The sequence below is a fragment of the Mustela lutreola genome, chromosome 1, assembly GCF_030435805.1.
Source record: "Mustela lutreola isolate mMusLut2 chromosome 1, mMusLut2.pri, whole genome shotgun sequence".
Lineage (NCBI taxonomy): Eukaryota > Metazoa > Chordata > Mammalia > Carnivora > Mustelidae > Mustela > Mustela lutreola.
The window spans coordinates 133,384,247-133,456,335 of NC_081290.1; the positions used below are offsets into that span (position 1 = coordinate 133,384,247).

The 72,089-nt window shown below is 35.5% G+C and overlaps 1 protein-coding gene across 1 annotated transcript; it reads right to left on the reverse strand.

Moving 5' to 3' along the window:
- Positions 1 to 5,960: 5,960 nt before the first annotated feature.
- NAF1 (nuclear assembly factor 1 ribonucleoprotein) lies at positions 5,961 to 48,539 on the reverse strand. Its single transcript, XM_059174412.1, has 8 exons — positions 48,029 to 48,539; positions 43,679 to 43,847; positions 27,754 to 27,847; positions 24,271 to 24,353; positions 16,379 to 16,539; positions 13,230 to 13,281; positions 10,505 to 10,607; positions 5,961 to 6,823 (listed from the first exon to the last, which is right to left on the reverse strand). Exons 1-8 carry the CDS (start codon positions 48,355 to 48,357, stop codon positions 6,360 to 6,362), a joined length of 1,455 nt encoding a protein of 484 aa, XP_059030395.1. The 5' UTR covers positions 48,358 to 48,539; the 3' UTR covers positions 5,961 to 6,359.
- Between the last annotated feature and the right edge of the window lie 23,550 nt (positions 48,540 to 72,089).

Sequence of the window (72,089 nt, forward strand, 5' to 3'; positions counted from 1 at the left end):
TGTTAATTTGGTCAAATTTTACCTCTCATCACAATATGCTTAGAATGGGGCCATAGACAACTAAATTTGTTAAACTAAAGATACTGTGCCTTTCTTGTAGTGTAAGAGTGATTTCCTATCTAGAGTCTAAATCATAAAGAAATTTCCCACTGGGTAGAAACATACATGCTAGACATTTTCTAGACAATTGTTAAATGTTTCCTCTACTCCTGACCATAATCATTTGTAAGTTTTTCCTATACGGTCATTTGAAACCCAAAATTGTCTAAGGCAACTGTTTGAGGTCCATAGATAACATTCTTGCAGGTATAAACATTCTATAAGAAATTGAAGGGAGATTTGCATAGAAAGAAATTTAGTTTCATAACTCAATGTTTCCCGAACCGTGGTCTTGGGGATCTACAACATTTTTCTTTTTTTTCTTTTTTTAAGGTTTTATTTATTTATCTGACAAAGAGAGAGAGCACAAGCAGGGGGAGCAGCAGGTAGAGGGAAAGGGAGAAACAGGTTCCCCACTGAGCAGGGAGCCTGATGCCGGACTTGATTCCAGGACCCTGGGATCATGACCAAGCAGAAGGCAGATGCCCAACTGACTGAGTCATCAAGGCACCCCTCCTCAACAGGATTTGTGCATTATCAAATTTGAGAAGCATTTATATTGTTATATATGTTCTAAAAGGAGAAAACCTTTTGAAAGACTCTCTCTTCATCCTCTTTCTTTTTATATATTACTTTAGAAACAAGATGAAAGTCAAGGACCCTCTCTCCTAGAAAAATGTACATCTCACAGGTTTTTAGTGGGTTCTAGAACACTGGGGAAACAAACCTCAGGTTAAGAACCACGAAGTCTACACTAAAGAAAGTATTTTTCTAACCTAATACAAAATATTTTAATAGTTTTCTGGACCCCATGGTCTTTTCACAGATTGTCCTTTTAGCAAAACTAGAGATATCTCTGAGAAACATTGACTAACATGAATTTCTGCCAGCTGTCATCCATGACAAATACTTCCCAATGTGTTCTGGTAAGTAATGGTACAGAGATATGGTCTATGAAGAAAAATAAATATGAGAAGCAATTTTATATTTTGTATATTTATATATTTTATAGTCTATATAGACTATATTTTATAGTCCATATATTACATTGAACCCTGCAAAAGGCCTACTGCATAGGGAATTTCATATGGTTCAAACTAACTGTATTTGAATATGTTAATAAAGTTAATGCCATGTTACTATCTTTGTCCCGTAAGTCTTTTTCTGTTCATAATCTTGCCAAACAGAATTCATTTGAGCCTATGTTGTTGCCAATAAATATATTAGCATACAGTATACTCGGTCAAAAAGCAAACTGACACTAAGGAAAAATAATTATTTGCTTTGCATAAATCAGCTACAAACATAGCTTACATAAATAAGCCTCATAGTCCTAAATCCTGTTTAAGATGAAACACTGCATGACGCCTAGTCAAACAGATGAGATGGGAGAGAGAGCAAATGTTTTCCCAGCACTCCTGTGTGTCATGGGAGCACACGATAAATAGTTTTAAAAGCTGCAATAACAGGTTCTGCACAGTGTAGTGGCTTTTGATGCTAAGAGAACATTTGAGAAGTTCATCTCTATCAACCAAACATCACAGACCACCATCATCTATTTATCACATTTTAATAGGGATTCTATTCCAATAGATTCTCTTCTTTTGTATTTGTTATATTTTTTTACTATTTGGGTCATATGTCTTGCTAGAAACAATATTTAGCTCATATATCCTCGGTATAAATAAGAGGCTTTTACCATATAAGGTTAGTTTGCTCTGTTCGGGGTGGTGGGGGAGGGTAGGTGTCATGCAGCTAGCTACAAAATAAACCATTTATTCCCTTGTTATCAACGTTTTATGTAGAAACAAAAGGTACTAAAACACACATAATAATCAGGCTTTTTTGTACTAGCCTTCAAAAAAAATACATGAACATATACACATGTAAGTACAATATGCATTTTTTATTGAATGTGCAGAAGAAAAGTTTTATATTTTTCTTCATTGGCTACTTTTCATTATTTTAGTGTTTGATAAACAAATTTGCCCTTTGTCTCCAGGGCACTAAGTGACTATACATGTCTAATACACCAATGATAACAATTTAGGTCCAGAGCACACACAGAGTCAAAAATGAGATGCAATTTCACTCTTGCAAGCAGCTCAAAACAAGTACTTTGGTCTGATAGAATATATTAAGAAGATATTTCTCAACTTTAATTTCAGGCACACTGTAGTAATTGTTTCCTTGGTTTTCTGGAACATGATTGCTACATAAGTCTGGGATCAGTCTAGGTCTCAGAGAAGTAAAGAAAGGCTTTTGGAATTCTGGTAATTTATCTGCAGAAAAAAAATATATATATATATATTTAACTACATTAAATTATAATGTAAAATGTATTAAATCATAAATAGTGTGGCTGCAACATTACCTGGCAATTAATTTTCATAAATAACTCTATTTTATCCAGTCTACATTCTATTAAAATTGTCTTTTTATAGTTATACTGCCAAGCTTCTGCAGTATCAGAAAAGATTTTGTGAATGTATAATGTGAACACACAAATTCATTCTACAAAAATAATTGTTTTAAATTTGTAAATTTTTTTTTAAGGATCTACTATTTAATAATATACTAACTTATTTTTCTAGTACTTAATTGAAGGAGACCATAACTATTTTCAAAAATTCTAAATACCCTAACCACATGAAGATAGCATCCTAAGCAAAAAATTTTCTCAAGCCGTGGTGAAAGAGACTGGGAATGGATAAGAAATAGACAGATAAGGAATTATTGCTCTTCCTGTGGTTGAATTCCTTGACTTGTGTCACCCAGAGGAGAGGCAGGATTGCCTTTTTCTACAACAAAAAAGATCTCGGTAATGGTACACGTTATAAACAAACTAGCAGAAAGCACTGAAAACGGTTATGATTTTTTACATAAATTTTATAGAATTAAATGCAAACATTAACATTATTGTCCAAAAGGACATATAAGTATGATGCATTATGGGGGCACCTGGGTGGCTCCATCCATTAAGTGACAGATTCTTGAGTTTAGGCTTGGGTCTTGATCTCAGGGTTGCCAGATGGAGGCTGGGCTCTGCACTCAGCAGGGAGTCTGCTTGAGATTCTTTGTCTCCCTCTGCACCACCCCTCCACAGTGCTCACTAGTGCTCTCTCTCAAACAAATCCTTTAGAAAAAAATTCTCTATTTGCCCCTCCCCGCTCTGATGTTCTCTTTCTCAAAAAAAAAAAAAAAAAAAAAAGCATTATGTCTGAGATTGTCTCTCCCTAAGTCATTATAATTGTTATCTTAAGAAACCTTGTCCTTCAAAGATACACGAAGAATTTTAGCAGCTGGGGATTTAAAATACCACTTCTATTTATTAGTTTAAAATTATAGTAGACTAGAACTTGGATTCTACTCATGTCTTACTCATCAAATGTTCTGAATTTTTTAATGTACTTAGTGTATACCAACTCGAAGCAAGCAACAACAACAAAAAAAATGTAGCACATAAATCAGTGGAGGTGGAGGGCAGGGAAGAATAAATTAGAATGTGGGTGGGAAGAGGGAGCAAGAAGGGAAAGCATTCTATACTCCTCACTGACCCAAAACAATGGAGACCTTGGCACACAGGCACCCTGCTTATTCCTTTTATCTCCCCTATGTCCAATTAGTATTGACAATTAGGTCTACTAATATTTAGCTGCACAAGATACATTTTAGTATTTAAGCTTAACAATTAAGTACATGACTGAGACGTTCTTTGGTAGGTTCTGAACTACACATTCTATTGTGTAGAACCCAGTTCTTTCAATAGCTATTTCCATTAAATAGACAAGTCATCCAGTTATCATGAACTTCACTATCCTTTCTGGGAAAAAAAAGCGGGGGAGGAGAGATTCATCTTGGTAAAACAAATATATTAGTTTAGGCAATAATTTTTATTTTACCACTTGCAACAACATGGATGGATCTAGAAAGTATAATGCTAAGTGAAATAATTCAGAGCAAGACAAATACCATAGGATTTCATTCATATGTGGAATTTAAGAAACAAAACAAAGGTTAAATACCAAGAAACACTCTTAACTACAGAGAACAAACTGATGGTTACCAGAAGAGGTGGGTGGGGGAATAGAGTTAATAGGGGAGGGGAATTAGAGTACACTTATCATGATGAGCACTAAGTAATGTATTGTTGAATCACCGTATTATATATCTGAAACTAATATAAGATTGCTATCTTAACTATCCTAGAAATGAAATTAAAAATAAAATTTAAAGAAAAAAAAATTGGGAAAGTAGAAGACAAAAAAAAAAAAAAAATCCTAGGTCTTATCTTACATCTACTGAACTGGAATCTGGGAATAAATTTCAAAAATGTGCATTTTTAGTAAGCTTTCCAAACCTTAGGTGATTACTGTGAGTGATTTCTGGGCACCCTGAAGTTTCAAAATCCCTCAAGTATAAGGAGGAAGCACATTGACTATAAGTATTTAAGATAGCAACTTAACTGAAGGTGGATACCAAATGGTATCATTCAGTTCTGTTTCTTCAGATAATACGTATCTACAGTCAGACACCAGTACTTGAGGCACAGAGGTTCCAAGATTTTTTTAAATGCTATGGCAATTACAATGGCTTGCTGATATACTATAATTGAATGTTACCATCTCACTCTTTTCGCTCTTGTAGAAAAATTATTTTTTCTAGTACTTCTAGATATAATCTCAAAATTCTAAAAATATTCTATCAACCAGGAAAAAAAAAAGAAGACTGCCATAGACTATGAAAGTTAACTCCTCAAGAGAAACTACTACAAAAACATTTCAAGAAACAATAATAAAGTACAACATATGACGAAATCAACGTATACCAAAGCAAGAACTTCTCAGTTGAGTCCCAGGTACCTTACAGAGTCTCCCCCAGCCTCAGGGATGTGAAGGGCCTGGGTGCAACCAGAGTCCATGGGGTTGTGATGAATGATCTCCAGATTACCCCAATGATGTGCATACAAGTATTATTTTCTAAGAGCGTCAAGGAATTAAAGATTAGGAAGCAACAATTTAGTAGGAGGTACTGATGTGAGAATCAAGAAAACCAGGTTCAACTCCTTGTCATCCCACTGAATAATCTTAAATTACTTAACTTGGAACCCTTAATTAGGTTCCTCATTACTTGTTAAATGAGGAATAGTTTAAACTACTTCTAAGGCCTTTTCTAAGACTCCATAATCTCCCTTGTATTTACACTTCGTGATGTAAAATAACACTCCATGGTAATTTAATTAAATTCAGCTCTAAATTCAGTCAGTAATTCAAAAATACTTATTAAGCACCTAATCTGTGCCAGGCAATGTGAGAATCTGGAAAACAGATATAGGATACAGTGTGCTAATATGGAGTTACATATACTTTATTGGGAATAAATAACATATTTTATTATGAATAATCACTGTGTCCCTTTAAATAAATAGTAAAAGTCTACTGAAGAATGCTAAGTTCTAGAAACCTACATAGATAATAAAGCTTGCCTATGCATAATCAATGTGAACTTTAATTAGAGTCAGAACATCTACCAATATTGAAGGCTTTTCTTCTCTGTACCCTTCACTTATTTAAAAAAAAAAAAAAAAAAAAAAAAAAGGGTCTGAGCACCTGGGTGGCACAGTGGGTTGATGTCCAACTCTTGGTTTCAACTTGGGTTGTGACCTGAAGTCGCGGAATCAAGCCCCGTTTCAGGCTGTGTACTCAGTACAGAGTCTGCTTGGGAATACCTCTCCCTCTACCCCTCCACCTCACACTCACCCTCTCTCACTTTCCCTCTTTAAAATAAATAAATCTTTTTAAAAAAATAAGACACGTAAGTTTATGTTTTTGCATTAACAATCAAAATCACTTTTCAAAGTATACACTTGTAAAAATAGTTTATTTTAAAGACTCTCAGTAGGACTTCAACATCTTATTTTCAGATATACTAAGACAATCAGTGTGTTCAATAATTTTAACCCATGATGACAGTTGCTCCAGATCTATTAGACCTATATACATTGTTTAATTGAGCAGGGATAAGGAAAACAGGGATTCAGTTTTAATTAAATATTACACAATTGGATTTTCTCCTCCACAAAAGTATAACTTTCATATGGATACAATTTCACAAAGGTTACAAATATATATCAACTTACAACTGAAGGAAATATTTAGTATTTTACAAAAAATCTAGCTCCATAATTGCTTCCTTTTAAAAAAATCCTTCTTATACAATATAAAAAGTCCAGATTTCTCCAGAAACATCCAGTTAGTCATCTAGTAGTAGGATCCAAAATGGGAAGAATTACTATCCCCAGAAGAGGGGGGTGGAGGCAATGGTGGAGGGGGTGGGGGTATAGAGTATGGTAAGGGAATTAATGGATGAGGTGCCATGTTAGGTGCAGCCCACCCCAGGTTTACAGATGCAGGTGGTGGTGGTGGAGGGAGTGGCGGTAGAGGAGGAGGGAGTGAAAAGCCGTGCATGTCAAACACTGGAGGAGGAAAGGGATACTGTGGCATGATAGGATTATCGTGTCTCTGAGGTGGAAATCCTGAAGTGTCCTGAAACACCATATGCTCTGAGTTATGAAACTGTGGCGACTGAGGCCTGCCGTGGCAAGGTCGAGGATATCTACCCCGGGAAAATCCTCGTGTGAATTCTCTGTTACGATATCCTTTTGAATGCTCTGAAGCGGAGCTATGAACATTCCAGTTCTGATGTACTTCTGAAAAATTTTCACCTTTGAGTGAGAAAAAAAGCATAAAAACAAAATTAAAATTAATTTTAGTATATCAAAAAACACTGTGGAAAATTTCAATAATGTCTTTTCTTTAACCTCCAGTTTTGTCTTATGGTAACTAAAAAAGCAAAAGCCTTAAAATTATCAATTAAAAATTAATCCCTCTCATCAGAAACCAGAGAGAACAGAAGAAAGTGGTACAACATTTTCAAGTGCTGAAAGAAAACTCAATCTAGAATTCTAAATGTAATGAAAATATCCTCAGGAAAAAAAGGGAAACTAAAGACATCTACAATGAAGAAAAACTATAATTTATCTCCAGCAGACCTACACTGATATAATGACTAAAGCAAGTTCTCTAAATAGAAACAATAAAGAAACCCGAAACACCAGGAAGAGAGAACACAGCAAAAATTTGAGTAAATACAATAAAATGTCCTTCTCTGAGTTTTCTAAATTGTGTTTGGTGGTTAAAACAAATATTATAGTAAGTAATATGATTCTAATTCTATATATGAACTATTTAAGCCAATTTATGTTATAAACAAAAGAAAACAAGGGACATAAAGAGGTAAAGCTTCTAAGAGGTAAAGTTTCTACACTGCACACAAACTGGCAAAACAATGACACCAGTAGATTGCAATAAGTAATATATATACAATTTAATACCTAGGACAACCACTAAAAAAATTATGCAGAGATACATTCAAATGCACTACAAATAAATCAAAATGGAATTCTAAAGAATGTTATAGTACTGACAGGCAGGCGGATATAAGAAAACAGAGAAACGAAATACAGAGAGAATGAACAGAAAAGGGCAGACTTAAGCCTTAACATCAATAATTACATTAAATACAAATAGTCTAAATACATCAATTAAGAAACAGAGAATGACTGGTAGAGTAGATTAAAAAACAAAATACTCATTTCAAAGGATATAGTCAGGTTGAAAGTAAAAGGAGAGCAAAAGACACGACATGCAAACATTAATCAAAAGAAAGGAGTAGCAGGGTGCCTGGGTGGTTTCTACCTTCAGCTCAGGTCATGATCCCAGAGTCCTGGGATTAAGCCCCCTGTTGGGCTCCCAGCTCAGCTGCTCAGCAGGGAGTCTGCTTCTCCCTCTCTCTCTACCCCTCCCCCTGCTCTTCTCCCTCTCCTAGCAAATAAATTTTGGGGAAAAAAGAAAAAAAAAGATCAGCTACATTAATATCAGATTAAATAGATTTCAGAAGAAAGAAAATCATCAGGGAAAGACAGAGACAAGAGAATTCAACAACATACATATGAAGAATTCTACACTATGCCCACATCTGGTCTATTCCAGGGATGCAAAGACTGGTTCAATATTCCAAAACCAGTGTAATCTCCTCATTAACAGGCTAATGACAAAAAATGTCATCTTATCAAAGTACTGTCAAAATTTAATACTTATAAATTTTTTTAAAAAGCTCCAAAAAAATAGGAATACATGGAAACTTTCTTTACTTGACTACATCTACAAAACCCTGATACCTAAATTATACTTAACTATGAAAGACAATGTTTCCTCCTCTAATCAAGAACAAAGCACATTTATTCAACATAGTGCAAGAGACTAGACCTAGTAAAAGAGAGACTAAAAAAAAATATATATATATATGTATATATGTATATATATATATGATTTGAACAACAAAGAATACCGTTTCTATTTGCAACTGACACAGTTGGCTAAGCAGAAAATGTCAAAGAAAAAAACTCCTAGAACTAGTGAGTTCAGGAAGGTCACAAGACAGAAGCTAACCAAACATTAATTTATTTCTGTACTCTAGCAACAAACACATGGACATTGAAATTAAAATATAAAACCAGTTACAATGATTTGAAAAATGAAATACTTAGGTGTATAATAACAAAAAAAATACAGATTAGTATTCTAAAAATGCAAAATGCTACTGAAAAGAACCAAAGATCTAAATTAATAGAGATGTACAGCATTATTGTGTAATAGAAGACTCAATACAGTTAATTATCAATTCTCTCCAAACCAATACACAGGTTTAATATAATTCCTACCAAAAGCCCAGCAAGTTAAAAAAAAAAAAAAATCCCAGAAAGACTTTTGCCAATATAGAGAAGATTATTACACAATGCATATGGAAAAGCAAGGGAACTAGAACAGCTAAAATAACTTTGAAAACTTTTAGGGAAAAAAAAAAAAACTAGGAAAAAAAATTACAGAATGTAGGTCTAGACAAGAAATTCTCAGACTCCACAAAAGGAAAACAATAAACTGGGCTTAACAAATTTAAAATCTTTTGTCCTACAAATGGCCTTCTTTGAGAGGATAAAAATACAAGTTACAGGCTGGAACAAATTATCTCATAACTCAAGAACAAAAAAGCAGAAATATAGTTAGAAAACGGGCAAGAGACATGAACAAATATATCACTGAAGAAGATACAGAGATAGCAAATCAGGACATGGAAATATGTTCAAAATCCTTAGCCATTAAGAAAATGCAAGTTAAAATCACAATTATCACTACACACCTATCAAAATGACTAAAATCAGAATAACTAAAATAAAAAATAGTGACAAAACCAAATGTTGGTGAGAATGCAAAGAAACTGAGTACATTGGTGATGGGAATCCAACTACTGTATAATCCAGCAATTATTCTTAGATACTGATTCCAGAGAAATGAAAAGTTGTGTTCACACAAAAACCTGTACAACAATACATATGACTTAACAATCCAGATGTTAATGCCTGACTGGTAAACAACCTGTAGTATATTCATACCATGGAATACTATACCCATAAATGAAAAGAAATAAACATGACAAATAAAACAATCTGGATGAATTATCTAGGAAATTATGCTCAGTGACAAAAGCTAATCCCTAAAGGTAACATACTGGATGGCTCTATTTATGTAATCATTTTTGACATGACAAAATGTATTATAGAAATGGAGAACAGATAAGTAATTGCCAAGAGTTAAGGAGGTGGGAGGGAGGGAAGTGGGAGTGACTACAAAAAGGCAATATGAGTGATCCTTTCCTGTGGTGGAAATATTCTGTATCTTGACTGCCTCAGAGTCAATATCCTGGTTGTGATACTGTACTGTATAGTTTTACAAGATGTTACCATTTCAGGAAAGTGGGTAATGGACATGCAAGAAAATCTCAATTATTTCTTACAACTGCACAGGAATCTATAAAAAGTTTAATTTTTAAAAAAATAGGAAAGGTATAATAAACTGAAATGCATGTTAAGAAATAAAATACTCTAAAAATACTTTAATAAATTTATTGATTGATTTTAGTCTATTTATAAATTTATAAAAATACTTTAATAAATAAAATACTTTGAGTTGGGTATTAAGTATTATAGCATTTAATTCTAAACACGGAAGCAAAGAGGTTTCTTAAAAAAAAGTGCCCATATGCACAAATGACTAACGAGACTTAGTTTTACCTCTAGATGCCATTTTTACATCTTAAACTTAAAAAACTAACGTTGAATATTCCTCGTGACTTTCTTCTTACCACATCTTGTACTTTGTAATGCCTCCTATGTTAGATGGATGCCAGGAGGTAAGAGATCCCACATGTCTCCTTCAATTTTATTAGTTATCAGCTTATATAAATGTTAAGTGAAGATAAAAAATTACTATATATTGCATTTACTCACTTGATTCATTAGATTCAGACTTGAATTTTTTCCGGCCTTGAATCTGAGATTTTTTTCTCTGTTTGGCTTCTTTTTCCTTTTCATCATCACTGAAATCTAAGGCCTCAAGAGGAAAAACATACAGATTATGTCAAATGGATTTACCAATTCATTGTTACATACTTGGATGTGAGAAGAACAGATCTATTATTTAACAATGACCCTGAAAGAATATTACTTTTTGATGTGTAATATTTTCTAGTAAATATCTGAATTAACTATATATGACTCTTAATTAACACAGGCCAGAGTACTCAACGCTTTTTAAATTTTTCCTTAGGAAGTTTCAGATAGGGAATTGTCTATACACAGATGGTAACTTTAAAATACCAATCTTTAACAACCTTCAGATATGGGTATTCCATAGCCAGAAGACTGCCTTACACTTAAGAATCAAGATTCATCATAGCAGCAGCTACCAAACAATGATAAAGGGAAGGGACAGTGAGGAATATGCAAATAACATAAATGATCAGATCTAATATAAAAATGGAAGAAACTATTACATTCACTCAAAAATTTATACATGCCCATTATATGCCAGGCAGTGTTCTAAACACTTTACAGTTACTAATTCTTTTAATAATATAATGTCAAGTAGAGTAAGGGCTATAAATAAATAATGAAGCAAAGTAAGGGAAGATAAAATCACTGTGGATATGATTTAGACTGGACTGCAGGGAAAGGCTTAGATATCTTCATCATTGTATCTTTAGAAGACAAAAATTCAGATAAATCCCTAAAGATGAATTAGCAAGGCACCAAGGGAAGAAAAATTTCAAGGAGTGGGAATATGTGCAAAGGAATGGTATATTTGAGACATAAAACTGGTTCTATAAAGCAAAGCAAAAGCTTCCTATATAGTGAAATCAGAGATGATGAAATTGGAAAATAAAGAACTCTATGGCCCAGTCACTGGGCATGTCCTAAGAGTAGGAGGAAGGCATTAAAGGATTTTAGATGGCTTTTTTTATTTTAGAGAGATTGCTTTGGCAATATTTTGCTATCACTCCCTTAAGTCAGAAAAAACTTTACATGCTTCTTGTATACATAATAAATCTGCACTCAAATATACTTATTCAATTGCAAATTACATATTCATATATTTGAAATGAATACCAAAATGAAGAAGACTCATGCCTTATACATAATCTATGATTAACATCAGGCAATAATTCTGTACTACAAAATTTCATAATAAAATAAACTTTAAAATTTTCAAAAGTTTTCCCCTATTACAGAATTAAGAGACATTCAGTCAACTACTCAAAAAAAAAAAAAAAATAAAAACAAAACAAAACCATGAAGTATGCTGGGATTTAATTTTAAAATTAACCTAATCACACCAATTTTATAAACAATTAACATTATTATAATCAGCAACTTCAAAGCTTAGGTCTAAAACAACAGGGATGTATTAGAATATTTTCATTTCCCAAGAAATAAGTTTTAAGACCTTTGTGAATTTTCCCAAATACTTTAAAAACACGTAACTTCAATAATAAGATGACCTAAACATAACTAAATATTAAGTGAATCTTCACAGCCTTAACAGAAATCATGTGTATACATAATATAAATTAGAAAACATAATCCCCTGACAATGTAGATACTAAACTAGGATCAGTCACTGGTTAAGTGACCCTCTCAATTAGTGTTACCTGATTCACAACTCAGCAAAACTAGAAAATAACATGAATCTTTAGCACTGCTTGAGAACATCTAAAATGAACAAAGTTAAATCTACAAACCCAAGAATTTATATATTGTGAAACTTCACCAGAATTCCTGAGTATCTTTAAAAACTCTCACTTATAATAATTATATTTTCCCCTACAGTGTATAAATTCATACTATTTTAAGAAATGTATATACTCATTGCTACAATTTTTATATTTTAATTAAAAAAAGAGAAAATCTCCATGGAACGTTAAATAATTCCCAACTATTATTCCTGATTATTCCTGGCTATCCCACATCTCTAGAAAAATTGAGCATCAAGCTACTTTAAACATAAAATTAATCTTGTTGACATGGATTCAAGAAAGAAAATCCTCTTCTTAGGAATGTAATTATATTATAAAAAATGGAGAGGCACGTAGATTCTAATGATTTTGTACCTCCAAGAGAAAGCAGCTTATTATAAGCACCACTGAATGTATTCATGTCCCATATGGTTAATATACTAAATTTTAAAACAAATTATTTTTAAATAATGACAATTCTGTTTTTATCAGCTGTCAACAAAATTGATTTAAAAAAAATAGGAAGTTACAAGGAAAATGATAAACTGGTAATTATTAAGATACAACAGAAAATATTTTTTTCCTAAAATGATCAATTAAAAACTCTTATTGAGGGGTATAAAAGAGACATCTTGGTGAGGAGGGGAAAGTACATGCTCCCACAGATGGCAGTATGACTTCCAAGCAGCATTAAGGATCTCCCTAAGGTCAAGACGAATTTATAAAATTAAGTTGTGAGGTGCCTGGGTGCCTGTGAGTTTCACGTATGCCTTCAGCTCAGGTCATGTCTCAGGGTCCTGGATCGAGCCCCCCTTCCTCTGTCCCCAACCCCTCTTCCATGTGTGCACACTCTCCTCAAATAAATAAATAAATAATCTTAAAAAAAAAAATTAAATCCTGCTTCTCTTCCTAAAAGATTATGTAAAGAGACTTATACTTACTTCTGGTGGGGGTTCCTGATCATTCTTCCATGACGCATCTGATCCCCTATCCCTAGAAAGAGAAAAAAGTCAAAAGAAAACATGAAGTACTTAAAAAGTACTTAAGATTCTGTGTTTATAACTTAACAGTATAGAAAATAATGAAGTAAAAGACATGAGCTCAATCCTTAATTTTATAATATACATGAGAAGAGCAAAAAATAAAGGACTATGTATATGTTCTTCACCTTGTTTCAGAAGATATAGAAAGCTCGTAAGAAAAACACAAGATATGGATACATACAAATATTAGGACTGGGGTAATCAAAATGAGAAGCCAAGGCTATATGGTATGCAGAGGAAAGTGGTTTTGCGTTCATAACCATCTCCAGATGCTATGACTTTGGTTGATACTTTCATGATACCTGAGCTTGGTTCATAAAACTCAGGTCAACAAATGCATATTCTGCACCAACTATAGGTCAGACACTGTTTCAGGTGCTAGGGATACAAAAATGACCATGAAGCATTCCCTAAAATTTTGCAAGTTTAATGGTAGAGATAACAACATGAAATTCTTCTTCCTCTATTTAGCTGAGGAGTATCAACAATATTCCATGAGGAACCAAAGCTTATTCCAACAGTATTTCTCAAAGCTGAGAGGGAGGAATAAAAGCTATCTCATTTGGTAAGGAGAAAGAATTCTGAAGAGTCTGAAGGACAGTATAATCACAAGCACTAACTTATTTTAGTGGAAAGTTTTTAACCAACAAAAATACACATATTATTAAGTATGACTATGATTTCTGAAAGTTCATCTTTGTCTTGTTACTCAATTACATTAAAATACTTCAAAAAATACTAGGAGTAAATGTGGTCCTCATTGCTTTAAAATAGATCCCCTAAATAAATGAGATTCTCAGGAATTCATTCATTAAAATCATTACTATATTAAACCATAATCTATGAAAATGAATGTACAAATGTCAGGGGACTAACAGAATAAGAAAATCATTAAGTCTGCTCTAAAATTTTGATTCAGAACTTTGACACTGTATATGGGGCATTATCAATGATTTTTTCTATCATTTAAAAAAAAAGCTTTTACTTACTAATGATAAGCTTACACCTATGCATTTAACATAGCTCCAATACTCTTTCTTGCATATATGCCATCTCATGGCCTATGCTGCCCTTGCCATGGGGTTTAAAGACATAAACAGGGAAAGTTCCCCCATTAGTGCATTTACTACAGAAAATCAAAATCTACTAAAGAAAAGATCTAGCAACATTTCAAAACACACTTTCAACAAGAGTAAGCTCATGGGAGGCTAAAATTAAAACAGCCTTACAAGCCTTACAGAGGATAAACTAGAGAGGAGATGACCTTCTCTACCTCAAAGGCAAAGTACTCCACTGAGTGCCCATGTAGACACCATACTGCAGTCTAGAATAAAATAACCTTTCTCAGGTGGGGCTTCTGCCACGTGGGCCTAATTTCCCAATTCATTATTGTCTCTTTCCAGGAAAAAATTCTTATTCTTGCAAATCAAAAACAAAGACTTCGCTTGTTTAAAATCTATTTAATAAATGTCTTTAGAGAAGTTTTAAATTTATCTGTTATTAGTTAAAATATTTTGTTAAAAATAAACAAACAAACAAAAAAAAAGGCATATCCGCAGCAACATCCTAGTAAAGCAGAATGAAATGCTACCTATTTAAGGCATGATTTTAAAACAGGACTTTTCTATTAAATTTACCTTTCTTTCAGTGGTTGTTTAGAAAAATAAACCTTACCGACCTGAGAATAACTTAGGCAAAATGTTCCTCAGATAATTAGATGGATTCTTAAACACGAGTTTAATGAATTATGGTAAATGAAATTCAGAGACTTGATTTAATGTGTAAGCACTTTAGCGATTTTACACCATGCAATGGGGACTAGTATTTTTGAGGTAGCACTAAGGTTACTCACTGACTGAAGTTCCCCTCTATGTTCTAAAAAAACCACATTCCTAACACTTCAACTACACTTCAAGTTTCCCATCAAAAGAGAGCTAGACCTAAAAGAGACCTGTGTGTCAAACTGAGTGCAAAGTCTTTTTTGGAAACCCATCCCTCCCCCAATCTTTTGAAGGGTTTCTTCCACTCTTACTAAATTTTACAATATTTTTAGTGGCTCATATTCATTACATCTTTCCAAAGCATTCAACTTTCTTTTTTTCTGAAAAAAACTATTCTACTGGAACCATATATCACTGATTTACTATAAACAAATTATATAATTATAATAACAAGTTCAACTGATATAAGCAGCTCTACAGATAACACTTAGTAACACAGATAATACATGGAAAATGCACAATAAATAAGTAGCATAAACATGCAGAAATATTACTATCCGTATGCCACAGGCATCATTTAGCATCTACAAAAGGGAAAGCAGTAGTTTGTTGGTTAAATCAACCCTGTTTGGGGCACACGGGTGGCTCAGTCCGTTAAGCGCCTGCCTTTGGCTTAGGTCATGATCCCAGGGTCCTGGGACGGAGCCATGCACTGGGCTCCCTGCTCTGCAGGAACTCAGCTTCTCCCTCGGCCCCTTCCCTCTCCCCCGCTTGTGCGCATGCTCTCCCCCTACTCTCAAATGAAATAAAACTTAAACAATAAATAAATAAACGCTGTTTATCAACTTGATACACAACTTCTTAGGGACACATTTTTGTTGTCCTGTCTATAAATTTGTTATCTATAAGCAATGTAAAATTTACTCATTTTTCCCCCTTGAGAATTACCAAGTTTTACTAAATAGTTAAGCCTACAATGTAACCCAAGGAATAATTCTATTTAAAATGGAAAAGCGTGGTTACTAATGCTGAAGCAGCAGGTTTATAAAAAAAAGTATGCCATGGAAAAAAATATGAATTCAGAAACTTTCTATGGCCCAAATGTAGTCCTACTACTTGATTATGTAATTTTGAGTAAAAGATACAAATCATCTCAACCTGTACAATCTGGTAAGAAATTATAGCTTTCAGAGATGTTATTAGGAAAATAAATCAATGCTCTGGAACACAGATATTTAACAAGAAACTACCTTCACTGAAAATTATTCATAAAATATAAACATTAGATAAGCAAACAATAACTAATGTTGTCAGTGACATACTTACTGTTTAAGTTTTTCTGTAAATATGTACTGGGTGAAGTCTTTCATTGATGGAGCAAAATACATAGTGTCCTTTATTTTAATACCTTTACTCTCAATGTGCTCTGAAGAATTAAACCGTAACACATAAAATGGATGTGCAACAGGTCCAAATATCTCAAATATCTATAAAATAGAAGAAATATAAATACCTTTAATATGTGAACTAACTCAGAAAGTCAGTCATATTTTTTTTAAAAACTGGTAACTGTTAAAATAAGGTAAATCTGTCATGTCAGAACAATAAAATTATACTTATATTGAAGTCATTTTTGCATACTCAAAGTCTTCATATTTTGATTATAAATGCATCAACTCATTCCAGATTTCCTTTATGAATCTGAAACAAGTGTAACAAATTTGTTGCTTGATAAATTCAAATCATCTTGGTGGTGTACTAACTAGATACAAATTATGAAGTTTTTTTTTTAATCATTAATCATTTAACTTGTAAAGGATAAAGAAAAGAATTATAATGTGTAACTTTTGAGAAATAAAATGCAGTCACCTGGAATCTTGTAACACAAAACTTGACAAGCTTCTGCTTTAGTGGGTATTCAATCATTTCTGTTGTTTCTATACAGTAGTTAACATTTTTCATAAAGTTATACCACAACTGTTTCTAATTCAAAACTCAGAAGAGATTTGAACTTGAAGTTATTTATTTCTCAAAAACCAGAGAAGCTTATACAGCCTTGAACTTTTATGTAAAGGAACTGTTTTTAGTACAGTCATATTTTATTTCTGAAAATGTTCTATGAACGATTACAAGGAAGCCTTTTATTTTCAAACTCTTCTCAGAAGAAATACCTAAATTTAAAAAAAATGTTTCTAATAATAAATATATGTATGTTATAGAAATTAGACAATGATCACTATCAGTGTCAACCTTTCTAGGCTTTTAACAATTTTTTTCTTCTGAGATCACACTGTAGCTTTGTATACTGTTCCCTTTTAAAACCTAAAGTTGCATTAAGTTTTTCCATCTTATACATATTCTCTGTAAGTATAATTTCAGTGACTGTATCACAATCTCTTATAGATCTGGCACTATTTGACTTGCCTAATAGGACATTTACGGAGCTTCAATTTGTGCAATATGTAATAAATGATGCCCTGATAAACATCCTTTTATGTATATTTCTACACTTAAGGTTTCCCAAAAATTTATTTGTAAGGGGCAGAATTATTGGAGCCAAGAGTATGATTATCACCAAAACTCTGGATATAAATTACTAAGTAACGTTCCAAATAGCCTGGACCACTTTAAACCCAGTGCACTGAAAGTGCCTGTTTTAGCACACTGTCAGTTCTTCATTTTGATGGTAAATATTCTCATTTTGTTCTCTTAAAGTACACCATTTGGGATTTTATTAATTTTCAGTGAGGCATAAAATAGCTCACCCACCATGCTACCAATATTCTGAAAATTTGAGTGACCCAAAAAGAACTCGTAACACTCAATAAAATTAAAATGCCAAAGTATTCTGAAACAGCACTAATAGCATAAAAAAAATTCTTTTTTAATTCTAAAAGGAAATAGCAAATTTGTTTTGAAAGGATTTAGAAACAAAGAGTAGTCCTCTTCCAGAATTGCAAAGGACAGAGGGATATACTGCAACACAATTCTTACTGGTTCACATTACATAAAGTAATGGATTATCTCACCTGTCACTTTTTAAAAAGTCATGTTAATGGCAAAAGCTAGAAAAATATGTATGTTTAACAAAGAATTGGTAAATATAAACATAATATAATAAATCAATATGAATTTATATAATTTATTATATATAATTTATATAGATATAATTTATGATACATAATATATTATAAATTATATATTATAGAAATTTATATTATATAAATATATAATAAATTATATGATTTATCATTAATTTATATAATATAAATTTATAAATTAATAAATATAAATAAACAAATAGTATATTTGTGCAGTGGAAGACAGTAGAATTTTTAAAATGAATAAACTAGACATATGTATACATTTGGGTAAACCTCAAAATTATACTACTGAGTTAAAGAATTTCATAAAAAGTTATGAATGGAATTATAAAGTGAATTTTAAAAATACGTTAATAGGTAACTTGTTCTATAGTAATTTTTTTGCATATATATACTTATGTACTGGAAATATAAAAATCTAGATAAAGAGAATACACAGTATCTTCAGAATACTGGCTAAATGTGGGGATGAAGCGAAGTGAATGGATTAGGAAGAAAGGAAAACAGAGCTTCCAGTTCATGTACTGTATTTTATTTCTTACAGAGAAGTCAGAAGAATACATAGCATGATAAAAACAATTGTTACATTTTATAAATTGTTAAATATGGTGTTTGAAATATTCTCTGGGCGTGCCTGGGTGGCTCAGATGTTAAGCACCTGCTTTTGGCTCAGGTCATGATATCCCAGGGTCCTGGGGTCGAGACCCACAACAGGCTCCCTCTTTAGTGGGAAGCCTGCTTCTCTCTCTCCCACTCCCCCTGCTTGTGTTCCCTCTCTCATTCTCTTTCTCTCTGTCAAATAGATAAATAAAATATTTTAAATAAATAAATATTATTATTTGTACTTTATAGTCAACATGACAGTTAAAACATGGTGTCATGCTTATATTTATCTAATGATGATGTAGTAAGTTTTGTCACAGACTTACATGACATTTGCCTTTTTGTTAAATTGCCTGTTTGCATCCGATGCCTCTATTTGTGCGTGCCTATTACTGGCTGAAAATTCTGTTTGTGAATAACAGAAACCTGGAAACAGCAACTGAAGCAAATTGGAACTTTTATTTATTCTCAGTCCAAGAGACAGAAATCTAAGTTGGGTACAGTGGCTCCATGATGCCAGGGGCAAGATGGACTCCCTGTGTCTTTCTACCAGCCATCCTCAGCACATTCTTGTTTACCCCTAGCATCACAGGATAGCTGCTTTGCTTCTAGGTAGGAAGTGATGGAAATACCACCTGTGTTCCAGGCAGGAAGAAGAGGAAGAAGGAAGAACAAAATGTATATACCAACATGTCCCCCCACAACCTCCCACTCGCCCCATACATTCATATTATTTTAAGCCTTCTTGAAAGTCTCAACCAAAAACATCCTCTTTTTTCTCAGTGGCCAGAACTAGGTTAGATGATGACCTCTACTGAGGAACTCATCAGTCTTTGTCTAACCCTTCCCCCAGACTGGCGTACCCTAGCAGATACTGAGAAGAAGCTGGTAAGCCAGCTGACAAACAGGGATGTTGACAATTATAACACATGGCATTTACTGATCAAGTGTTTATATGCCAGGTGTGTGAGCTCTGTACACTTCATCTTGCTTAATCTTCACTGCAATCTTAAGAATTAAGTACCTATATTAATACCCATTCAAAGATAAAGAGAGACTCATGGTGGTAGAGTAACATGATGAAGGTCATATAGTGGTGGAAAAGGAAACTTGAGGCTGGGTCTGTCTGACTCCTGGGTTGTCTGCTTTTAGCACTGCAAGTTTAATATCTGAGCACCCATGTTAATCCTGGAATAGTGGGGTCACCCACTGAAGCTCAAACAGTATTAAGGCAGGAGTTTAATTAAAGTTTGTTGAATGGTTTATTTAAAAAATTGTTTTTAATTTAAAAAGTCTTAAAAACAATTCTTTTTTCAATTCCTTTGATAAATATCAATAAATCTTGTTCTTCAAGTTTGGATAGGGATAAAAATTTGTTTAAAAAAAACTCATGTATAATAATCACTGTTTGTAACCTGGTACATAAAGCTGTTTCCCAAAGATTGGTTTCCTGGACAAAACAATTCTGTTTCCTAACTGAGAAATGACTTCACGAAAGAAATGCCTGAAGAGCTCCAGGCTTATGCAGAAACTGGTTTGAACTAAAATATAAGCCGGCATTCAAAACACGTAGTTAAAATCAAAGTATACCTGGTTGACTGTTCTTAAGAGCTCAAGTGTTAATGAGCCATACCTATGATAAAATCATTATAAGGTTTTAAGTAAAATAACTACACATATAACAGGTAACAGGAAGCTACTTTAGAAAATCCATGCATGGCTTATACCAAAACTGAGAAGTATTTATGCTCCTACCTCAAATAGCCATGAAACACTTGACAGAGTTGACATAGCGATTTAGCTAATCCAGAGTTACAGGGAAAAAAAGGGTTTAACAATATTTTAAACTACTATCAGCTAAAAGTATAGATTTTAGATTGGCTAATACCTGAGAGCTAACTCTGAAGAACAACCTCAGACAAAGCAGAGGTCAGGCCAGCCCACCACATCTCATAGTTTCATTAAACCTTGTATCCTGGCTCACTCCTCAGACCTGCTTTGAGGATTTTGCAAGTTCCAAACCACCTGACTACAGATAAAAGGAAAAGGAAGGAATGGCTGAGACAACAGCGTGAAAAAGGAAACTCAGGATAATAATGTCTAAGATACTTACTTTAAGGTAGGCAAGAAGCTTTCCTTATACTTTAAATAATAGTATATATTCCATAGAAACATTCAAAAATTTAATCTAACTAATGTTTTATACTTGCCCTGTCCTTAAAAGGTAGTTTTCAGGGTCTACAAACTTGGCTCTAGTTTACAGAACTTACCATCTCTTATTCAAAAGCAGTATCTGCTAAAGGACCTTAAAGGATTCTCGTCACACACAGAGAGATCACAAACATACACCACTACCACCTTATACAGATACAGTTTAAGGTCTGTTGGGAAAAAAATGACAAGCACACAAGTAAATTCATCCCCCCAAATTCTCATTCCACAGCATAGTCTAGGCTTAGGTATTCTGTATGCTCCATGGCAAAAGTTCTAGTGGTTGGGGGTAAGCCTGAGTCAGCTGGCTAGACATGCAGAGAGAGCACTCCAAGAGAGAGAATAAGCTGCACACTGCCCTCTCCACACATATGTTATATACTTACTGGTTAGCCTCAGAGGGACTAGGTAATCCTAGTTCCTATAGGTAACAATAAACAGATCAAAGAATCTTCAGGCCCAGGAGTAACGCTGGAACACTGTGCAAATGGAACCAAGATCTGCATACTTCTGCTCTGAGAACAGCCTTCAAAGAATGCCACTGACAAAGGCCTCATGGTTGTTGTCCCAGCTTAGCCTCTTTTTGGCTAATGTACCAAAAGGGCAAAATGGAAAATGAACCCCTCACAGCAATTCAGAATTATCTCTTATCAATCACTTTACACTAATCACTATGTGTTACTATTATTTCACAAAGTGCTGAGGGAAGAGAAAATAAACCATTGTATCAAAATAATATAGAGACTTTCAGAAAATCAACACATCCTACCAACCAAAACTGTAATATATTCTTTTGAAAGAAGATCAGTAAAAATCCCAGCCCAACTCTAACAAACACTGAAAATTAAATGCAAAACAATAAGTAATTCATGGAATACAGGGATAATAAACTGTATAGGCTGGTCAATTTTTAAATGCTAAACATTAAAAATAAAATTTCATTCATCACTTGTCATGAGTAACTCTTCATCATCAGGATTGAAAGGCAAAGGGTAGAACACAAATTCAAGGTCACCTCCCTTAATTCAGTGGGTAAGGGGGAGGAAGGTGGAAGGGAAATGCGTCAGACAGACTAACTAGGTTATAAACTCAATTTTGTTCCTTTTTCAAAGCTTTGTGATTTTTGAGTAAATGGGGATAATTCCACTTGCTTGGAGTTCCAATGAATTTAAACATATATACAAAATATGTATCACTGTGGCTCATTACTACTGTTCAGAGTAGAGGGAAAAGAAAGGATGTACAAAGGCTCGAGACTGAAGGTAAACTAATTTAGTACATAGGTAAGATCTAAAACAGATTCAATGTCACTTTCTGGTCATTCATTTGTTTAACTGATAGTTCCAACCCTCCCTATCCCTGCACCATTATTTTGGGAAATCATGTCAAGGAACTTAGATGTCTAATCAAATATATTTTAAAGGCCTGTCACTTCTTGTATTTACAAAGCTCCCATGTAAAATTTAGAAATAGATTTGATTTTTCCCTCTAGACTTATGTCACATAACTAAAGTTAGAGGCATAAATGTAACATTTTCATCTAACTCCTTTCAAAGTCAAGTGACAAAAGAGCTGAATATTAACATTATTAGTCACAATTAAAAAACTAAAAATTCAAATGTACTGAGGGATAGAAGAAATCTGACTTTAGAGGTTTTTAATTAGCAAAGTGTTGGGTATTTTGAAATCAAAATTGTCTCAGCTAGCTACTTAAAAAGACAACTGTCATGAAAATCATAAATAAAGGAATCATGGAAATAATCAGTTTCAAATGAGTTAGAAAACCAAGAAATAAGTTTCCATTCCCTCTTCATCCCCTCCCATCTTCTACTACTTCCTGGAGGAGAGCAAATAATGCTTTGCCTTTCTTTGTACCAGAGCAGAATACTGGTATTTCCTAAAGAATACATACCAGTCAGTGGGCATGGAGAGCTACATTCATGGCACAGCCACTGACTCATTTCCCATCCCTCTTCTCTCTAAACCTTCTCTGAGATTAAGCCCCCCAGTGAATCTCTAACCACTTAGAAAGACACCAGCAGACCTCATCCTTGAAACAGAAAGACTGAACTTAGGTATCTGTAAGGGAAAAATGTATGATGCCATGCTTTAGGCATTAAAGTCTTTCTTCCCCTCACCAACTTTCTCAAGAATTGCCAAAATATATTAGCTCTAGACTCCAATTAATTCTCTTACTGATTGCTTTGCAATCCTAAGTCACTCATTTCTCTTTGGTAAATTAGCCTGTCAATCTAAACAAAAACAGAAACAAAACCAAAAAAGTATGTAGGCAGTACAAGGTAGGTAGGACCCTGATAAAAATCTGACCTCTTTCTAATCTGTATTAGAATAGGACAGTAGGAAATACCATGTAAAAGGGAAAATTGTATGAATGACCCAATAATATAATTAAAAAGATATGCTTTTTTTTCCTGACTAGATGTAAATGAACTATCTCTTTAGAACAAAAAGCAAAGCAACTGTTAGTTATCTGGGAAAAAGTAGAACCCAAAAAGTGACTTCCCCAAAGATAGCAGCTGGTTTATTATTTTTATTGTTTTCAACACAGTACATATTTACTTAGCACTTATAATTTACAAAGCATTATTCTTTACGGAGTGGAGAATGTAAGGTGAATTAGAACTACCCCTAATGCCGAAAAAGAAATACTTAGTTGGTATTTACAGTCTTGATCTTATGAGGTTTTAGATCCTCTGCTGATGGCTCAAAATTGCATATTTACTGGGTAAATTGTGTAGTCTTCCCTATTAAAGATGGACATGCAGAATTATTAATAACAACTGAAGGATGTTATTAGGGACAGGACTTTTTGGTGAGTACTGAAGTATACATATTCCTAATTCCCCAGAATGTGCTTACAGTGACACTTCAGCTATTACAGAAACCTTTTTCCCCCTTTTACTTTTTTCCACTCTACAGATTCTATCTGAGGAAACCAAAGCCTAAAATGTATTGAGAGGCCCCACTAAAAGGAACTCACAAACCTAAAAAAGACTAAGAACTACTACATCGTAGTACGTGTGCTACACTCAACTTTGAGGACCTGGAGGTATCCAATATGTAGACCCACTACTTCACAAGGTACCTGACAAAAAGGAAAAAACTGCATACCAACAGATATGAAGTACTGAAAAAATCAAGAATAAACTAAAACCAGAGCTCTAGACTGCTCATCTACTAAAATTAATATATTTTTTTAGGATAGGGAAAATCAGAAAAACCAATCAACAAAGAAACAGAATAACTGTAAGATTTGCTTTTTTTTTTTTTTTTACAAACCTTTCCTGCTGCCTGTCGATCACTTTTAAACAGCACAGTCTCCTCATTAACCGGAGGGAGGTTAGTCATAGATTCAATTATTACTGAAAAATGAAACAAAGGAGATTACTTCAAGATTTAATCAGAAGATCATATAAAATTTGAGAGGGAATTTTTAACATAATTTAAAATGAAATTTAAGATGAGATAATACACCTCAGTAACTATTCCTCTTAAAACAACAGTCTATTTATTATCAAGTGGCACAAGGAAATAGATTCTACATATCTTTAATAGAAAAAGCTACAACTCTAAGAAACAGAAACTAAAGTAAAAATTTTCATAGGAAGTTGGTATCACTCACTAAAAAGCCAAAATTTAAGTCATGTACATTTTCCCAAGCAATTTTCACCCAATAAAGTAAAATCACATTTAGTCACAAACCCTTGTTTTAGGAAAAATTAGTCTTCTTTCTCACTCTAGAAATTGTTTTCTACAAAGCAGAGTACTTACTGATCTATGAAAAAGCTAAAGACTTCCCAAAAGCATCTTCCTCTGAAGAGATGAAGAATGATAGAACTCATGGTAATTTGCCCCAAAATGCAACAGAAGCATCCCACTAGTCTATTATAACCGCCAATTCCTATAAAGGCCACATATGCGAAAACAACCAAGCTACCATAGCAATAGAGAAGACAAACAAACAATAGGCTTAGAAAATTAGAGCAACAAAAGCAAGAATACTTGCTACATTACACAGATAAAGCCATGTCCACTTGAGAAATAAAATGTTAGTTTAGGTTATTAAAATTCATTTTAAAAATTTCAACTATATCCAATTAATTACAATAGTTAGTGCTTCTAAATTCTGAACATACATGTGGAATAACAGATCACAGGTCAACATCTTTTGAGTAAGATATGTTTCTGGGATAAACATGATGAGTAAGGATTGATAATGATAGTGAGCACTAACAAAGCATTCATTTTCAATCATTTCTTCTCCATAATCCCATTCCCAAGGATCAGATTACATGAAAATAAAAGATCACCTAATCCAATTCCCTCATTTTATAGAAAGATGAGAAAACAGGGCTTAACACAGTAACCTTATCACATGGCCAATTACAAACCAAGTCATCATCAGAACCTAGAATAACCTAGATCCCTAGTTCCAATGCTCTGCCTTTAACAACACAACTACTGACTGTGTGTCCATAGTCTTAAAAAACCATTTTTATTAAATTATTCTAGGCGGCACCTGCATACACATCAACCTAAAGTCTGTACCATACATTGATAAAAATTTCCAAGGCTATCAACAGTCAAAGTATCTAGTAGTACAAGATCCTTAACTTCATGAAATCTCTCTACTTCTACCTAAGTGGATAATACTTAACTAGCCTCTTATATTTTCCAAATTAAATAAGAGAGAGAGAAAAAAAAAAAGCCAACAGAACTTGGAGAACAACTACAGAGTACAAAGCCAAATCCTCTCTTATTCTCCTACGGTTCTTACTTGAACTCACATATTTTTTGCTTTGTATATTAATACTATATTTTCTCTTCTGTAATTTGGTCCAAATCATACTATTTTAGAGTCTCAAAACAGGGTAGCATGTGCTGATTTTCAGTCAATCTTTATTCCCAGAAGCTTGAGAATTTTGTTAGCCTAACAGGGTATGCTAGTCAAAACTATTTTTAAAAAGCATTATCCTATGCATACTGTATGGTTCACATTTTTTTCTTGATAAACATGAGATTTTTGTTACATACATGAAGTCTAATAAATGCTCAACTCACACTATCTAATCAAATGATTACTTATTTATGCAGATTATTAAATGCGATAAGAGAACTCAAATATCAGTAAATACCAATAAATGTAATGACGCAAGAATCACATGAAAAGTTAAATAATAATAAATAATAGAAATACATAATAAATAAATCACATAAAGACTTTATGTTAATGTTTAACATAAGAGTTTATGTTAATAAACATAAAAATAAAACTTAATAAACATAAAAAACATAAAGAGTTTATGTTAATAAAAGAACCACATGAAGAGTTTAAATAATAATAAATAATAATAGAAATAAATAATAAATAACAGAAAGAAATAATAATGATTTCTGTTTTAAAAAAAAAGTTTCAGGGGCACCTGGGTGGCTCAGTGTGTTGAAGCCTCTGCCTTCGGCTCAGGTCATGATCCCAGGGTCCTGGGATCTAGCCCTGCATCGGGCTCTCTGCTTCGCAGGGAGCCTGCTTCCCTTCCTCTCTCTCTGCCTGCCTCTCTGCCTACTTGTGATCTCTTTCAAATAAATTAATTAATTAATTTTTTTAAAAAAGTTTCACTTTAATCAGCATTTTTATTAATAAATGGCAAAAGCACAAAATTATATAAGTATAAACTTTGTAAAATATTGCTATGGACACTGTGAGAAAAAGGTCAAAATCCAATTTCTACCACTGATCAGAATGGCAAGTGAGTCAGGTTTTTCTGTGTCCTTTAAATCCTGTAAACTAAGGGGGCTGATGGATAATCTAGGTTTTTTATCCAATTCAAATATCCTTTGACTTTGTCAACTCTGAGTTCTACTTTCAGATGGATCTTACTACGAGAGCTAATGATAGCTACATGAACTTCAAGGCCTTCAGTATACCTACTTCAAAACCTGGGGCTAAAGAACCTATAGTATCTAGTTCTCTTATAACCAACAGCTTTATATTTCATGACATTAAATCACAGAACTTTCTAATTTACATGTCTCTAAAATAAAATCAAAGGCAGTAGGCAGAACAATGTTCCCCCCACCAAAAGACACCCACCCCCTAACCCTGAAACTATGTTACCTTACATTAAAAAAAAAAAAAAAAAAAAGGAATTCTGCAGATGTTAATAAGGTTAAGGACCTTGAGTTGCGGGAGATTATCCTGGATTATGCATGCAGGCCCAAATTAAGGAGTCCTTAAAAGCAGATAATCTTTCCAGGCTTTGGTCAGGGAGAGATGTGATAAAGGGAGAAGGGTCACAGAGAAGGTATATTACTGGCTTTGAAGATGAAGGAAGGGGGCCACAAGTCAAGGAATACAAGTATCTTCTAGAAGGTTAAAGGGACAAGAAAATGAATTCTCCCCTAGAGGCTTCAGAAAGGAACTCAGCACTGATTTTAGCTCAGTGATACCCACATCAGATTTCTGGCCTACAGAACTATAAAACAATAAATTTATGTTGTTTAAAGCCACTAAGTAGCAACTTAGTAACACTAACGAATATACCAAATCAAAGAGAACTCTGGAGAAATGTCAGTAAAAGTAGACTTTGAATTTTAAAAAAGACACTGCATTTATGAGTTACATATATAAGTAAAAAATAACTCCATCTATTCAAACTGAATGACTATTTACATATGTCACAGAAAATTTTTGTCATAAAATCTTTGATTTAATGAATGCATATCTGGATAGAAGTAATTTTATTCATAAAATTAATTACATACCTAATTGCTCAATAATACTTGAAACCATCCCAAGGGGCTTTAATTCAATATCTTCAGGCAGAATAATAGTGAGTTCTTCAACAGAAGGTAGCTCCTATAATATAAAAAAAGCATTGATCTTCCTCTCAAGCTTCAACAACTAAAAAAAAATAGGACATCATTTCCATTTAAAGACTAAACATTTCTGAAGATGTAACATTAAGCACTTATACCATCTCTTTGATGTTATCCCTTTTAGTGTCTGACAGTATTTCTTCCACCTCCAGTATCTCCCCACGTGAGTGATGCAACAGCATCTATACTTTAATCCAGCTAAACTAAGAACATGGACAAAAGTACCTAGATTTTTCCAATTATACTTGAAAGAGACAAAAAAAAAAAAAAAAAAGTTATTATTGTTAAGGAATCCTAAGTAAACAAACAAAAAAAGACATTTCACTAAGTGATTCTCAGAGAAATAGTTCTATTGGTCACTATAATTTCTCTCTCTTAGAGAGAGTTCTCTCTCTTAGCTATCTTAATTTGGTTAATTCACTAGATAGGGATTAAGTAGTTGAAAAGAGAAAGAGCAATCTTTTCTGGGGCTGTGTGAAAAAGAGTAAATGTCTGGTTTCTTTAGGAAAAAAATCTAGAGTTCCTGGGAAACAAAACACAGGCTCCACCTGGAAAAGCTGTGAAGTGTCACCTAGTATCTTCTTTCTGTTAAAAACTAAATTCCTTTACATTTAAAAATTCCTCTTTTCTGACCCAACTACTAACTATACCTCAGTTCCCATAGAAACTAGATGTTAAGTAGAGATTAAGTTGAAGAGGTATCTAAGAATAAAACTGACCTTAGGCTTTAAGCTAAACAAATGGAACTTTCTATTTTTGACCTTTGCCAAAAGACCACAATTAACTTTTAGAAGAAGTTCTTCCTTAAGAAGGCTTGAAAGTGTGAAGATCCTATTACTGGCATGTTGGGAGTTGGTCTGGGAAGAGAAAGACAACTTTTGAAGGAATGTTGAAAAAGATGGGTAAAGCTGAAACAATACAGTTTATTACAGATGAATGGATCATGGGTAATCATTTTCCTCTTCAGGGACTCAAACAAGGTTTTTAACAACCCATATACCCAGAGTTAAAGTAGAACTTGCTTTTGGGAGATGCTACTTTCTAATCAAGAATTACCTACAAACAACCATACTAATAGTCTCAACCAACTCCACGGAGAAGACTTTAACTTTTGCACGGTTAGTTTGGATGGTGTTAGAGGAAATGATTGTATTTTATATGTCAGAATTTTTCTGAGTTCTTTTAGAGGGAGAGGACAACCATTTGTCATTTTTGCATATTAAACATGGATAATTCTTTCTTGGTAAGACCATGGTTTGAAAGTGGCCCATGTGTGTATTAGCACAGACAAGAGAGTACAGTTGTTAGAACTGGTAAAGAACACGTGACATGGAACAGCCTTGTTAAGAAGTTCTTAGCAAAAGAAACTGAGGCGGACAGAGACCCCTGGGCCTCAGCCCCTTCCTGTCCACTGCTCTCCATTGCTCCTGCTGAGGTGGAAGAAAAAACCAAATGGTCGACCTGCTTGGTTAAGAAAAGAAAACAAGTTCCCAGGGATGACTTAGATCTCTCCTCTGACGTTTCCATATAGATTATACTTCTGCATAAAGGGGGCCAATGGCCCTGAGAAACCCCGAAAAAAGTACTGTTACCATCCTCCATCACCCGTAACCATAAAAACTCACCTCTAACCTGCCGGGTGCTCAGTCTTTGGGGAACGATCCCACTGAGCCCACCAGTGAAAATAAAACTGTGTTCTCCCAGATTTCCCTGTGCCACTTGAGTATCCCCAACAAAACCCCACTTACAGTTAAATACATGAATAGAGAACTCTAATGTTGGGAGACTGCAGACAGGACAGCTTTCATGACACTTTAGAGGACAAATCACACTGCCTTCTGCTTCTGGAAGAGGTAGCTCTCTGAAGTAGTGAATGGCATTTTCTAACGCAAAAGTCTAGTAATAAAATCTGAAATCTCCCCCAATGACCAACCAAATCACGGTTAAATCCAGAGCAAAAACTTCTTGTACTTTTGGACTATGATTAAGCTCACTAGTTAAATAGTCAGAATCATGTACGTAGAACAAAGGAAAAGGAAGTCTACAAAGATAAAATGTCATTAGATCTTTTGGGAAACCTCTAAACTGAAAAGGAGGGTAAAGCAAATACCATTAACATGTAGAACACAAAATCAATGTTACTCTCAAATAAATAAAAGCTACTTGGCCACAGAATGAAAAGCTCCTGTTCTATATTTTCTATCAAGAGGAATGGAGGTCCATGCAATATAATTATGTTTTGGTATAGATCTAAACCCTGATACTGTTTGGGTTTTTTTTTAAGATTTTATTTATTTATTTTGACAGAGAGAGAAATCACAAGTAGGCAGAGAGGCAGGCAAAGAGGTGGGGGGAAGCAGGCTCCCTGCTGAGCAGAGAGCCGGATGCAGGGCTCAATCCCAGGATCCTGAGATCATGACCTGAGCCAAAGGTAGAGGCTTAACCCACTGAGCCACCCAGGCACCCCAACCCTGACACTGTTTTAACATTAAAATATAAAATACATGCTCCTGATTTTTAAAAAGGGAAAAAAATTAGTAATACAGAAGGACCCAAAAAAAAAAAAAAAAAGGATAGCAAAAATGCCCCTATCTTATTACTTTCAACCTCCCAACAATTCCAGGGGAATGTTGAACAAGAAAACCAAAGCTGGGGTTATCACACTGACTTTAAACTATATTAGAAAAAGATGTGGAAATGGAAAAGATGGTGGAGGACTATTTCAACCAGTCCCCTTAATTTAGATAGATATCTACCAAACCATTCTGAATACCCACGAAACAATACCTCTCCACAGAGGTATTTCAAATATATTTACCATGCAGATATAAACTTTACATTTTTTTTTTTTAAGATTTTATTTATTTGAGAGAGAGAGACCTAACAAGAGAGGGAACACAAGCAGGGGGAGCTGCAGAGGGAGAGGGAGAGAGAAGCAGGCTCCCTGTTGAACAGGGAGCCCAACACAGGGCTTAATTCCAGGACCCTAGGATCATGACTGAGCCAAAGGCAGACGCTAAATGACTGAGCCAGCCAGGCACCCCTAAACTTTACATTTCTAATGGTAAAATGTTTTATTTATATTCACATTATAATGCAAGCTACCCTTTTTCACTTATATTTTGTACATCTTTTTACATTAAAACATAAACATCTAATTTTTTAAACTTTCTTACAGTATACCACTGTATAGACTGTTAGTACCAGTCACCTGATAAAACATCTGCCTCTTTTTAATTTTTATCATTACACACAATGATAAAAGAACTATCCTTTACATACATCTTCATGTAACTTCTGTGATAAATCCCTGTAAGTGGAACTACTAGGTCCAAAGATAAAAACATTCTTAACTTTGACAGATACTGACAAGTTTCTTTTCAAAAATGTTGTCAATTAATAATGCCACAAATGAGGGCGCCTGGGTGGCTCAGTGGGTTAAGCCGCTGCCTTCGGCTCAGGTCATGATCTCAGGGTCCTGGGATCAAGTCCCGCATCAAGCTTTCTGCTCAGCAGGGAGCCTGCTTCCCCCTCTCTCTCTCTGCCTGCCTCTCTGCCTACTTGTGATTTCTGTCAAATAAATAAATAAAATCTTAAAAAAAAAAAAAAATAATGCCACAAATGAGAGATTTTCTCACTTCTCGCCATCACTGAGAAACAAACTGTAAACCTTTGCCAGTGTGACAGGTCTATGATACAAAACAGCATCTTGCTTTTATTTTAATTTCTTTATTAATCATGAAGACTATGCAGCCTTGCATGTTTCCTGGCTATCCAAATATGTTTATAAATTGTTTGTATATTATATATATTTTTCTTTAAGAGGGCTTATCCTTCTATTAATATTTTATAAGGAACTTTGGGTTAAAAACATTTGACCTTTATCAAATATGAAGGAAATATCCACTCCCTTTCCTCCCAGAATGGTTTTTAGTATTTAAGTTGCTTAAAGAACTTCAGCATTTTTTTATATAGCATATTTTTATATAGTCAAATATATCAAGCTTTTTTTTTTTGGCTTTTGAGACTTATGACACAGAGAGAAAGACCTTCACTATTCCAAAATCGCTTTTTGAATTCACTCTATTTTCACTGCTTCTCCAATTTCATTTTTAATATTTGCATATTTGGACCATTCATAATTTTATTCTTGTATAAAAGCAAGACACAGATGGGCTTTATCTTTATCCATATTACTGGCCAATTATTCCCACATTGCAGAATAATCCATCTTTTCCCCTACTGATAAGAAAAATAAACTTTAACACATACTAGATGTACTTATATATTTAGGTTTTTTACTGAAATCTCCTTTCATTTCTACTAATCTATTTCAGTGTCAGTACTAAACTCTTTCAACAACTGTGCCTTTCGTTACATGTTTAATATTTGGGAATAAGGGTAGTTCCTCTATGCATTCCGTCCATATTTTTCCCCATGGAATTTTTCTAACTATTCTCATGTTTACTTTACTAGACAAGCTTTAAAATCATTTTGTCATATCATATTAGTCTTGTTAGTATTGATTAAAATTACACTTAATTAGATTGCCTTAGGTCCTAAATAATCCTTAGGTTTATTTAAAGCCATCTCATACCTTATTTGCTATAATTTTGTAATTATTTAATATTTTTTATTGCTATTATAAATGCATCCTTTATACGGTATCATTTGAACACAAGAAAGCATCATGCTGAAACTTGTATCTAATGATCTTCTTGTGTAATTCCAAAAAAAATAAGTTCTCCTCTTTTTTTTCAATATTATATTTTTGACTTTTCAAATTGTATTGACTGGTATGTCCACAATATCAAGTGTCAAGAAACTGTAATGATAGTGGGCATGATGTATGACTACTTATTAGAAAAGTTTCAAATGTTAAGCATAACAATGTTTCTTAATTGAAATTTCTTTTTTTAAAAGGTTTAAAAAGTGACCTTCTATTCCTACTTGTGTTCCTGTTTCTGTTTTTTTTTTTTTTTTTTTAAATCAGACTGTTGAATTTCATCTAATACCTTTTCACCATCTTTTGAGATCAATATTACATAATTTACCACAAGCAAAACAGGTCAGCTGCAGGGTCTGATGAAATCCTGACGTTCTCCTCCCCTAAGGATGTCTATGAGACACATCTAGCAATGAGGAAGATAGGGGAAGATATACAAAGCCAAAATATTTGTAGTGACATAGGGACCCACTTTTGTGGTCAAAAGCAGAGTCTGTCAGGATTCCTTAAATCCTGTTATCCTGTTTCCAACCTATGTATTAACAGGACAAAACTGCCTACAAATGGAGAAGACCTCTGTTTCATACACAGCTAAACTTAGAGAAAAAACAGAGAGATACATCTGTGATCACCACCATACCTCCAATCCTAGTTCAGTGATCCCAGTACCCTATAACACTGGAATGTATATACAGTTTTCTAAGCATTCCTAAAAAAAGAACAATGAAGGCATTAAACGGCCTCTTGATAGAAAAAGACCTACCCTGTAAGAGTGGTGTGCATGAAATCTCCATCCCAAATACTTTGCAGAATATAAAAGGTACACAAAGAACTAAATATTGTACATAAAACTTACAAAAAATAAATGAAATCAGCCTAGTACAATTCCAGATCAAAAGCCTATCATGGAATTTACCTCTGAAAGTGCAGTTATGTCAAGCAGTGTATTTGCTTTGAAAATGGCAGACATTTGGGGGCTGGATCAGAAGAGATATATTTGTCCCATTTAAGCAAGCATGCTTTCCATAAAGATTTTTGTCAGGCTTGAAAAGGCAGAATTTAAGAAGGTTTAAAAGGAAAAGTTCCTGGGACTACCATGTCAGTATATGATCTTGTGCTAGTATTTGGATGTCAAGATTACTTTCTCTTCCCTAACTGTGAAATCTGAAGTACTATACCTCCACCAAGCCTAGTTACTCTTTATTAAATTATCCTGCTAACTTTCTTTTTTGTAAACACATCACTGTCTAACATCCCATGTGTTTTCTTGCCTAAAGTCCACTTCCCTAACTAGACAATAAATTCAACAATAAACAGGACTTGGTCAGACTTGCTCATTAGCACAGCACCCACAACAATGACTAGCGCATCCTAGTTGTTTAACATATATTTATTAAATGAAATGACTTATTAGTCTGAGTTAAACAAAATTCTCAGAAGCAATCACAGTCTTTTTCAATTGGAACAAAATCAGATAATGAATTTATAATTCCCAGAATTGAAGAGAATCCTCAAGGAATTTAAGTTAAAAAGGCAGACTTCTAAGGAAGCTTCATTGCCCAGGACTAATGCACAGATACCTCAGGTTTGCAGCGGCGAACATTATTAGAATTATTAGATTAACACCTGGCTCCCTGATAACATGGCAGCTGTTTGACAGCTGTTCCAGTAAGGTAATGAATAAATCTGCTCAGTCGCATACTCTCTTTCAAGAAATAAAAATCTAACACTTTACTTTTCCATGAGTAAGGAAAGGATCACAGCAAAGAGGAAAAACATACAAACTCCAATAAAAAAAAAAAAAAAGGAATACCCAGAAAACATATTGAAGGACATTACCACTCTTGACAGGACACACAGGATATAAAGAATTAGAAGTAAAAGCCACTCTGACAAACTAAAAAACTGAAGGCAGAGGTGGTAAGGGAAACCTGGGATATAAAGACCTTCTCTATCATATAAGCAAGATCCCAACTGTCCTGAAAATAAAAGATAAGAAGGCTATTTACTGCAGGTAAGGAAGATTAAAGTATGAGCCTGGATTACCCTACAACCCTCATGGAAAGATGGATGGTGGGTAAGAAAGGCCCCTTTTATTGTGCTTATCCAATACCAGACACTAACTACATTTGATTACTTAAATTTCATTAACTAAAATTTAAAAGGCAGTGTTTGGTTAGATTAGCCACTTTTCAAATGCTCAGCTGCTGCAGTATTAACACAGTGTGGATATAAAACATTTCCACCATTGCAGGAAACTCTACTGAACAGCGCTGCTTTACATTCTCATGCATCCAAAAAGCCCTCCACTACAAAACATACACCCAGGTATTAATAGACCACTCTATTTTCAGCCATTAATACAAATATAATTCTAAGGCCACATCATACACCATAGTCCTACAAAATCTTAATGATAACCTGAAAACTTAACCTGGGAAATGAAAATTTGTGATGAATCTCTATTTTTACCACTGTTACTTCCCCCAAATTAAAAAGAAACTAAAACCTATCTTGGGTGTGGAGTATATACAACTAAGATATAAACATCCATGCTATCATTTAAATAAAGTTAATACTACGCTTACTGACTAAAAACAAATGTTGTATGTAGTAACAAAGAACAGGCAAGGAAAGGAAGAAAAATACTTCATTCTCTTCTTTAGCAAAAGAAAAGACCACATGGAAATAAAAATCCCCAGATACATAATACCATTTGGCAATAAATTACTAAAATTCACCATACTAAGGAAATTTAATCACGTATTTTCTACAACCTACAGTTCTAAGTCAAAGGCTCTATTAAAAGACAATATGGTCCAAACATGCAATTTAAGAAATCTTACATTATGATACAATCATCTATCACCATGACAAAATACACTACATTATTCAGAAACCAAATAATCAAAGAAGTTCAAATGATCAAATTCAAATTCTAATGCTGCTAGGTACACATGTCTATGCAAGTACTAAAAATACAGCAGACTGCAATCTGCTCGCCCCTACTCAAATACTACCTCGGGCAAATCACTTTCTTTCTGGAAGTCAGTTTTCTTATCTCTAAACAGGGAGAAAACTGAGCAAAAGTTCTGAATATTTCATGCAAATGTCTAATACAATTTTAAAAATATTTCACTGCATGTAATGAAAAAGATAGCACATTAGGATAGAAAATTATGTACCAGCCTCAAACACAATTACGATAATTCTGGATAACAGATAACTCCTAACTATGGCATTAAAGAAATGCACAGTCCTACCTATACTTCTGAGATATCCATGAAAGACCAATTATTGTATTACAAGAATATTACATTCTGATTCCTGAACATCTGAACATCTGGCCTACAAGGTTGTTCAGTTAGGCAAAACATCCATATGAGTACCACATATTAAAAATCTTCCCTATTAAAAAATTAAACTGTAGACAGACTAGTTAAAAAATGGATGCCTAAGACTTCCAGTGCAAAAATGGAAGGAGCTAATGGGTCAAAACGAACCTCTGAAAAGATAACATTTGTACATTACAATTACCTTGCATTTCCTAGCTCTTTGAAGACTTATTACTGGGCAAGGAAAAAAAATCAGTAATTTATGATTTTCTGAGGCAAAATTATCTAAAGAACTTTGATTTAGGTTTTCACTCACAAATCTACAAAAGGGGGGTGGGGCGCCTGGGTGGCTCAGTGGGTTGGGCCTCTGCCTTAAGCTCAGGCCATGATCCTGGGGTCCTGGGATCAAGCCCCACATCAGGCTCTTGGCTCGGCAGGGAGCCTGCCTCTCTGCCTACTTGTGATCTCTGTCAAATAAATAAATAAAATATCAAAAAAATCTACGAAAAGGACAACAGGGGGTAATGGGAAAGTAATCAAATACTGCAAATGGCAACTAACACTTTCTGGTGCTAGACTGGGAAAATTTTTTAAAAGTGAGGAAAGTGGAATAAAATTACGTGGCCACTTTCCTTGCATTACCCAAGAATAGAGGACATGCATGTGGCAGCCAATTACCTGATCCTATTAGGTGAGCCTTCACTTTTCAGATATGGTTGGAAAGAAGGATCCAATCCCTGGAGTATTAAGAGCCATGATTGGGAACTTTTTTTTTTCCCCTATAGCTGGTAAAACATATTGGAAAAAAGAATGGATTAGATCTGTACACTGTGTGGTAACTAAGACCACATATAACACTTAGTCTACTTCATCAACTGAACAATCCAAAAGTACTTTTATAATGTCCCATGGACCTCAATACACTTTAATTGCCCTTATTAATTATACTAAGGTGTATGACACTAAACTTAAGATTGAGATTAGCCCATTAAATATTTTCACCTAAAAAATAAAAATGAATACTTCTTGGCAGTGTCTTTGTATTTTTTTTTTAATAAATATTACGTTCTTACCCTGTTTTTCTCTAAAGCTACTGTCAGAAACAAAGTTTACAAGATTATCTTTAGAAGGTGACTCACAGAAAAATTATAATCCATCTCAATAAGAAAAAAACAATGATATAATACTAAGCATTATCTTTTACGTTAACTGAGGAGTCCATATTTCATCAAATCCAAGACCGTGACTTTATTACAAAGATAAAAGCACTGCCAAATAACTGTAAAATGTTAACAATTACTAGTTCCGAATTTTAGAAGGGACAGCATCAGGTGTATGGATGATGTATGAACAAAGAAACCCTCCCTGAGCCCCTACTATGTAACCAACACTACAAATACAACCGTCATGCAACAGACTCTAGCTAATCAGTGGGAAAGTTCATATTCTCTTCACTTGTCACCTTTCCATACCTATCCTATCCATCTTGCAATCTAGGATAACTTCCTTGACCCTGCACTGCAAATTATCTCTTCTTCCACTCAATCCCACAATTTTTTATGTCCAGTACCATTCATCTTGCAGTCAATCATTAACTTTCTGGTGTTACTTTGCTATTAGCAAAGGTGTGTATGCTTACTCTCTAGCCAGATTTCCTTTTAACAGACATTTGTCTTTAACCTCTAAAGCAAACAGAACTTATTAAAATCTACTGAGGAATGGAGGACTCTAATAAATGGAATGCTTATGTATAATATATGTATGACATACACACACACACACACACACACACAGAACATACATGCTTACTTGACTAATAAAACAGCCAGGGAGCCTGGCTGCCTCAGAAGCCTCTGCCTTCAGCTCAGGTCATGATCCTAGGATCCTGGGATTGAGTCCTGCACCAGGCTCTCTGCTTAGCAGGGAGCCTGCTTCCCCCTGTCTCTCTCTGCCTGCCTCTCTGCCTACTTGTGATCTCTGTCAAATAAATAAATAAGTAAAATATTTTTTAATAAATAAATAAAACACTATCTGAAGTTTAAGGGATCATTTCTGTTTGCTATAAGCTTTACTAAAATAATTTTGTTTAATGAAGCACAAAATTCTAATTTTTAAAAAAATATGAGCACTATTTTTAAAGATCACCAACTATTAATTTAAAAATATCTCCTCTCAAGTACATAAGCCATAATGTCTTAAATATGACATTTTGAAAAGAATGTTAAAAAGCGTCACCAGTATTCTATGATACAATGCAGTAATTTCAAATACACTTAGAGTCATAAAATGCTGAAGATGAAAGAGGCCTGCACTTAGGGCAAAACTTGTACTAGGCCTTGGAAACAACATATTTAGTCAGCAATTATTAAGTGAAGAGACCATGGTACGTTGTAATTTCATGGACAGTGGGAGATAAAAAAGTATGAAAGAATCCGCTCTAACTTCTGACCACTTCAGGTGGTCCAGGTATTTCCATATACTCAAGTTAGATGTTTTATGATATGGGTCTGCATTGCCAAAATTAGGAACAAAATATAGTGTAGTCAACCTAAGTATAATTACAAAATGCATTTCTTTTATAATATAATATAGGCAGTCTCCAAATTACAAAGGTACCTACCAAGAACTGCCTACAAGCCTTCTATTTTTTCTTAGTGATGCTATATTATGTGTATAAATACACATTAATATGCCTACTGCAGTATTATCCATTTTTTATCCCCATAAGCACTGTAGCCATAACTTTTAAATGTTACGAAAAACCCTTGAGGTTTTCAGAATAGAAAATAATAGGCATTAATTTATAAAATTCATTTCTGATAAAGGTTCTGAAATGTCACAATCCCATTAATGTTTTTATGATTCTAGATTTTTAATTACACCTGATTTATTTCAATAAACAGTTCAGGGCATAAATTGCTGAGAAAATTTCTCAAAAAGGACCTGATTTTCCAATTCACTGAAACACTGAATAAACCCTGTGTGGTTTAATGTAGTTTCAAAGCTGTAATACATATGCTACTTTACATTTACTGTGTAGGTTATATATAAATCTTCTCAGCATTAAAGAGGAGTTTATGATCAAAAGAATAATTCCACTTGGTTAAATTTAACAGCATGTATTATATAACTGTGACATTATAAAAAGAGCCAACTAAGACTAATCTCCTTTTCTATGCCTCTATAGCAAACCATTCCCTTTTTTTTTTTCCTGTTCTCCTCACCCCTTTTTCTAAATCAAGATATAACATATCTTGTCATCCCAAGGGACCACTGCAACTCTCTAAGGTTTAATTCTAAAAGAACAATCTTGAGATTACTTCACTGAGGCTCCCATATACTTACCGTTAAAGACCTGCAATAGTTAGTGGTTAGATCACCAGAATCTAACTTTCCAACAATTGTGAAAGATTAAAAAACTAGATCTAGGGTGTGTGTGTGTGAGGGGGGTATTCTTGCTTGACAAACAGACTAATTGGAGGTAAAAATTAAGCTCAGCATGCCTGAACAGCAATAGGAAACAGTACAGAATATAAGACACTTTTTTAATAAAGACCTGGGACATAAAACTGGGTTAAACTGGACATGCCTATGTTCCAGACATCTCTAAAGAACCAGCACAAACTCTGAAATTGATAGAACTGCTTGGCCCATTTTAATTTATGCATAACTTTTTGCAAAGACAACATGGATACAATGTTTTACTAATTTTCCTCAGCATTTCATTATAAAATTAAAAAAAAATATATAGATCAAACAGCTCCAAGCACAATCCCTGCTAGGAGGATATACCAGTATGACCTACACAAAATGGTACATTTGACACTGGCTAGAGCTGATTTTAACAGGAGGGGACAATTCCCAAGAAAAGTGGATTGTCATTTTCAAATAACAGTGAAACAAAACAAAAACAAAAAACAAACACACAAAAAACCTAATCTACTAAGTAAAAGGATTGTCCCAAAAGTCAGCAAAGAAATATAGCACTAACTGGCTGGCTTAAAGGGAAGATCAAAGTAGAAGACACTCTATTTAGAGCCAGGGTCACAGCACTCTACATGCAAGCTAGAATTTAAAAGATTAATCTAGAGTTAAACAGAAGAATCTAGAGTTAAACAGAAGAAGTCAGCGAGTAAAGAAAGAATAAAATGACACTCAGAAAATCATGACCCTATCTAAGAGGCATGTAAAAGAAACAGCCTGACTGTCCTCACTAGCTACCCTAATTCCCCATGGTTTCTTATCCAAGTAAGTTTACAATGTATCCTCTTTCTCTTGAGGTAAGTGGAGAGTCTTCATTGCTCGCAACCACAGGAGTCCAATATAAGACACATGTGATAACCCCTCCCAAGTATTTCCCTTTTACACTCTACACAGGATTACTATTATTACTGACTAAACAGATCCCTTTCTGAAATGGACAGAAGACTTCCTGTGACAGAGAAGCCATTCCTTGTGGTTTGCATGGGGTTGGTATCACCCACCCAACCCTCGTGCTCCTCAAAATACACACACATTCACACTCCCTTTCTGTCAACTGGCTTTTACATGTTCCCGCCCTCACACTTGCCTATGTGCTTTCTCTAAAGTACTCACTTTCCTACATACTCTCCCACACAAACAAGTGACTATGTGACTCATGCCCAAGCAATCCAAAGACACATTCCACTAGCCTCAATGATGTGTTCAGGACTGGGTACCAGGCCCCAGGTAAACCAGCACAAGTCCTCCCTGTGACTTTCATACAAGAGTATCAATGGCCAAACTGCCAGCCCCATGGAGAAAAACCTACTAAGCAAGAAAGCAGCAGAGTCCTAAAGATACTGAATACATGTAGCCTTATCATCCTGGTCTTCAGGGCCAAATTATTCTCTTTCCTTAAATCCTGAAGAAGTCCTAACACACTCTTTTATAGCCCCAAGTCCCCCAAGTCAAAGATTTATGGCAATCCAGGAAACTCATTCCTCTACCTAACTCTAGCAGCACTGGTCTAAAGGACTAGGAACTTCTAGTAACTGACTTCCTAATTATGTAAATGTAAAACAAAGTGAACAGCTACTCAAGAATTGGGACACCTGGGTGGCTCAGTGGGTTAAGCCTCTGCCTTGGGCTCAGGTCACAGTCTCAGGGTCCTGGGATCAAGCCCCACATCAGGCTCTCTGCTCGGCAGGGAGCCTGCTTCCCCGCCCCCCCGCCCGCCTGCCTCTCTGCCTACTTGTGATCTCTGTCAAATAAATAAATAAAATCTTTAAAAAAAAAAAAAATCCAAAGTTGAAAAACAGAGACTATAATTGCTTCTTCCATCCTTCCCAAAGATCCAAAGATCCCTAGGAAGTGGCACAAAAATGAACAGATTGGCCCACTGTTCAAGTTTCAAAAGCTAACATACCTTTGCAGCAAAAATGTAATTTTCTGATATAAGCCCAAGATACACTCTCAAAATTCAAAAGCACTTCCAAAATTATATCTGTCTTTAGTTTATTTACTGTCTGCCTCTCTGCACTGGGTACTACGAGAGTAAAAACTTGAGGGTCTTGTTTACAGCACCTAGTATATGGCCAGTGTGCTATAACAGTTTAAGAATAAAGGAACGTAAGATGCCTGTTGTTCTCTCACTCCTGTGATCATATATCACTGCTGACTGACAACTTATTATCTGTCAAGCATTCTACTGGACACTAGAGAACTACAAAGATCAGATATAAACTCAGCCCTCCAGAATGTGGTTCCTGGCCTCTGCATGAACAATGACCCTTTTAGTTTTCTGAGGAAAATATGATCACTCTACCAAGAAAAATACTTAAACATATAGACTAAGATTTTGCATTAAGTTTCAAGAGATTCAAAAGGTATGAATTCTAAGTCAAGTAAGATAAATAAGAAAATGATACATATAAAAAGTACTGTGGTCCTCTCTGAAAAACAGAGTGGAGGTTCCTCAAAAAGCTGAAAATAGAGCTACCGTATGACCCAGTGATTGCACTACTGGGTATATTCCCTAAAGATATAAACACGGTGCTCCAAAGGGGCACGTGCACCCAAATGTTTATAGCAGCAATGTCCACAACAGCCAAACTATGGAAAGAACCTAGATGTCCATCAACAGATGAATGGATAAAGAAGATGTGGTATTTATATACAATGGAATACTATGCAGCCATCAAAAGAAATGAAATCTTGCCATTTGCGATGATGTGGATGGAACTAGAGGGTATTATGCTTAGCAAAATAAGTCAATCGGAAAAAGACAACTATCATATGATCTCCCTGATATGAGGAAGTGGCGATGCAACATGGGGATTTGGAGGGTAGGAAAAGAAAAAAAATGAAAGAAGATGGGATCAGGAGGGAGACAAACCATAAAAGACTCAATCTCACAAAACACGCTGAGGGTTGGTGGGGGGAGGGGGGTCGGGAGAGGGTGGTGGGGTTATGGACATTGGGGAGGGTATGTGCTATGGTAAGTGCTGTGAAATGTGTAAACCTGGAGATTCACAGACTTGTACTCCTGGGATAAAAATACATTATATGTTTATAAAAAAATTTAAAAATTAATTTAAAAAAAAGAATTCTGATAAACCATCATACATCTTGGGCATTTTAAATGTGGGGGAAAAAAAAAGTACTGTGGTCCTGTATTTGTTGATTTTTATAGTCTGAGAAAACTTAAGTAGAAAGATGACCAAGATACATGAGAAAGACCAAAGAAGTCTCCCAATAATTTAAAAGTTGGGAAAGCCTTTGTATAAAAAGACTAGAGAGGGACAGCAATGTCTGTAGTATGAAAACAAGAACCACTGATGAAGCTGCATAAAATTCAAAGGGTTTTCAATACATAAAGTGTGAGTGAGATAGGGAAATTCTCATTACAAGTAAAGAAGAAGAAATAATTTTGGTAGAATCCAGGCACGAAAAGGAGCCCGATTTGCTCAACATTTTTAAAATATTTTCAAACCTTGCATTAAACTGTTTCATTGATTTAAACATTACATAATAGATGTAATTAGTGATCATTAAATTTTTAAAAAGCATTAGTAGTAACTAAAGTACATGTGGGTGTAGGGAGAATAAACATGTGGCAATACAGTCTATATTCTGAAATCCTGAGGAGATGTGTCTCTTGGATCATGAGGTTTCAACCAAACTACCATCATTGTTCTAGGATAAGAGGAGGAAATTACCATGTAAGAGTCAACTTTACAAACCAACCCTATCAAGTGCCAATAAATACTATTCTATAATGAAAGAGTTTTCTCCATCTGCAACAAAAATCCTTCGAAAACTTCAAGTTAATAAGAGTCCTAAGAAACTCAACCTATCTAATTTTACTTCCTATTTCCCTTAAACACAATCAATTTAAAAAGATTTCAATTACTACTGAGCAAAATTTTCTGACTTGTGGACCAAAAAACTCCAAAAAACAAACAAAAAAAAAACCAAGGTTGTAAATCTACATGAGAAATCTTTGTAGCAAAGATAAAAACCGAAAAATAGCAAGCTAAAGTTGATGTCCATCAAGAACAATTATCAAATATTAGAGTTAGAAGCAACCTTAGAAACCTTAGCAACCAGATCAATCTTCTCTTTTATTTAAAATAAAAAAAAAAAAAAAAAAAAGCATAGAAAAAGTATGCCCAATAAGAGGCTGAGCTAAGGAATCTTCAAATTTACAGAACCAGATACAGGCCAAATTACATCAATATTAGTATCATAACATATATTTTATAATGTTCAAATCCTAAGTACTTACATTAAGGAGTAACTCATCTTTTGTTTTAAGAGGAAAATTCTTATTTTCCTTCTCAGTTTGTAAATCATCTTCTCCATCTGACAGCAATGGAGGAAGTGATATACAAGAGGAAGATGATGACGAAGATGATGAGGATGAGGAGGAGCTTGAACTTTCTGAATCTGTTTCACTGTAGGGAAGAAAAAGTCAAAAACTTAGTAATATTATTACTGAAGTATTAAATTATAATTTTTCAACTAGGAAGTATCTATATGTAGTTATTGTTGCTGATATAATTCAAAAGCTAGCATTTCGAAGTTTACTATAGTATTTGAAAGTAGTCTTTAATCCATTGATAATATTTTCAAAATGCCTGCTATAACCCAAATTCTATTATTTTAAGTCTCATACATCACACAGTTGTCTTAATATAGTTAAGCACATGACAAATCACTGACAAAAGAGAGATCTGCCAAGACACCGTTCTTATTAGTCATCAATGAACCAGATCACTTAATTGCCAATAAAATGTTCTGTCTTCATACAACTTGGAAACTCCTGAAAGTTACCAACCATGTTGACCACTCAACTCTAAAAATTCCCTTAGCCCTTGGCTTCACAGCAATTGTTATCAGTAATCCTCTTAGTTTAAATTTTGTTTGCTGGCTTTCTCCCTTAGCCCATTTTATGTGCTGTTTTTAAAAGTCCCACCCTCATTTTCTCTTCTCTCTATCCTCTTCCCATGGATAACATCATTCACTCAAATCATTTCGATCATCAACCATATTGATAACTCTAGGCTCCACCCTAATCTCCAGATGCACACTGACTGCCTCTGTATGAATAACCTACACTTACCTAATTCTAAGAGCAAGTTTAAAAAAAGAAAATATTCTCCTTACTGAACCCGCTTCTGTCCTGCCTCTATTTTATTTCATTGCTTAGTCTTCAATCCTGTCACTATAAGTGAAAAACCTGAATCATTTTGAGCCAATGCTGTCTCAGTCAATGATAAAATCCTACCTTCAAATGGCAAACATCACTCCAGTTCCATTTCTCAATCCCATTTCCACTGTTATTATGACCGTATTTAGGGAGGAATCCTATTTCTCCCCTATTTTTCAGTAATAATTGTATAACAGAAGTCAATACTCGTAGTCTCTTCCCACAACAATCAACGCTTCCTCTTACTGCTGCTACCTTCCTTCACCCTCTCATGACCTTCCATCCTAATCAGTTTACACACTTGCTTTAAAAAAAAAAAAAAATCCATGACTGGACATTAGATATGAAGGAATTATCAATTTTGTTATGTGTGATAACTATGATTACGTAAAAAAATGTCCTCTTAGAGAATGCATGCTGAAACATTTAGGGAGAAAGTGTCATCATATCTATAAATGACTTTAAAAGGGCTCAATAACATACATATGTGAAACTAAGTTCTAAAATGTTATTAAGTGTTAACTCAAGGAGATGGCTATATGTTCACACCATTCTTTCCATTTTTTATTAAGAAAACATTAAACACAGAGAAAAGCTTTAAAAATTTCTACATAAAGCTATACTGGGTACCAGATAAAGGCTAACTCATAGCCCTTTGCAATCAGGTTCCTGGTAACCTTCACAATCGCATCTTCTGCCACATCTAGCACAGAAGCATATAAAATATCCCAAATTCTGTTTAATTTCACTATTTCATGCTGCTACTTGTGCTATTTCCTCTGAATGGAATGTCCCTAGGGCAGAAAATTCCATTCCTCTTTATAAGCTCAACTCAAATATTATCTCCTCTGAAGTCATCCCCTATCCACTGAAAGTAGATTTACTTCTTTCTGCATCTCCCAGAGCATTTTTTTCAAACTGCCTACTACAGCCTGTCTTGTACTATCCATAATTCAGTGGAAAACATGTCTTTTCAGATGGATTATGAAGTGCTTGAAACAAAGGCACTAGTTTTGGCAAGTATGATGTTTTTCTACTACAGGGGTAAATGGGCATCCCATTCACAGTCGGACTCCTTACTATTATTACTTTATTATGAGTCTTTTCCTCTTTCCCATATCATTCCTACTGGCAAATTCTACAGTACCTCTGCTGAATTCCTCCAGCAATGGTCTCGTTTCTCTCCTTCAAGTTTCTTGACAGAGTTGTTAACATATGCTATCTCTGCTCCTTTATTTCCCATTCAATCTTTACCCCAAAACTGGCTTCCATCACCACCACCACTCATTTACAAGGTCACTAACAATATCCATGTTATCAAGTCCAGTGGACATCTTTCTGTCATCTTAACTTTTCAACAACATCTGACATGATTCCCCCTTCCTTCCCCAAAAAACTTCCCTATTTTGGAATCCACTATGCTACCGTGGTATTCTACCCTCACGTATCTTCTGTTCCCCTCGTTTTAAATATGACCTTCACTGAAAAGAGACTAAATCAAAGTAACATCCAAATGCACTGTTTGAGAATCTTATTTGAATGCCAATTCGAACAAACCAACTGTTAAAAGACAGCCAGAGAAACGTGAATGCTGACTATTAGGTGGTATTAAGAAATTAGGGTTAATTTTACTACGTTTGATCAATAACATGGTGGCTACGTAATAAGTACTTTATCGGTTAGAAATGTAAAGAACATATAGAGAAGGTGACATACATTTGAGATTTGCACTAAAAATCTCAGGTTAAAAAAATGTCCGAGGGACGCCTGGGTGGCTCAGTGGATTAACCCTCTACCTTTGACTCAGGTCATGATCTCAGGGTCCTGGGATTGAGCCCTGCATCAGGCTTTCTGCTTAGCAGGGAGTCTGCTTCCTCCCCTCACTCCCCTCCACCTCCCTCTCTATTTGTGATCTCTATCAAATAAATAAATAGATAAAATCTTTAAAAAACAATGTTAGAAATACTAGATAAAACGAGATTAGAAAATACTGTAAACCATTTAAGTGTGGTGATGAGTACACTTATTTTATTATTCATTGTTATAAGTATATTATATTACTCTCTACTTTTAACGAATTTGAAAAAGTACATAGTAAGAAGTTAAAGCAAATCCTATCTGTAATCTGTACAAATTTATATCTCCAGTCTAGAATTGTCCTCTCAACTTTAAACTCATTATCCTATTATTTCCAATTAGCTGTCAAAGAAATCTCAAATTAACTGCCCAAATTAAACTCTCCTGTTAGTCTCCAGCCCTCATCCCAGATAGGTTACTCCCCATTTCCTTAAACAGTACTGTCATCCACCCAGTTGATGCCTCCCTATCAAACCCACTACCCCATCTATTATGGTGACTTCAAAATACTTAACCCTGACAACCATGGTCACCTGATGGACTCATGCAGCATCTCTCCAACTCTCTCCACACTAAGCCTTGTTACACTCGTGCTTCTCTGCTTTCACTCTTGAACCCAGTTCAATTCCTTCTCTACAGAACAAAGCTTATTAGAATATTAACCTGAGCATGCCATTTCTCTGCTTGAAATTCAGTAGCTTCCCTAACACTCAGAATTAAAACTGTAACATGGCTACACTGTCTTACACGGCTGGGCTCTCCTATTACTTTCTCCATGCCTTGTCTGTTCCTTCATTGTAATTTTCACCACCTCTAATCTATGCATTGATGTATTTAGTTTTATTTTTCATCCTTCTCACTAGTATCTAGGGCAGGGATATTTTGTTCATCTATTCAGTATCCCACGTAAAACACTCAAATATTTGTAGACAACGTTCAGTGTGATTTAGTAACATCCTACGATTTTAAGTCCTCTCTCTCCATAGGATTCATATTCAAAAGACACGACGGCGTGGGGCTGCCGTCTATAAAACTTACCCCGATGATACAGCTATGCGAAATAACAATGTTTCCCTAATTTGGTGAACACATGCTCCCTGCAAGGATTCTACAAAAATTATTAGGAGCCAAACTAGAAACGTATGAAATCCTTTAACTGATCCTTAATTCATCTGGTTTAAAAAACAAGGCCACACTCTAAACCTGCCTTTAAAAAAAAAAAAAAAAAATCTGACACAAAATTCAAAGTTATAACCACACCAAGACACGTCAAATTGAGTAGTTATCGAAATAATCCAATATCCTCAGGGTTTGTTTTTGTTTTTGCGATCTATACGTAAGACTTTTCAGACTACCAAACTGAGGAAAGAGGAGGAATCTGATTATCTCGGATTCGCAACGCGATTTGCAGAGTGAAGGCGAGGAAGGGGCGGTCCAAGCTACTAGTCAGCACGTGCGCAGCGAGCTCCAGCTACCTCTCCTCTCTCCCAGGCCCACGCGGGCACGCTCTCAGTCCCCGATCCCGGTCCCCCCCCCCCCAATAGCTCCAGGACACCCCAGGCACCCGACCTGTCCGAGTCTGAATCCGAGTCCGAAGTCTCTATAGAATCTGGGGTCCCCGCCTGCTCTGCTGCGCCCGGGGCGGTGACGCAGTTCCCGCCGGGAGGAGGTTCTGGCCTTGACTGCGGCGCGGATTCACGCGGCTGCTCCTCCGCGGGCTGAGCCTCCGCGGCCTGTCCGGTGTCCGGGGACGCCGCATCCGACTGCAGTGACGGCCGTGGCTCTGGAACAGGTACAGAGCCCGGGGACTGCACCGCCTGACCTTGGCCATCCCCCAAACCGGTGCCATTAAATTTAAGAGTTTCCAGCTGAGCGGCGGCGGCCTCCACTACTTCCATGGCGTCGCTCCACAGACCCAGTCAGGCTCACGGTCAGGGCCCTCAGACAGGCTCGGGGCTCGCTAGGGAATAGAACAAACACGCGGGTTGTAACCACACCTGGGCCCCACTTCCCGCGTTTCTCCGGTAACTGCACGCTGAGCTGCCTGGAGACACGCCCCCGCCGCTGACACAGCGGCACTTCCGGGGGAGCGTACTGCGTGACGTAACGCGCTTGCGCTCACTGGGAGTGGGGGGGCAGGACTTTTGGAAACAAGATCTCGCGCGGTCCTAAACCCGCCGATTTCATTACCTCTTAGAGCTGCGGCAGGCGTCGTGGGGTCAAGTGGCTAGGCGTTCCTCTTGCTGAATGTATACTATGTATACATGTATAATGTATATAATGGGCCAATTATACTCGAAGCGGAGATTTGAAGGAGGGCTAGTAGACCGGGGAGAGTCTCTTTGTAAGAAATTTGAGCCAGGAAATCTTCCAACAGACACTTCTAGTAAACTTCATTAAAGTTAAATGAAGTTAAATCGGTAGATAGCAAGCACATTAACTTTTCATTTCAGAAAAACTACAACTATTCCTTGTGTTTTTCCAAAGCATTCTCAAAAAGAGCAGTAAGAGCGGACGTAATGCTGCCGTTCGTTGATATTATGGCAATGTCTATATGCTAGTTGACGCCACTTCATAGAAAGGGTGGTGGGATGGAAGTAAAACGATTACTCTAGTTCATAAGGTTGGTAAGCAAAAATTTCTTGGGAATGAGGCAGAGATCAGAATTTTACCGTTCCCTTTTAAATCTTCAGTTCGATGCATCAGCCCCTCCAGCAGTAATAAATAATAATTCTCGTTACATTTATTGAGCATGCATATGTGCCAGGGACAGTACTAAAGATTTTATCAGTTATTCACTGAGAATGTATTCTGTTCACATCACAGTAGCAGACTTTCATAGAGACTTAAGAGTAAGGCATAGTCTTTTATTTTAAGGAGCTTCTTCTCTGAAGTAAAAAGGTCCAAAGCCGGGGAGATAACTAGATATTTGAAATGTAGAATACGGGATGCAAGTGCAGCCGTCATAGGAAGTTAAGTAAAACTGGCAGGAAATTGAACTCGAGATACCAGTCATTAATGCAGTTATTAACTAAAGCTCAGTGTTCCCAGTTAAACAGGCCTATGTTCAAATTTCAGCCCTACTATTTCCTAGTTGGTGTAATTGTAACTTTGAGCAGGTAAACTAACATACCTAATGCTCATTTTCCTTATCTATAAAATGAAGATAAAAATACTGTGTTGTGGGCACCTGGGTGGCTCAGTGGGTTAAGTGGCTGCCTTTAGCTCAGATTATGATCCCAGGGTCTGGGGACAGTGCCCCACATGGGGTTCCCTGCTTAAGGGAGAGCCTGTTTCTCTCTCTACCTGCTGCTCTGCCTGCTTCTGCTCTCTCTCTGTCAAATAATTTAAAATTTTAAAAAAAGGAATGTAAAAAAAAAAATACTATCTTGTTTAGTTCATGCGAGCACTAATTAAGGTTTTATAGAAGAAAATGGCACCTAACATACACAAATTAGTGTGAGAAATGGTTGATAAATAGAAAAATGAATGACCTTATCAATAAAATGATAGTTCAGCAACAATGATCTTGCAAAGATATGCCGTATGAATGTGAAGAAAAAAGAAATTTAAGTCAGAATATCTTTCCCTCTAGGTAAAAGTCTGTTGCATGTTTCCAGGAATTAAGTGTAGAAAGTCTGAACGAGAGTTAGAGTCAATGTAATAGAGTAAAGGAAATCCCCAACATCAGAAGAATCAAAGTACTCTAAAATTTCTAACCAAGAAAACCAGAAAGAAGTTGGTATTACCAATAAATACAGAGAAGTTGGAATGAGATGATGAATTTGTGGTGTTGAGTTTGAAGAAAAATTGGATAGTTAATTGAAAATGCCAGGAAGCATTTGAAAATATGAGACTAGAATACAGTAGAAAGATTACATTCAGAAGCATAAATTTGGGAGCAATTAAAATATCCATTTGTTCATTCAGAAATGTATTATAGTAAAAACATGTACTATAGTAGGGAATGTATAAATGGGAATATGAAAGAGAGAAATCACATGTAATTTTCTGTTTACATCACTAAATATTTGCAGTCACTCAGAATAAAATCCAGCCAGACTCCTTACCCTGCTTGATCTGGCTGCTGCTTCTCTCTCCTATTTCCATCTCCTACTGCTTTTCCCTCCCTTATGCCACTCATCTCACTAGTCTTAATCTCCTTTCCACACACCAAGCTGATACTTTATATATGGTATTTTCACTCTGCTCTAATTATTTCTCTTCATATTAATATGGTTTATTACCTCATTTTCGTCATTTCTCTACTAAGATATTACACCATAGATAGGGTTTTCCTGACCACCCAGTCTAAAAATACCACCTATTACTAATCACTCTACTTGGTTGCTCTTTTTTTTTAATAGTACATATTAAAAACTATCACATTTACTTATTTCTTCGTTGTCTGTTTTCCTATAAAACTAAGTCTGATGAACTCAAGGTATTTATCTAACTCACAGCTGTCAGTGTCCAGAAGCATAACAAATCCTAAAAAGATTTTTTAGATGGAAGAATGAAAGAGAAAACAAATAATGAAGTTTTATGAAACAATCACAGTAAAAAGAGAAATGGCTTACAGTTACCTAAGTTATTCATTCAACTTAAATGAATCTAATGATATCTAAGAAAGGCTAGTGGTAACGAATAAAAATCTCTTTTTTGTTTTCCAGTTGGGCTGCTCTCCATATTTTGGGATAAGAATAGCCGTACCAGGGCACCTGGGTGGCTCAGTGGGTTAAAGCCTTTGCCTTCAGCTCAGGTCATGATCCCAGGGTCCTGGGATGGAGCCCCGAATTGAGCTCCACATCGAGCCCTGCATCAAGGGCCAATCAAGCCCCACATCCACCTCTCTGCTCAGCAGGGAACCTGCTTCCCCCTCTCTCTGCCTGCCTCTCTGCCTACTTGTGATCTCTGTCTGTCAAATAAATAAATTAAATTTAAAAAAATAGCCACACCTCTGCTTAGATTCAGATATGTTATTATTTTGTGATTGATATTTTTTTAAGCTCTTGAATGTTTCAAAATACCTTGAATTTTATCTACTTCCAGAGCCTGCCCCTCTTACTGCCAACAGCTGCTAAGCAGCCTGAAATCTTTAGCCTGAAGCTAAAAGCTTAAAAAAAAAAAAAAAAAAAAGTCCTAGAAAGAATAAGTAGTTTATGGACTATTCAAATTAAGAAAGTTTGAATTATGAATTAAAAGCTGTATTATATTTCAAAGCGAACTTGTGAAATACCTAAACATATTCTTTGAAGTACAAAACAAAGTTTATGAGAAGAAATTCATTTGACTCAAAATTTTGCAAGCTCACCCGTCTCCACTTATAATGAAGATTGTAAAATTTTACAAAAACAAAAAATAAACTGATAACCAGCTCTTAGTGCCATTTTCACTGATTTGCAGTGTCTTGCTTCTCAAAATGTAAATAAGCAGCTTTGGCATCCTGTGGAAATTTGTTAAAGATGGCCAACGCTCAGGCTCCGCCTTCTGAGTTAGAATCTGCATTTTAACAAGATTCCTCCTGTGATTTGCAGGCGCAATAAAGTTTAGGAAACTGCTCTGGTGGCTACATAAGTGTGGGAAACCTTCCTGGACAAACATAGTACTTAAAAGTAAAATGAATGAAAGCCTTTTGCAAGAAGAATTGAAGTGCTAGACCATTGAGTCTAAGTTAAAAAAATGATCAGGGGCACCTGAGTGGCTCAGTCCATTAAGTATCTGATTCTTGATTTCAGCTCAGGTCATGATCTCAGAATCCTGAGATCAAGGTCCATGTAGGGCTCTGCACTGGGTGTGGAGCCTGCTTTGGATTCTCTCTCCTTTCCCTCTGCTCATCCTCCTCTAATAAATAAACAAGCAGACTGAGCAGTTTGTTGTCATTATGTCTACTTGGATGCCCCAAAGGTACCTCAATCTCTAATATCCAAGATTGATCACAGCATCCTTTTCCCTATATTTCTTCTCCTTTATCTCCTATTCTGGTAATGCCACCGATATCTACCCAGCCACTCATTATATACTAAGTCTGACCCTCATCAATTTGCTGTGTGACTTAATCCAAGTCACCTAATTTTTCTCTGTCTAATATTTACTCATTCATTCACTAAATATCCACCAGACACCATGTTTGTGGCAGGTGCTGCACTAAGTATTGGGAATAAAGTGATAAAACAGGAAAGGGCCTAGAGCTCATGGAACTCACAATATAAAATTTCAGTTTTAAGTGATGAGTGATCACAAGAACATAGCTCAACAGACCTTTCAGAGTGTATCAGGAACCAAAGTGAGAGTTAGGGAATCAGAAGTGAACATTCCAGATTGCTTACATGTTTTGGGTTTCAAGTATGATTTCATTTGAAGAAAAGATTTAATGGTAAAAGAAAAAAAAAAACCAATAATTGAAACTTAAGACCTTTTCTAGAAATGTGATTTTATATAGTCATTGGTTTTTATTTTAAAATTTATTTATTTATTTATTTATTTTATTTATTTTGAATTCAAGAATTTTTATAGAATATCCTGACACAGTGATTGATCTGTTTATTTTTTTGTTTAAAAAGACATGAATATACATATGCATAGTTAGAAGTGTACAATGCCCTTGTTAAATGGATATAGATTTCCTAATATTTGCAATATAATGGTTAGAAGCACTGTTTATCACTCCCTCCACTTGTGGCATTTGTGATATCATTCTTATATTTCTCCCCTTTCTGTGTTATTTTCGTTTTCTTAGTTTTACTTTTGGTTTTTTCTCCATTCTCTCTTAACTGTTGATGTATTGGTTAGTCTCACCTGTCTATAACCTATCCTCTACTCTTGCCAGAATAAGATATCTGACAGGCAGATATGATCATATAATTTTTCTGGTTTAAATCTTTCAATAATTCACCATTGTATTAAGATAAATGAAAACTCTTAAATATGGCTTTAAAACATAAAATTGTAAATCAGTCACCCCAAGAAGTGATGATGAAAATGAAGAAGATGTTGTCAGAAACTATTTTGAGCAAAGTGTGGAAACAGGGAAATAGAAGTTGGGCTGGTTTCCCTTCTCTTGAACTGGAAATTTTGTGATTTCTACATTCAATATACTGTTCTCAGATATGATAAAATATACAGAATGTGATTTTCAAATACTTGAGTGCCCTTGAGATTTGGAACCATAGACTTTATCGTAGACCACCTTCGGAACTCACATATTTTTTTGTTTGTTTGTTTCAGGGGTAAAATTTAGTGATTCATCACTTACATATAACACACAGTGCTCATCACAAGTGTACTCTTTTTTTTTTTTTTTTAAAGATTTTATTTATTTATTTGACAGAGAGAAATTACAAGTACACTGAGAGGTAGGCAGAGAGAGAGAGAGAAGGAAGCAGGCTCCCCGCTGAGCAGAGAACAAGTGTACTCTTAATACCCATCACCCATTTAGCCCATGCCCCCACTACCTCCCCTTCAGCAACCCTGTTTGTTCCCTTAACTAAACAGTTCCTTATGGTTTGCCTCCCTCTCTGTTTTTATCTTATTCTTGACACTTGAAAATAATCCCCTGATGATTGCGTTAGATCATCCTCTCACCCGTTTTCATGGCTGTTATTTTTAAGCCCTCCAAACCACACTGCATTTAAAAATTCCAGTTGATGTCAGTCTTTTCAGGGACTCCTCAAAGCTCTCTTAAGACAAATAGACACTCCCACTGCCCACTGCTACTAGAAAAACTAGATGGACTATATAACAGGTCCTTGAAAAATGTCTCCAGGGAAACAAATCCTTTAGACATGATTATAGGATTACCTCTTTCCCTGGAGACAGAATTCATGTATACCTGTTGCTGTAGACTAAATGTTTGTGTGCCCCCAAAACTCATAGTTGAAACCTAATCCTTGATGTGATGGAATTAGGAAGTGGAGCCCTTGGGAGATGATTAAATCATGAGGGCTTGGATTAAAGACCGGAGAGTACACCTCTGCTTTTCTAGCCACCTGAGATTTTAAAAAAGCAGTGAGCATTCTGCAAATAGGAAGGGAGCTCTTGGGGCGCCTGTGTGGCTCAGTGGGTTAAGCCTTTGCCTTTGGCTTAGGTCATGATCTCAGGGTCTCCATTCAGCAGGGAGCCTGCTTCCCCCTGTTTCCCTACCTGCCTCTCTGCCAACTTGTGATCTCTGTCTCTGTCAAATAAACTTTAAAAACCTTAAAAAAAAAAAAAAAAAAAAAGGAAGGGAGGTCTCATTGGAACCAGAGCATGTTGGCACCCTGATCTCGTACTTCCAGCCTCCGAACTATGAGAAATAATTTTTTTTGTTTTTAATAAGCCCACAATAGTTCATTCTAGCAGCCCAAACTAAGATACCAATACTCCATGGCATACTTCTAACAGGATATTAAATTGGAATTTTTGGATGAAGCAGCAGAATATAGGTGGCGCTGCATTCAAGAAAGTGCTAGACTCCCTTGAAGGCGGGATTTCAAAGGAAACAGCCAACATTCATTTACAAAAACCTTAAATTCTCCTTACTCACATCAGAAATATGAAAAAGTAGAAAGATGGACAGGGGATTTTAGGAAGTGGTTTTGATGGAGAAAGTTGATGGATGGAAAGTTGGGGATTGTGATTCCCACCCCACCCTCAATCTGCCTTCCTTCTTCTCTCTGCTTTTTCCCAGCAACACAGGAAAGACCAGAGAAACTAGAGTGATAGCAAGCTGGAAAAGGAGGAGAAATAGTAGGGCAGAATAAAAGAGAAAAGGAATACCATGTCCCCCTTCCTACTGTCAGTAATCAGCTCAAAGTCTTCATCTTCAGGGAAGTGTGAAGATTTGATGTTGAAATCAAATTTAGAGGTTTGGTTTTTATGTAGGAGACATTGTTATTTCTGTTTGCCACATTAAAAGATCAGATACACCTGGGTGGCTCAGTCAGGTAAGCGACTGCCTTCGGCTCAGGTCATGATCCCAGAGTCCTGGGATGGAGTTCCACATCAGGCTCCTTGCTCAGTGGGAAGCCTGCTTCTCCCTCTGCCTGCTGCTCCCCTTGTGCTCTCTCTCTCTCTGACAAATAAATAATATTAAAAAAAATCGTAGGACTTTCTTTTATAGCAGTTACCAGGAAAGTCAGAAGAATTGAGTATTCACACAAACAGAAGGATTGCTCCCATTGGGCAGATTTAATGGGACAATGGAAGAAGTAAGATTTGTTTTCTGGATTATACTGCTTGAGTCCATTGTGTTCAAATTAACAGTTATATAGCCTGAGCCTAGACTCTCCCAGCCACTTGCCCTTCCAAACCTAAAAGAGCTCCCCTACTGTACCGCACTCTTTTATAGCTAAGGCCAAACACCCCCAAAACCTCCCAGAAAGACATGCTCTGCTGAGAGCTGAAGGTAAGTCAAAGAAAGCCACAAACTGCTGCAAAGTGAGTGACCAGGTTCTTGGTCCATAACAGAGAACAAGTGTTATTAATCTCATCATTTTCTTGCTTAAAATCCCTCACTTTGTCTATCAATTTCATTTTTCTTCATTCTTTACATTTCTTCATTCCTTACATTTCCATATGGTCTTATTCCTCTGTCTCAAACTAGTCCTGACATTCAGCTTTGGTCACCCGGTAGATTATGGACCTGAGGGGGCATAACTAGGGCCCAAGCCCCCAAAAGCACCATCCAACCTAGGCAATTCTGTGTTTATAGCAAATAAGGGAAGGGATAGGAGTGAGAGATTATACCACTCCTGGCAAGGCAATTTCCACAACAAGCTCATGGCTTTAGGTTAGAAGAGTCTCAGAAGGTTAACATTTTACTATATATTCTCAGTTTCACCTCATGTGTCTACATATACATTTGTGTCTGTGCATGTGTCTTATGATCACAGCCCATTTGAAAGTTAGCAGCAGACATGATGCCTCTATACTCTTAAATATTTCAATGCATAGTTCCTATAAAGAGAACATTTTATGTGTGAGCAAAATTATCAACTGTACACATTAATCAATTATTTAGAGAAGGGGGCAGTTATTTTGAAGATTGTCCCTTAACTAGGGTTTCTCTGATGTTTTCTCATTATTTGGTTCATGTAATATATTTATTTTGCAAGGATATCACAAAGGCAATGCTATGTTTCTATCAGCGAATTACATCAGAAGACACACAAGTTTGCATTTTGCCATTATGGTGATATTAATTTTACGTGAGCTGGATAAACAGTCAATGGGAGATCTTCATACTATTCTTAAAGCTACTCTGAAATTGTTCCAAAAAAATACAAAATCTAACTATATATCAGTATAATTTTAAAAACAAAAATTAGAAATAAAGGCTTAAAGAAATTTTCCAAAAAAGGGAGTGGTGTCTGAAACATGTTGAATGGCTCAACACAAACCATACTCAAACCCAAACTATACTATAAATCTCTTGTTTAACCCTTTATTCTGCTGGTGAGCTAGATATAATTTTTTTTGTAGTCCGGGCTCATCAGACTTAGCTTTCGTTATTATATACCTATTTACACTTTCGAACCTTTTAAATGTCGTCTCTTTATTCCATCAACACAGCTCAAAGCCACCTGGGCTAATATTGCTTCAGAATCTCTACTTAACCTCAAATGACCTCTAACTCAGGGACACATTCATTGAGCAGTGCTGCCACCAATTTGGTTCATCTGTGCATCAAGTTGTTAAGAAGAAATGATAGGCCCCAAATGGAGTCACTTATGCTAAGCCCATGTCACCAAACCAATGCTTAATATCTAACCTAATTTTACTTTCAACCTTCTCCTGGGAATTTAGTGTTAACCAGTCAGTCCAGAATTTTCTGGTCAGCAGTGATGAGGTAATCTGCCACATAAAACCTTTCCATTCCCCAAAAGAAGGTAAATGAAACTTCTCTTTCCTAATCCCTTCCCCCTCTGCCTATAACAGCTTTCCATCTTGTACAGCTCCTCAGAGTTCCTTTGGCTTGCTTGATGTGATGACTCATGATTCATGAATCATTGAATAAAGCCAGTTAGATCTTCAGATTTACTTGGTTGAACTTGGTTGAATGGATTTGCTGATGTCAGCTGGATCTAAAATGAACTTCTGATGGCATTCAGGGACAATGAAAAACAAGCATGGTACTCTGTGAACCCTTTCGGGTTCACAGTATTTCTTGCTATACTTGAAGGCTATGGGCAAGCCCACTTGGTTCTGAGCTCCATTGTTTATACATTGAGCTCCTGACTTCATTGGTTTTTCCGGTTTAGGGCTTAGGAGACAGTTTGAGCTGTCAGATGATTCCATCTGGGATCTGCATCCCTAACCCTTGGTTCCATCGAAAATTCCCCAGTTGTTTGGAATCTCTTTTTTCCAGTTCTGGTCCATAATCTCCATTTACTGAAGTCTGCTAGTTTAATCTATGCTGGAATTTGCTATTGGTATACATAGGCTATTTATTCTCTTGGACAGGAAATGATAACATCTCTCAGTTACTGCTTGTCTAATTGGGATTTACATGTTTGTTTGCCCTATTTTGTGTTGATAAAGGCTAGTTGCTAATGGGAATCTTGGGAAGGAAAAAGCCACAAAAATTAGCAGGCAAAAGCTGAACACTTAAAGGCAGTCTTAGAGTGCTTCCCAGCTAACTCCAAGACTCCCATGTAGGGATTAGTTGGTCACAGAATGGGTTAGATTGACACTAGGCCACCCACCAACCTGAGGATAATTTGTGTCAAATGAGGTACATTGTGAAACACCACATAACCCCAACTGGGTGACACATCCTCTTACGTATTAGTTTGGCTTGAGAGACCCAAAGGCTTAGCTAAAATGACAACAACAACAATAATAGTATTCACAAAATTCAACAAGTTATGCCCACCATCTTCTAGCATACCTGCTTAGTTTAGGTCTAAGAACTGTGTTCCTGGAAGCTATTAATATCCACAAAAATGGCAAAATTTTACTAACGACAATCTAAAATTGAATGGCCATTATGGGGAATATTCCTATTAGATAGGATTGTTTACTTAAGAAGTACACTAAAAAGTAAGAGCTCCCATATCAAACAAACAGAATGAGATTCCTGTTTTAATTGGTATATATATGCTTCCAAAGGCTTCAATATTCTAAAATACCTTAATTTAAAAAATTCATTTGCAAAGAAAAAAGAAATTCATTGCAAAAGGCTAATGGAAATTTAAAGACATAAAATCATAAACAAAAGTCTGCCAAACTATTAGTTTTACAGCTACAACAGCTTCAAGGCCAGACACCTAAAATAAAATAACACCTGCCTCTCCAACCCCCACATACCAGTCTCCTAGGGATCCATCCTTAAATGTTGGCCCAGGAATCCATGTCTCAGTTGTAATCAGTTGGAAAAAAGATTGTGCTCAAAAAGCTTACGCAAATTTTTCAATATCAATTCAAATGACTTCAGATACATTCTTAAAGCTGGGCCCTTTATATGGGTCCCTCCCAAAGCTGACCTGACTCAGAGGGATTTTCTGATAAACTGCTGTGTTATTCTCTTAGAAGGGAAAACTAAAATTAAAAGTGATGAAAAACCTTGCCAAACTCTGGTAAATACTGGGACAGATGGGATCCTAGCAAAATTGGCAGAAGCAGGTTAAGGATGAGAATTCTTACCAGAGTCAGCTCTCCTGGATCTCTGCTATAGTACCCAGTAGAAAGAGAAAAATAAAATATCTTTTTCACCCTCTTTGAGAACACCTTTTCAGTCCAAGGGGTTGTTCAATACTGTCAGAAAGGATTTTCATTTGTTCTGGCTAAAAACTACAATGTAACTCTGTGGTCAGAAAATTGGTCTATTACAGAGCCTGATAGGAAATTTCTTTTTTAGGCCTTCTCCCCAAGGTAAAATAAAACTATAAACTGAGAGGGAAGGAAAAACTTTCTAAAGCCGTTGTTAAAAGATTTATGAGTGGATCAACTTAGGAGATCATTTAAGTTGCAACCCCATTCCTTGAGGAATTGAGAGGAACAGTCTTTATATTACAAATATTTACAAAACCAGAAATGCAACTCTAGAGGCAGTTCAGAATTTATCTATTGTTATTTTACCAAGGGCAAATCTTCCCCTATTTATCTTAAAAGGCTGGTAACTTTCATTCTTCCTGACGTCTCTGAGATGTAAACGTTAAAATACAAACTCCAGGGAACTAATTCTTGGCTGGTGGGGACGTCATTTGGAATTCAGGCTAATGGGAAATCTTAAGTGTATGGAAGTTGTAAGGTCTCTGTGTATGTCTCTAAATATCTATTATCTATCTATCCCTCTATCTATCATGTGTGCATGTGTTGTAGGTGTGTGGTATTTTCTACCTCTGAATGGTATTGTCAAAATTAATTTGTAAAAGCATTCTATTTCATTATACATATATATAAAACTATACATACAATACATATATTGAATATTGATATTGATATCTATCTATTTATAGATAGAGATTCAAGATTTATTTATTTATTTATTCGAGAGAGCTAGAGAAAGAGCGTGAGGGGGGACGGGCAGAGGGAGAGATTCTCCAGGAGACTCGGGGCTGAGAGACTGACATGGGACTCTATCTCACAATCCACAGATCATAACCTGAACTAGAACAAACAGTCGTGGCTCAGCCAACTGAGCCAGCCAGGCGCCCCTCTATTTAGTTAGTTTAAAAAAATCAGAACCTTACTTATATAAATTAAGTACTCAAAAAAACCTTCAAAAATGATAAAAACTAACTCAACTATTTTTCATGTTCACACAATCTGGGATAATCTTTGGCAAATAAAAGATAGCTTAAGCTTGATTTAATTAAAATAGGCATGTCTTCAGAGTCACCACCATTAACTATAATGAGGACATACAATGTCTACCTAGGTTTGCCAGTCAAATAAGTTCATGTTATCTCATAAATTTTCTCAGAAAAAGGAAAAAAAAAAAAAAGAATAGCTTGGGATGATGGTTGGCTTTGTCTAAAGTCTCATAAATACCTTGTAGGTGCAGAGAGCAAAATGCAGAATCTCCTGTCAAGCAGGGGTGGGTGCTTGACATGGGTGAGTCGAGGGTGGGTGGGTGCAGGCGGTGACGCAAACAGTTAAGGTATGGCAGCTGCGAGATACCGCCAGGACCAGCGTCAGCTGACACCTCAGAACAGATAACAGAGAGGACCAGAGGAGGACTGTGGGGACCCGAAAACAATCACATCAAAAGAGGAGGATCTGGGGAGCAAACTGTCAGACTCTTCAGACATGACCCCTCTGTCTGACTACTTAAAAAGGGCAACTGCCACCTGAGGCTCTGCCTGGTTGATCGCCCAATAGAACCGAGATCCCTCCGTGCTTGAACATCAGAAACAGCAAGCGCTGAGAGCTGACCCAGACCAAATGGAGGTTTTATCTCAACTGCACGCCCACAGACTGACTTCCAATTTGGTTCGTTAACTTCCTACACCCTTCCGTTATCATTTTGTGTGGCTCGTTTTCTGTCCTGCTCTGTGTGCTGTGTAAGAGAAGCCAGGCTTAATCACATGGTGAATTGTCATTGAGTCTGGAATCCTGAACCTGCTTTATAACTGTGACTTAACTTTACTTTATGATTGAATAAAGCTGTCATTGTGGAAAGACAAAACTTTTGTGTTTGTCTTCATAGTGTGCCCCTGACAGTAGGTGATCTAAGCACAATTGTTAAGAAGCTGTGTACTAAATACATGTAAGTAGGCTAAAACGGTTTAAGTGAGCTTCCCAAATATTTTTGATAACCTGAAACCTTTAGGTTTTGCTAAATTTAATGATGGATGATCTTTAAACATCTAGATCATTTCAAAACAAGATAAAATATTAGAACATTAATTATTAAACATAAGCTTCCTTTTACAGAGAAATTAAAGATATTTGGGCTTATTAATTAACAGTCCTGTGCCATAGCAAAAGTTTTTACAGAAAAAAATGTCTCTAGAAGTTATAAAAAGTATTTATAAATCTGCCAAGCTACAGAATGCTAATATAAAAAGCAGTTCATAATTGTTTTCTTCTTTATTGTCACTAGAAATAAAGGATTTTAGGTTAAAAATTCTAATATACAATTAAAACTACTAAAAAGTAAGAAGAGAAACATCTTCATATGTGAGAAAAATAGGGTGCACATTTTTGGTAAAAAAGGCATGAGAAATGGAAATGCAATATATGTTGAGAGAAAAAAAAATGTAGTAGGTTTATGGAATTGGAATCTTCAAAAGGGATTTTATGAGTGGTCAGGGCTTGCTAAGATTGGGATGAATTTAATTAAGTTATAAATTTTATATCAAAGGTAAGCTGGTGCAAATTAGAATTTGGCTTTCCCTCTGTTAAAAGGACAACATTTGGGGTGCCTGGGTGGCTCAGTGGGTTAAGGCCTCTGCCTTCGGCTCAAGTCATGATCCCAGGGTCCTGGGATCGAGCCCCGCATCGAGCTATCTGCTTACCAGGGAGCCTGCTTCCTCCTCTCTCTCTCTGCCTGCCTCTCTGCCTACTTGTGATCTCTGTCTGTCTAATAAATAAATAAAATCTTTAAAAAAAAAAAAAGGACAAAGGACAACGTTTTCTTGAACTAGTGGTCTGCTCTTCACAAGAGACTGTAAATAGGTTTTATCTTTTAAGTAATCTGCCTAACAAAGAAAGATTCTGTGTCTTGTCCAAATAATTTCTGCTATCTTTATCAAATTTTTGAATACTGAACCAAGCTGAGTCTTCTCTATTAAAGGAGCCAAGTATTTAATGTTGGCTCCTTTATGTTTTTAAAGAATTTATTTACTTGAGAGAGAAAATGAGCACAAGAGGGGTAGGAGGAGAGGCAGAAGGAGAAGCAGACTCCTGCTGAGCAGGGAGCCAGATATGGGGCTCTGTGGGGGGGTGTGTGGGGGGCTTGACGTGGGGCTCAGTCTCAGGACCCTGAGATCATTACCAAAGTCAAACGCAGATGCTTAACTGACTGAATCACCCATATGCCTCTGCATGTGAAATGTCACTATGGGTAAATGGATAATAAGCATTGTCTTACAATGACCTATAATTCTATTTGACTAAGTGTTTTAAGACATATTGATGTTTTCTACAAACTTCCCCCAAATCAACTTCTAAAGTCTTTTGACCTCAAACTTAGGGACTTTCCAAAGGGTCCTTGGAACACCTCAAAAGATCTGTTTTCTATCCTTATAAAAAAAAAAAAAAGGCATTAAACTAATCAGGTTTATTTGGTATCTTAAATTACATGAGAAGCATTGTAAAATAGGTGGTTAAAATAGTTGTAAAATAGGCTAAATTTTCTTATATTTGTGTGAATACATGTTATTAATAGAAATATTGCAGAAATTGTATGAAACTGACATGTCCTGGTATGTCATCGCTTGTAATTCTAGTGATCATCTTGAAATGTCATGTTTCAAAGAAATAACCAAATTTCTTTGCCAGTTGCATTACAATGAATTCTCATTAGATTCTTAAGCATAACTATTTTTAAGTCTTTGTCATTTACAGAAAGTTATTTTACCCTGATGCTTTATAGAAGTGTTCCTACCAATTGCTTCATCTTCAAGGAGACTCATGGAAAGGACTCGATAACTATTCTAGAATACAGGTCTCTAATACCTTTGAGATTATAAAACTGAACTGGATGAGAATTTCCATAACTAATGGAAAAAATTGGATTCAAGAAGAATAAATATTAATGGAACTACATGAACTGAGGAGGATGATTATAACGTTTTATGACTTTTTGCTTAAAATATTGCTGGTTCTTTAATATTTTATTTTTCTAGACTTAAGAAAACCTCTGTTAAGCTTTAGATGACATGTAAGAATTCAATGAAAGCATACCTTTGTAAGTGAATATGAACCATTTACTTTTTCTCCCTATCCGATTCCTCCAGAATTCAGAAACTCGAGTATTCTTTTCATAGCAAAACAGTTATTTATATAAGTTCAATAAGAATCAGTTTTCCCTATAAGAGGACACAATTAGACACATTGGTTATATTACTAAGGCTTTGACTGCAATGTCTTATTTAAGAGAGGCGAGCATAATAGATTCAAATATGACCAGACAGTTTTAAGAAGCTAAGGTTGATTTATTTTTTTAAAGATTTATTTTTTTAAAGATTTATTTATTTATTTATTTATATGAGACAGAGTGTGTGAGAGAGCCTATGAGTTGGGGGAGAGGCAGAGGGTGGAAATCTCAAGTAGATTCTCCACTAAGCACAGAGCCTATCTTGGGGCTCCATCCCAGGACCCATGAGATCATGACATGAGCTGAAACTAATAGTCAGATGCTCAATGGACTGAGCCACCTAGATGCCCCTAAGGCTGATTATATATGAAACCAATAAAGTCCCACAGAAAAATTGACCTGGTACCATGCTTAAAAGGTTCCAGCAAAGCAGTCTTTAAAAATGCCTATATAGTTAATCACTATTCTTGCTGCATTTAAATAAATAATTTGGCCAAGTTGCATGCAAACAAATTAGTTTTACCATGATTATCTTTGGTAAAAAATGGAGATAATTATAGATAGAAAAATTAGGTTTGAACCTTTGTAGATAATCAAATTCTAGTCCTATTAATTGTCTTTGAGGATTTGTTATATATTTGTAAATTGGGCTGGATCTTAAATTCTTCTAGTTTCCTCAAATATTTGCTTATGACTCTCCAAACTAACATTTCCAATTTTCTCCCACACTTCTGATTTGAAATCACTAAGTACAAGACTGACCTTGCTTCTCCTTGGAAGGGACTATACCAAGTTCTCCTCACTACCCAGATGACAGCTGAACATTAGGAACTCAAGCTTTAGGTACAGATTTTACAGCCCAAATTAACAAGGAAGAGACGTAGTCAACATGATTGTAGACTACTTTCTCCCAGGACATCAGATCAAGACTTGAAAATTCAGCTAAATACGAAACCCTTTCTTTTTCTCTTTCTTTCCTTTACATGGTCTAGAAAGATAGTCATCATCCACACATCCCAGGCTATTGTTAAGGGAATAACTTTTCAGACTGCTGGATTGTCATCGAAAAACTGATTTGTCCATGGTGCCAGAGACATCCCTGGTCTATGTCCATGCTTCTAGTTAATCACTCCAAAGCTAGGGAACTTTGCTTCCAGGCTCAATGCAAAGAAAGGGCACAAGGCAAGGGTAAGCAGAATGAAACTGCTTGTGTGGTTTACAGTCTTTTAAATTTTACTGACCTGCATAACTGTCACTTCCAGTCTTGAGACAAATTCAGACAAGAATTACCAACAGAGGCATTCATGATTCAGGATTCACTTCCTTTGGCACGGTTCTACGTCCCTGGTTAGGAATAACTATAAATGACCCATGATTAGAAATCTCTCCTTAACTCTTGAAAGTATTGCAGAATCCACTGCTAAGGTGATAGCTGCCCAACAAATAGATTCTCTGGCCAAAGTTTGTTTGTTTGTTTTAATTTTTTTGTTAAAGATTTTATTTATTTATTTGACAGAGAGAGATGACAAGCATGCAGAGAGACAGGAGGAAGCAGGCTCACTGCTGAGCAGAGAGCCGATGCGTGGATGCAGGACTCGATCCCAGGACCCTGAGATCATGACCTGAGCCTAAGGCAGAGGCTTAACCCACTGAGCCACCCAGGCGCCCCTGTTTGTTTGTTTTTTAAAGCAAATGTTAACATTTTATTTTATCTTATTTCTATTTGAGTATGGTTGACACACAATGTTATATCAGTTTTACCTCTAAATTATAATTGAACAACTCTATATGATATGCTATGATCATCACAAATGTAGCTATCATCTGTTACCAAATAAAATTATTATGATATCATTGAATATATTCCCTATACTCTACCTTTTATTCCCATAACTTTTCATTCCATAACTGGAAGCCTATACTCTCATTCCATTTCCCCCCATGTTGCTTATTACCCTGAAGCCTTACCTCTGGCAATTATCAGTTTGCTCTCTGTATTTATAGGTCTGATTTTGCTTCCAATGTTGTTCTTATCAAAAGAACAGCCCTTGGGATAAAAATATATGTTTATAAAAAATAAAAAATTTAAAAAAAAAAAGAACCATTCTAGTGAGGGATGTTGATAATAGCAGAGAGGCAGGTGTGTGGACAGGGGCAATAGAAGAAAACTCTGTAACTTGCTCTTAATTTTGTTGTGAACATAAAACTTCTCTAAAAATATATATGAAAAATATTCTGAAAAAAAAAAAAAGAATTCCAAAATAAAGTTACATTGCTATAATATTAAAAAAAAAAAAAAAGAATACAAAGAATACAAAAGGACAACCAGTTGGGTATTTTCTCTGTTACATGATGCTATAAAAGGATGTGCTCAAGAAGACCAAAAAATTTTTAACAATATTTAAGCACAGAGACATATTTGGAATTTTTTTTTTTTGTATTTTACTATGAGTCTACCATGAACCTTTTTTTTTTGTAAACCTGTTCAGTGTTAAGGAACTACATCCTTAGTATGTTTAATATCATTATCTCATATTTGTTTTTAAACGTGTATATTTATAAATATATTTATATTTATATTTAGTCTTTATAAACTAGGAAAATATATTTCAAGGTGTCAAATTAATAAAACCTTTCACGGAGTGAGTGTTCATCAGTGCCATGCATTTTATAGACATTTTATTCTACTTTAGCAGCACATAAGTCAGATGTTATACAAACCTACTGTACAGATGAGAAAAATAAACTTGAAGAAGGTAAAAAAAAAAAAAAAAAAGAACAGCCCTTGAATATCTTTTAGCTGAGCAAAGCAGTGTCTGTGCTGTGGCCAAAACCACCTGCTATACCTGGATTCACACTTCTGGGAAAGTTGAAGCTCAGTAACATACAATCACTGAGCAAGCCACCCAGCTTAAAAAAATAACTTTTTTAGCAGGTCTTTGACTTACTTAATTTTGATTGGTTTGTGTCTTGGAGACTATGGCTCTGAACTGCATTTCAAACACTGGGAATTACCCCATTTATAATAATCATAATCATAATAATATCTCTAATGTGTTGTATCCTCTCAAAACCTTTTCATGCATGTTTGTAGCCACTAACCAGCAAGCAAATGATCTCCTTAAGACTGGAATATCAGAAAAGGAACAAAGAGAATGATCAGCTTAAACATTGTGAGCCTGCTATGACCTATGAACATTACAGGGATTAAACAAAAGCATCATGACCTATGGATTGTGCACAAAGAACCAAAAAAAGCTTCAAGCAGTAGCTGAAAGTGATGCCAATGCCTCAAAATTTGATCGCATCCCTAGGTTAAGTTGAGAATCTGATCACAAGGGGAGAATTGTTAAAAAGGAAAAAGTGGCCAAAAATGGAGACACCTGTGCTAAGCTCACATCACCAATCAAGACTTAATACATAACCTAATCGCAATTTCAGCCTTCTCCAGGAATATAGTCTTAACTGGTCAGTCTGGAATATTCTGGTCAGCACTAATGCCATATAGATTCTTTCTATCTCCAAAAGGAAGACAAGCAATCAGTTCTTTCCTTCCTCCTTCCCCCTTCTGCCTGTAACAGTCTTCGATCTTATACAGCTTTTCAGAGCTCCTTTCTAATTGCTAGATGGGATGACGCTTGATTCTTGAATCATTGAATAAAGCCAATTAGATGTTCAAATTTATTCAGTTGAATTTTTGTTGTTTATCAAAGGGCAGGATCTGAATCAAGTCAGGGGAAGAGCAGGCACAGGGGTATAAGAGAAGAAGATGACATCAATAAACTCTGAGTCAATTTTATATGTCAATTAGACCTAAATAAAGCTGAAATTTAAAAAAAAATAAGAAAAGAAAACTGTATTTTTGGAACAGCTGTAACCCAAGGTGGATGTGAAGGTGATACACTTGAAAAATTCCTTTCGTTTAATTTTTGTGTATTTTTAGTTCTGTCTGAAGCCAGGGCTTACATTCCTCTTTTTCTAAATTTCAGTTTACAGTCCAATGTTAAGTATTTTCTTTGTTGCCTATAATGCAATCTTGAAGTTACTAAAATTGATTTTACTCTTCCAAGAAAAAATATTTTCTTTTTCATAAAGCAATGTGAAAGTTAAACTGAGGTCAGCCAATAGTTGAACAGTTTCACGCACCAACCAGTTAGAATGTTACAGATATCATCATTTCCAGTTTGGGAAAGAAGCAGTAAAAACAGATGTTTTGTGGTTTGTCTGTGAGAGCAGAGAAAATTGTCTTCACACACCTTGTTGATATTTACTAATGATTGACAAAAGTTCTTACAGGAAATATTTTATTTTCCTCTAGATTCCAAATTTAAAAATATGTTGAAGTCATTCTTGCTCAATTCTCTGAATTAAATGACAAAGGCAATCACTAGACTATTTACTGCATTGGGAAAAGTGAATTTGAATGGCGGAGTGAAGAAAGGGTGCTTTTGCCTAAAAGGTCCTGAAGTGTTTTTGCCAAAGCCACTCTGGTGTGCTGAGGGAGGTAGGCAAGAACATTTCAGTGTTTCTAAGGGAGTGATTAATTCACTTTTTAGCACTTCTGCATCATACCCCAAGGTGAAGGCAGTGACCCTACTACCTCTATCTAATCTTCCCTGACATTTGAAGTACCAATTTAGATTCTTTGTTTATCACAAACAGCATAAACCAACAATGTAGTCAGCTTCTTTGGGGGGTGACGAGTTTAAAATCATACTGTAATATTTCAAAGTCTTACATTGTGCTTGAATGTGATGACTTCTAGGGTAGTGATCTTCAAACTTTTTTTCTGTATGTGCACCAGTTTTGAATTTTTTTGAGATGGTCAGACAGGTGCACTATAGAAAGACACAGAGGACAGGCTGAGGAAACAGCAAAGTTTATTATACTCACAGGCTCTGCTGACAGGAGGTGCAGCATGTCACACAGACCACGTGGGAAAGCCACCACTGGGGTGGTCAGGAGGGAGGAGCAGGAGTGACGGGAAGGTTTGGGCCACAGTCTTTATTGGGGTTTCCAGGGGGAAGACAAGGAGGACATTGTGTGCGCAGATCATATTTGGTTAATTTGAATAATTTTGGCAGATTTGGGCCTACAGGAGGGATGTCTAGTTGCCTGGCACCTGGCCATGGAATTATTAAGCTAGAAAAACATATAGCCTCCAAGGGTATAATGAACCAGATAGAGAAGATCTGGTTTTGGATTGGTTGGTTTGCGTATCGAAGACATGTTTCTGACTAGGCCCTCTGCTACTTCTAAGAATTGACTAGCTCCTGGAAGGGCACTCTCTCCCCAGGCAGACAAGTTTGGCTTTTTTTGTTTTTAAGATGTTAAAACATCATAATATACAGAAAATTGTAAATATTTATAATACAGCACATCATTAGAAAATGATTTGGGGGGGCACCTGGGTGGCTCAGTGGGTTAGGCCTCTGCCTTTGGCTCAGGTCATGATCTCAGGATCCTGGGATCGAGCCCCGCATCGGGCTCTCTGTTCAGCGGGGAGCCTGCTTCCCCCTCTTTGTCTGCTTGCCTCTCTGCCTACTTGTGATTTCTCTCTCTGTCAAATAAATAAATAAAATATTAAAAAAAAAAAAGAAAATGATTTGGGAGTATATGCCCCAAATTACATATATTCATTTACTTGCAAACCAAACCATATGCTTATACTACATTAAATATTAAGTTCATTAGAATAGAAATTAGAAAATGATGAATTTTAAATAAAACTTTAGATAAAAGCATACTATTAAATAATTCAAATTTTAAAACAATGTAAACTTTTAAATTAATGGCACAATGTTTTACTTTTATCAAATACATATCAGTTTTAATAATAACTTAGTGAGTACAATGCTCTTAAATATGCTTTATTATTTGAAAGTATTGTGCCGTTATTATGTGATACAACAAATTAAAGATGAAGTTCTAAATTAACTGTTTTTTTACCTTTTAAATAAGGAAATTTTTAATACAAAAAGTAGCATGAATACTAACATAAACTCCTCTATATTCTTCATTCATTTCTGTCATCATCAGTTCATAGGAATCTTGGTCTATGTATATACACCCTGACCACTACCTTAGATTATTTTTGAAAAAAATTCCAGATAGCAAACAATTCATCTGTAAGTATTTCAATATGTATTTCTTGAAGATCTTTTTAAATAAAATGCAACAGTATTAACAAAGAAAAACCAACAAAAAGAACTTAATAGTATCATATATCCAGTCACCATTCACATTTTTTCACTATTTTTACAGCCAATTACAATTATAGTAACACTTGATTTTAATTACTGTGCTACCTGAAAAAGAGACTTTGCAAAACCATAATATAAGTACTATACATTATACATTTAAGATAAATTAAATAATGAATAATAGCAGATGTGAAAGCATATTTCAAAGAGTGTCCTTGATAGTTTTTAACAGTTTTGCACACCTTCATAAGATTTAATTAGACCGTCATGGTTTTCATCTTGCAATACATTTGGCAAAAGCCGAAAAGGAACTCCACTATGTTTAATGTCTCTGTAGTTGTATGTACTGGATGCTTCCAGTTCTCAAATGTCCTCTTTTTTTCTGCCCTGTGCACTTTAGACTTCCCTAAGTACCCCTCCTTAGAAAGAGTTTGTACCTTACTGACCTTTCAGCAGTGACCCACTGCTCTTATACTGGAGCACTGTTGGCATGTGGTAAGGTGTGGGGGAGGGGAAGCATTCTATAATCTTATGATTAAATCTGTCATTTAGTGGACCTAAGACCTTGGACTACCACCTGCCCAGTGTTTTCTCTTTTATATGAGACAGAAAAGTTAGAGGCAACAAGTGAAATTCTCTTCTACCACTTGATATAAGGCTCTGTTAAAGATTTTCCTTTAGGGGTGCTCATTGGCTCAGTTGGTTAAGGGTCTGCCCTGGCCTCGGGTCATGATCTCAGAGTCTTGGAATCAAGTCCTCCATAAAGGTCCCTGCTTAGCAGGAAGTCTGCTTCTCCTTGTCCCTCCACACCCCCCCCCCCCATGCTCTCTCTCTCTCAAAAAAATAAAGTCTTAAAAAAAATAATTTCCCTTAGAGAGTAGCTCTTGGTATGGAGAATGCTCTGGGTGTTTCTCACGATGAATAGTCTTTCCTTCTGCTTTCAGAGCCACAAAGAGATTTTTCTCAGCTTTTCATTGTGAGAACAAGTTTTGGAAAAAATTATAGGTGTTATTTCTTCAAATATTGCTGTTGTCCCATTGTCTATTTCCTCTCTGTCTGGATCTCAAATTTTATCAGTGATAGACCATTTTGCTATGTCCCATGTTTCTTATACTTTTTTAAAATGTATTTTCCATCTTTTTGTCTTCCATACTTGAGTTTGGATATTTTTTTTCCTTTTATTTTCTTTTCATTCTGTTATGTCTGGAGATTTTTCTTTTAATGTCAGACATTATTTACAAAAAATTACATATACTCCAATCTCTAGATGATATTTTCCAATAGAGAAAATTTACTTTTTAAATCTAAGGTGCTAGAAATTTCAGATCACCTTAATCTAATAAGAAATTGAAATATCTAATTTGAGCCTTATTGTTGGTTCATTCTCAATTCCTAGGATGGAGACTTCAAGGGCCCTAGCCTAAAACCTATACTATTTTTACTAGTCTACCTCTTCTTTCCTCATAGTCCTTCAAACACAGGTTTTTGTTTTTTCTTACTGGAACTTAATGAGTCTGTCAAAACCTCTGATTAGGTTTTTTGTTTTTTGTTTTTTTTTTTTTTGTTTTTTTTTTTTTTTTTTTTGCAGCCTCAGCAGTTACTTGGGAAGATCTTGGATGTACACTGACAGATCTTGGACTCAATTCTCTGAACCTCCATTCTCTGTGGGATCTTGCTTTCACAAATCTTTGCTATTTGGCAGCTTTCCTATGCCTTCAAATAGATTTTATTTTGCTTTATTTTATTTTTGTCTAGAACTCCTAGTTCTTAGGTTGAGAAAAACTGAAAATACTTTTTTTTTTTCCTCAATAGGACCATAGAGAATTAAAACATTTATTTTGTCTCTATATCTTGGTGATCTGAAATTTCAGTTCCATAACAAAGTTTTAAATAAGGTCTGGTCCAGAAATGGCATACATGTTTATTTCTTTGGAAGAATACTGGGATATAATTCAGCTAGCTTTTATAATATATTCTATAAAGTTTCACCAGAATTACCCGGTCAGTGTAGTGTGCATGAAACGTCTTTTTGTAGTTTTTCTTGTTAAAGACCAGTTCTGGTGGGGTGACTGGGGGCTCAGTTGATTAAGTGTCTGCTTTCAGCTCGGGTAGTGATCCCAGGGCTCTGGGATCCAGACCCACATCAAGATCCTTGCTCAGAGGAGAGCCTGCTTCTCCCTCTCCTTCTGCTGCTCCCCATGCTTCTGCTCTTTCTTTCTGCCTCTCTGTCAAATAAATTAAAATAATTTTAATTTTAAAAATTTAAAAAAAAAAAAAAGAAAAAGACCAATTCTGGCTAAGGCAACAAAATTTATGGCATGTAGGAACTCCAAACTAGCCTATGGTATTAAATACAGCTCTCCATGTATTCTGTGATTAAGCAAGTTCTGTAGGTGACAATTTTCTCTTGAAAACTCTATAACTAGTTTGTTCCATTTCATGATTATGAAGACTTTGATAA

What these genes read in the sequence shown, in the direction of transcription:
- NAF1 (XM_059174412.1), bottom strand. Translation starts at nt 48,357, where the DNA reads ATGGAAGTAGTGGAGGCCGCCGCCGCTCAGCTGGAAACTCTTAAATTT. An exon ending in AAGTATTATTGAGCAATTAG is followed by an intron (nt 24,354 to 27,753) that starts GTATGTAATTAA and finishes TTCATTTTTCAG; the next exon opens with TAATAATTGAATCTATGACT. An exon ending in ATCAGGAACCCCCACCAGAA is followed by an intron (nt 10,608 to 13,229) that starts GTAAGTATAAGT and finishes TTTCCTCTTGAG; the next exon opens with GCCTTAGATTTCAGTGATGA.